The following is a 72,089-nucleotide window of genomic DNA, read 5'->3' as shown; positions in this document are numbered from 1 at the left end:
AGAAAACAAGAATCTTCTTCAATCACCACTACAAAAATAGCTAGGGCCATGACATTAATTAATTGGTTATCTGGCATCAAAATGTATGTGTGTGTGTGATACATTCAAGATGACAGTTTAGCAAAACTTATCAGCTGCCGTAAATAGGACATAATAGCTAGGTAGAAGGGAGAAGAGATGGCTTGTGTTTAAGCTGCCATGGTGTTTAGTATGTCCTTTATTATATTCACAGTGGTAATGTGATATGTCACACTGTTGCTAATACACTTCTGTACGCTGTCATCTGGCTGCAATGCTTATCAGGCTTTTGCTGATGATTTGCCCTCTTGTCAGGGGCAATTATCCCTGAATGCGGCAGGGATGTGGGATGGGGCGGGCGATTAGCGCTGGAGAGGGATGACGTGAGGCTGTCGCCAGCCTCTCCACCAAGCCCAGGGTTAGCAGGTATAAGATTGACACTTCTCTAGTCTGGGTTCCATGGAAGGCAAGTGAAGGGCCCATTTGTGTCGAACTAAGCTGTTAAAAGTGTTGGAAGTGTAAGTTTGACTGCTCTTCATGTAATTGACTGACCTGTTCTTTTGGCTTCACAAGTATTCAACATGTTGATGTCTGATGCATAAGTCCACGCAAGTGGCAAGTGGCATGGTGATCGGCAAGAAGCAGGAGAGAGGTGAGGTAAGGTGAGGAAAGATCATGTGTACTAAGAGGCATTGAGTTCATGTCCAAATGAATCACAAAGTACAGTGTTGAAATGTTTCCAAGGACATCATGCCTTGCTTTGGTGCGTCCAAGCTGAAAATGAATATATGCATGACATAAGTTTATGAATAATCACACTGAAAACTAAATCATTCTTTACATTCCATCAAACTTTGAAATTGTGCCCAGTTAAACTTACTCCTGACCTTGAAAAGCTCAATCACAGCTCAGACATAATAATCTTTGACATTTGAGTGAACTATCCTGTGGTGCTTGATTGAAGTGACACCAGTATAAAACATTTGCCCACAGCTCTGATTACTCACTTGAGAACATCTGACATATGAATTTCAAGTAAGTATTACAGGTGCACCATAATTCTATGTCAAAATGAAATCTCCCAGTGTAATTCAGTTCTCCATTTGCCATTAAGGCGAGGGGTAGACCCATCGGAATTCTAATCCTCGAACATGTCTGATGTTTTTCTGATGGACCACTTCATCCACTCTATGGACAAAGGCTTTGTGCTGTTTTCCCCCAAGCTTTGTTTGGTTCAGAAACAAGACAGTTTCCCAAAATAAAACTCCTCTTGGTGACCTTCTCTTTCCACTGAGGAGCGCAAATCCCTGTTCTCTCTGCCAACCAGGACTCATTACTCCCTATTTTAAAGAGAGCTTTCTGCTCTTGGAGGCCTCATTACAGCTGAAAAAGACACCCATGGGACACACAAGGAAAACACAGAAGACCCCCCCTTGAGTAATAAGCCCACTAAACTTCCACACAAGACTCACTGAAGAACTTCCTAACTGTAAAGCCCACAGGCCCCCTGCTATCCCATGAGCAAGGTGTCTTTGAGGTTTTCAGACCGTATGGCTCGGTAGTCAATAATTGTTCTGTAAGTTCACAAAGTGATTAAAGCCCTTACGTGCCAAACACAACTAGTAGGAGGGGCCACTTTAAGGCTTCCCTTGCTACCGATGTCATTTGAAGTATGGTGAGCCTTGAACCAGAAGGCTATGTTCGGAACCAACTTCTTTCAGTAAGATAAACAAACCTCAGAATATAACAAAAACAGTCCAACTCTTTTGAAAATACGAATGGAACACCCATTAAGTTTAGCTTCTAATTTGCTATTGGAGCACATTCGCTAGTACATCTCAAAGCAAAGAACAATATACCATCATTTGGGAAGCAGCTCTGTTTGGCAAATGTCTACTGGATGACCTTGAGGAGAACACAGAAAAAGCAGCTGCTCTTTTCTTCTGACTAAAATGTTATCTGAACTAACAAACTCTGGATGCCAGTTTACTTTAAAAGAAACATAAAGGGTCCCAAAAAACTCACAATTAAATGTTCCCACAAAGTCTTGCAGACGGTTTTGTTTAAGAATTGCTGCAAGCTGTGATTCCCACGTGAAAGGCATCAGCAAGCTGTCTCCTCCTGTCAGTCACATCTAAGGACAGAGAGCCTGGTATGTCAAAGTCCTGACCTCCCGCTCTAGGCAAGTGTTTCCACCCACAACTATCTCCACAGCTTCGGTTATACAAGATGGCTCGGATCAGGATGCTCAACTTCAACTATTTCCTGACCAAAAGAAATGTACATGATACAACATACTGGTCAATTGTACATGAATCTCAATGAGGCAGAGTTCAAGCCTTCTTCCAAAAGGAGATCTATGTTCGGTCAAAAGCTACGCCCTCAATTTACCATGCAAGTCAAAGTGGAATATTTGTTTGTATGTTTACATACAAAAACTCAATTTGGCCCTAGACCTCACAGTTGCTGACCCGTTTATCCTGTTCTATGTACTGTAAATACTATTATACTCAAATGCATACAAACACACACATATTTACCGTACACACATTCACACACAAACACTAAGCAGCAATAAGCTCAATTCCATGAGCATTATCTATTGATCTAGAGTAATGATGTCTGATAAGTAAATTGGAGTCTCACTACCGTGAAAATAAGTACAAAAGTCCTCTGGAACACCCCCAGGACGGGATGGGGCCTCTTAGGGTTTTATCAGGTTTGGATGACCTCAGTGCCGGTAGAGGTCAGCATTCCCAGCAGTTAACACTGAGGCAGATGGCAGCTCTGTAAGATTTAGTAACACATGTCAAGTGAAGCTCCCTCGAGGGAGACGCTCAGCCCATTTATAGCATCAACTTCAAACTCATCTCCCTCGCACAGCCAGCTGAATGCAACTCCCACTTCTGCTGTAAAGTCGACATACTGTATTTGTTTCTATGAAACCCTGTTCCTCTTCATGAATTATGAGTGGTAACAACTAAACAATCGATGGATACATCACTTTAACTCTGAGGGCCATTTTCCTGTACAGCAAAGACGCAAAGTAGCATGTCTAGCTTCGGCAACAGTAAAATAAAGCATCTCTCTTGGATTGTTTTACCTGACCTGTTTTCAGATGATGTGAAATCAATTGATTTACTCATTGTATGGCATGAATTAGATGACCCATTGATGACACAGTATAAAAGGTTAATAAGAAGCAAATGCACAAATACAATGTCCAGTTTAGGACAATTACAGTTCAGTTTGGATATTAGACATTGTGAATCAAATAATGGAGACATTGAAGAATGGAAGAAAGAAAGAAAGAAGTGAATCAAGATGTATTTTAGACAAGTTAGCATTTTGTAGTAATAACCAAACTGGCAGTGGATAGGCACATCTTGTAGAAGTACAGTACAGACACTGATAGTAAATCAACATTTAGCTCACAACGAATCAATCCTTGGCTGTGAATTTGCTTTGTTTATGACATTGAAGCCCATTGATTGGAAACAACTGAGTCCTCACGTGCAATAAAAAAAAGAAAGCCAGACACTACAACGTAGGCAAGAACAGTTGAGCCACAAGGGACTACTTATTGATGGGCCTGTAAATGTTAAAGTCATTTTAATTGATCAACCCTGATGCTGGCAGGCTGTGTGTTGGAGGGGGCGGGGAGCGGGGGGCAGGGGAATTTAACAGCCATTAGGCACAAGTGAGTGCCCAGTGGTTGATGTGAACAGATTATTTGTAGCTGGTCAAGCCTTAAAAGAACACTGATCGTTGTGATTATCTTTTCACCGGGAGCACTTGAGAGTGCACTGACACTGGCCAAACGTTTAAGAGTCCAGGATGAAATGGGAGCGGATAGTGTTCCTCTCACCACAGACGATCAATGGGCCACTGCCTCTTGGCCTGTGTAAACGACTTGTTGTTGCCGACAGCAGGTCATCACATCTTGATTCCCCAACACTTATTAACCCATGGGCTGTGACTCTCAGGCCACTGGATGTAAAAACAAGTGGACATAGCCCCGTTCTGTGCTTAACTGGGCTGAAAGAGAATCCAGTGCTGCTATTTTTGGCATTCAGACAAGCTTTTGGGAACTGGGGCCTACATGAAAACATCCCTTAGCACCTAGTTTCAAGGTTAAGTAGGGGGATTAACGTCATGTTGACCACCAATGGAAAGGCATGCTGCAAGGTGCACCTTGGTGGTTATCATCTATCTACTGTATTTTGTGGAACAATTTTTCCTTTCTCTCTATAATTTTTGTGAAGATGTATATAGAAAACAGTGTGAGTTATTTCTGGAATACCAAAAATAGAATGTTCCTTTTGCTCTACAGTGAATTTTTTTGTTTTGTTTATTGATACCCATGGCAAATCCCCCTTGAGTGACAGAACATTGCAAAATGCCAAAGTTGGCGACAGCTTTCAAGTTGATGGAAAATTGAGTATGCAAGACTGACACTGACTGATTTAGCAAATGTCAAGCAGTTATCTTGAGCAACAAGAGCCTCAATCATAATCTGAGTGACTCACTTTCAAGTAGTTGTTGAAAGAGGGGATATCTTGAAAAAAGGGAAGATGTTTCATCCTTCTTCGTGCTCAGCTCACGTCCATAATTTTGAAGCTTCCTGCACTTATGTTTTTATAATGATGAGATAACCTTGATATTCCATTTCCGAATCACATGACGAGGAAAAAGATCTGCACAAACTTTCGATGCCAGAGAGAAAGAAGTGCACAACAACACTGTCAGTGTATCTGAGCTGTCACTGAGTTGTCAGAGTACAGTGATGTTGACAATTGATTCATGTGCAAATTTCTTCACTCCGCAGCTAGCAGTCAGAGTACATAAACCTCACTCTACCTCTGCGAGAGTGACAGGATGCAGTGAGTCAAGACAACAAAGCTGTCACAAACAGCTGTCTGCACTTACAACTATCAGATGTATTTCTTGACAATGAACTGGCAGATCCACAGCACAGACTAAATACTGGGAAATCCTGGCCAGTTAGACCAGATGTAATATCAAGATAATATAGCATTGTCCATGTGTTGCTGTCAGCAGTCATTCTTTATCGGTTTACAGATAATCTGTAAACCAACAAAAGAACACAGATGGTGTGATGGCATTACAATGGTGTTAGGACATTGTCTTTAGACATGTCCATGTGAATGGAGCATAGGTGAAAATCAGGAAAATCTGAGCAAGGCTTCTAAAATTAGAACATGCAGTGTTCCCACTGGCAACACTGGGTATGTATGTGTCATTCCGAGTGAAAACACCCGCTAATGAAGAGCTTCCATGCAAAGCACATGAAGACCAGGAGGCCAACACAGGTATAAAGAGTAGCATCACCTCTGCACCATGCAGGCTCTCGGAGGACAGCAACGGGTCCCTCCTCAAGACCAGGGAGCATGGCCTTGAGAGTGGCTTATGTACTTATGGACACAAAAGTAGTGCCCTGTGGTTAATTTAATAATCTTGTCAGTCTAAACCCCATCTGAAAGACTAAGGTAATACCACTTGTGGCCCTCCTTGTGCGGTGGAGGCTTGGAGTTGCCTGCTACTTGGCTGTGGGGGACGTGATAATCCTAGTGGCTAGACGGCTCTCCCTTCCACCCCGAGCCGCCGGGCCATGGTTGCCTTGTCGTATCACTGCCATGCCCCACTGCTCTCCATTAGATAAGGACGCTGCTCTGTTTGTTCACTGCTATTAGCTCCCAGACATTTGCTGGACCAAACCAAAGGAGTTCATTTGTATTAGCGGAGACACACAGCATGCCACACAATCCCGTCGTATGGGGTGGATGTACACCAAGGACCCCCAACAGATTGGGGTAACAGGTTTTCCAAAGAGCAAATATTCGGCTTGAACTGGCTTGCCCCCCTGCAAGCCAGTTCAAGTTCTTAGTACCAGACTGAAAGTTGAAATGTAAGGATTATGGGTTAGAAATATTGTGTAGTTGAGTGAAACATTAAGTAGTATTTATTTAATTGATATTTATATAAATGATGTATTTCATCAGTGTACTATGACTACAAAGTTCTTATCATAGTAAATGTACATCTGGTGTTAATATTATACAGTGAACAGAAATACCATACAGTGCAGAGTAGATGAACGTTTATCTGTAAATTGGCACATTAAAGGAAGGGTACACTACTGTATACTACTTTTATTTCTGTTTCCTGTTGCTTTTGCAATGTGAACCCCAACAACATACCATAATAATTCTGAACTTGTGAAAAGATCATACCATATGTAATCTTTGTGTGGATAATGCAGGTGCATATATGCAAGGATGTTATTACTGACCTGCTGCCCTTCGATTCTCCTCACAATTGAATCTTATTTGCCATCTGTTCCTCTGCAATATCGCGCAAATCATTTTCTAAATTAGGGGTCACTTGTTCATATGCTGTCCTTAGTCAGTGGTAGTCAAACACTGAGGGCCACGCGACGAAGCACACAGGATCTAATTTCACTATTCAAATCAGCGAGATCCATCAGTTGACTTAGTCAATGATGAGTCTCTTCTCTGCATGTAGAACAAAAAAAGATTACGTAACAATTCAAACATGACATTCTTCAAAACTACTGTTTTTCAAAAACGCAGAGGATTCAGATTTTCTGTAGACCAGCTCTATTTCACAACTATTATCCTTAAGTATTATTTGCAAGTAATATCCAGGAGCTTCTGGGCAAATGTCAGGAATTGTAAAGATGTGAACACTATTATTCCTGCTATACTGCGCTCAGGTAAGAATGAAATGAAGTCTCCTCTGTGTGTTTGGTGAAAATCTATTGTCTATTGTTTTTTCTGTTATTGTTTTCCCATGTTCTGCTCAATTGTTATGTTTGCCTGAGAAACAGAACAAGCATCCATCATTATTTTCACTTCACAGTCTGAATTGTCTCCTGTCACAACTTGACATTATCACCTACTGTATTTCATGGCAAACCAGCAGCTGTTTCAGAACACTCTGAACATTTCTGACCCATGTACGATAGACTGTGGCTCTGATATCACTGCATAAATAGTCTGCCCACACAGATGACACATTCTGTATACATTCAGTTCACTTTGACTCGCACAAACTGTTTCCGAACGCAAACAACAAAACACAAACATAAACTTGCCAAGCAGTCGGCTATATATATTGAAAATACTTTGCGGAGGAGCTGCCAAGATCCCTTGGCAGCTTCCCGGGTTGTTTTACATCTGCACGTCGCACATTCATGTCAGGTAAACATTCACTTTGTCATTGAGTCTACCTTCCATATGCTGACACAAAGCCATAAAACCACATGCAAACTCTTTCATGAGTGTATAAAATTAGACTTAAAAGTTCAATTGCTCAACTTTCTCTTAAAATCGCGTACAGAGGACCTCCACTGCAGTACAGTGGCTGAGCGGAAAACACTTCTGAAAGTTTGTTGTGGCTAAACGTAGGAACCAACCGCATTTAATACATTGCACTTCAGGGACTTTCTTATACGGCTGTATAGATTGGTAAACAAATCATTCTCAAATTATGCCGGGATGGCTCATTTTCTTATTGACTCTCAGGTGCCTCTATTTTAATCATTACCTAATTGTCTGGCTGCTCTATCGACAGAATGGGGGCCCTCCCTCACTGATTCTGCTGACACGGCCAGGGGCCTCCTAGATCTGGGTTAACCTTTCGATGTCCATTGGCGCTCTATGTGCTGATGATGATTGATCGAGGTGGCCCTTGCCGTTAGATAATACCTAATCAGCGTTCAGAGTAATTTGTGTAAATGAGACCTCATTATTGATGGTAGGCAACTTTAGGAGCTTTCATCCACACTGGATCAGCGTAGGGATTGGATCAGCAATAAAACTTTGCTGGGGTGCCATGTGTCTCAACTGCCAGAGATTGGGGGCAGATGGGATGAGGAGGTGAAGATGGACTAATAGGTGGAAAGTAGTAGATGAGTTGAAATTGAACAATGCAATCAACAAGAGAGAGAAAACTATGCCTGCAAAGAGATGAAAAGTCTATATTCATTCAAGAGATGTGGCCCACAACTTTCTTCTATGGGACTGATTTGCACCACTCAAGTACAAGGTTCTCTAGTCATCACTAATGAGTCATCAGTAATATCGTTCATCTCATAATAGTTCTTAATCACAAAAGGAATTTCTCTTTACCATCTTCACATTCCTCTTAATTTGACTTAGATTTTATATATTATGAAAGTCTCTTATCTTAATAGAACTGTCCACAATGAACGAGGAATAAATCGCTTCCTCTTTCTTAAGACTACTTACTTCAGGAAACCATTTTGTCAGCAACTCAGACTGAAGTACGGCAGGGTATTAAAATGATAATGGGCGATGCAAGAGCTCTACACTATATCTATTCTATAAAACTGGGATTATACAAATTGCTATTCCATTCGCCTTTTCTTTGGAAAATATTCAATTTAAACTGCAATAATAATGGCCTAAAAGGACCAGTCTAATCATATTTCACCCAGCAGAGAGTAAGGATTAGGATTTGCTGATGATCACAGACAAAAATATATTTTGCCCCCGCAAAAAAAAAGCCCTTAAATTAAGAAGTGTTTGGACTGCATGCTGTTCTTTAGGATGCTGGTTTTACTGTAATGGTCGCCAGTGAAGTAAAAATGTTGTGTCGCTGCTGGAGGATGAATGTTGGCCCCAAGGACCTGGTCCCTGTATATGGAGCACTCCACCAGCAGCCCAGCACACGGCCTGGGCTCCAGAATGACGGCCCTGGGCCTTGACGATGATTGATCATGTTGTTTTCTTCATTACCTTAAACCCAATCAGTGCTTGCTGTAATTTGAGTAATGATAGCTCATTATTGCCAATTGCAGAGTTTAAGGGCTTCTTAATTTTTACCTCACGAGTGGACCCTTTGGGACAGCAACAAGAGATCAATGATCCCCCCCACACACACACACACATACACACACACACACACATACACACACTTGCATACATGTAGAAGGATGGGAACTCCCATTTGAACTGTGAAGTTCAAATAAATAGATCTTCTAATATGTGCTGAGGAGCACTTTGCAATTTGACAAACACTTAAGAAACAAATGGTGTTGCTCTGCGGTAAGCCTTCGTGAATGAAGGAAACACATCAGTTCAGTTCAGTTCAGAATTCTCCGCGACCATCATACTTTTCAGTTGTGCTTATTTTAGTTTGATTCAATCAATATCATGTAAATTTGATAAAATGGAGCAAATACAGCAGAGGAGAAAGATGCATATTTGTAATCTCATTTTCATTTAATTAAGGTCACTAACTAAATATGACAAAAATTTAAGTTTAAATGGCAGGAGACATTCCATTTCAGAAGCCTTAATGAACAACCCATTAAACACACAACACCTCAATTATCCTGATTATATCAGCAGATGTATGTACTTTGATCAGATTCACATCAGTAATTGATTGAATTATTAGAGGACTATGGCTTGAGTATTATTTAGTTTTTCTTCTTGGTCTACATGCAAGTTCATGAATGTCAAACACCACAGAAAAACAACAACAAAAAAACACTCCATAATAAAATTATGTAAAGTCAGCTACACACAATCCAAGTGAGGTGACAAAACTGGATATTTTATGTGTCGACAGAAACTGAGATTCTAAAACATGACAGAGATTAGGATCAGGCCTTCTGGGATTACCAAAGGCCAATGACTTCTGTAATAGATACTCTGCAGTTGTTTAACAAAACAATCATAGTGGAGAGCATTTCCAATCTTTCCCTATGCCAACAATCAATCATAGGGGCCAAAAAATGAGACATTGCAATGAAGCCACCTGAAAAAGGCTTTAATGAGTCCTGCTACTGGGGAGAGCCCCAGATGTTGGCCCACGCAGAGACAGAGGGAATTGTTAAGAGAGGTCAAGACTCAACTTTACACACTATGATCAGAATCAATAGGAAATTTGGAGATAGAATATCACCAGTCCTCCAGGAATCACCCTGAGATAGGGGTGATTCATCATGGTAACACTTTGTTATTGGTACTTTAGTCTTAGGGTCGAGGCATTGGGATGGGAACTAATTCCCAGGTTTGGTCGCAAACAAAGGACTGGGTTAACTAACTTCAGGATAAAACAATACTAACAATTTATTTGAAGTTGGTTCTCTGATGGAATAGAGGGTTGCGAGCAAAAGAGGGATCCATTTGTAATTTACCGTTGTGCAACAAAAGGAATTCTATAATCATCTCTTCTTTTGATACACAATATTGGTACTATCATAACAAAACAAAGACAGCTACTGTACACGATTGTGATATGAATGGTATTACATGAAAGAATGCTGTGAAATACATCTGAAAAGGAACTACTGAGGTCTATAACAATTCCTGTTTGTAGTCTTGGCAATGTTGATCCTGGGAGGCTTAATGCCCTGAATTACACCAGATGAATGGGCCACTCTGTTGGCCTTGACGGTGTTTCCACTACCCGTCTAGTCTCTTCCTTTTCATCTATTTCCCTTTGGTGAATCCCTGGTCCAAATGTTGCCCCCTTTTTTCCTGGTCTCAATTTTTTGTCATCAAAAGCAAGGTGGATGTATGTCCAAGACCCTGGCCTCAACCACAACATACTGTGTCATTACCGACCCATATGGGTGGGTTTGGGCTGCAAAGACACACAGATACATGTACATTCCCGCAGACACACACGCACAATCACACAAAGAGACATATACACACACACACACACCGTGGGGTATTTGATGTTTCCTCTGTTTGAAGCCAAATTCTTGTTATCACTGCAATATACAGTACCATGCTCCATTTCCAAGGTTTTTGAGAGGAGTCCACGCCTTTCATCTGAGAGCCACGGTCTACACGAGAGCCAACAATCTTACAAGCAATGACATTGTGACTGTTTAACTTTTCAAAATCTCTGTGTTATGTTCAGTCATGACAGGTAAAAGAAAACCACCGGGTGAACCCCCCCCCCCCCCCCCCCCCAAATGCATGCAACACACCTACGCGCAGACACGCACAAGCAAAAAGATTTATACCCCCAGACAGTATGTAGTTTACAATCGTTGGTCAAACACAGATACATGTACTCTACCTTGGTAAAGTAGTCACTGATAAAAAATGTATGACTTACAGTGCTCCATTCGGAACCTAGCTTAGTCCTCTGACACAAACTCAGTAGATTAAGTCAGGAAGGCACCCTACCCCTGAGACATCATCCCTTTCCAACACCACCTCAAAGTGGTTCTGAAGTCAACCAATTACAGGGCGTGTAGGTAGACATTAGCCCTTGAGCCTTGATGCTGCTGTCTCTGTCTCATATTAGCACAGCAGGGTCTGGAGAAGGCTGTGCTTCCACTATAACACGGCACAACACAGGCTAGGGAGTCCTTCGGGTTCAAACTGTCACACAGTGGTTGTGTTTAGTTCAAACACATGAAACGTGGCTAAAGGTCTATCTGCGCTGAGCAGTTACAGCAGAAGACAGACTCTTTGTCCATTGTTTATACCATAAAATAATTGGTGTTTAGGCCAGTTTCACACTTGCAATTTGAACCATATGTGTTTGAAAAGTCCCAGGGGTCTGTTGAGAGAGAAGGAGAAATGAAGCGAGCTTCGTGAGATTTTCTGTGCAGTCACTTCCGATTGGAGCGTAGAAAAAATGCTTCAGAGATACTACAAGCCTACTGCTACTATTTACTTGTTTCATTTATGTAATAGTGCCATGCTCTCAACAATGCGGTAACAAGCATTTTTAACATAAGGCACAAAACAAACAAACAAAAAAGGCACTTCAAGCTGTTTTTTTCTAGCCACCTATTAGGTCTTCATTCTGTGCAATAAGATGTATATGATAACCTCAGTGAGGGGAATGTTACCATGAAGTCACTTTTTCCTAAGTAACCATTGTAATGTGTACTGAAGGTAAAAATAAATAGGGAAAAAGTGAAGGAGTCTGTAAACTTTCTGTAGTATTGTATGCATTGTATACAATCTGTGTGTCTGTGTGTGTGTGTGAATGAGTGAGAAAGAGAGAGAGAGAGAGAGAGAGAGAGAGAGAGAGAGAGAGAGAGAGAGAGAGAGAGAGAGAGAGAGAGAGAGGGGGAGGGGGAGGGGGAGGGAAAGAGAGATGGAGTACTTTGCTCCAAAAAGCACTTTCTTCTGTGAACACACATTTGATTTACTATTTGGCAGGAATTCAATGCTCTTTCACCTTACATTTTCAACTGATGAGGAGTTCCTTGACAACAATTCTACCATGGCTGAAGATCCCTGGAGACTTTCTCATTCATTCAGCATTTCCAGCCGAGCATTAGATGGACTACCAGACTACTGCTTCCTGTTTTCACAGGAAACATTTTTCTCATCTTGTGTGTAATTCAGTTGTGTGAAACATGTCTACAGCTCATAAAGACATTATATGTTACATCAGCCTAACACTCATTGTTCTATTTCATTTCACCAACCAGAATACTTGCGCCAAACATTGTAACACACAGAGACATATGGTGTGTATCATGAATGTGCTTTAGAAATACTAGTTAAGGTACAGTAAATCTGCAGAATGAATGGCGGATGTTTGGTACAGTGTGTGTTCCTGCTGTAGCGTATTATGTGCAGCACTGACAAGTGTTGGGAAGGTGGGAATAGCATCAGCCTGAAATAACGGTCTGATTGTTAATTGATGGTCTGTTTGAAACAGACAGTTACAGTGTGTTTATAGTATAAGCTACTGGAGGCATGCCTGTGACAGTATTTGACAAGATGAGTGGAAATTTAAGCAAGTCCACAATATGTTTTACATTTTACAGTAGTACAGTAGATCATAATAACTGATGACATCTCCTTAACCCTTTTAATAGTCCAACCCCAGACATCAATGATAAATAGAAGAGAGTCTTTATTCAGTAGTACTTGAAAAAATCAAACAACCCTGGTTCCATCTCAACCAGGACTACATGAAGGGCTCCCTCATATCATTCTGTAGAACATACAGTGTTGAAATTGTGTGTTGTAAACCCAGAGATAGTTCAAAAGGCTCTTTAACGGTCTCTAACAACTTCTCATTCCAATGATTGTGCGTGTAACAATACACCATATCTGTGCTGCTCAGTCCACAAGGAACAGACATGGGCTACACTGAAGCTTTCGTAAAAGTGGAGAGAGAGAGAGAGAGAGAGAGAGAGAGAGAGAGAGAGAGAGAGAGAGAGAGAGAGAGAGAGAGAGAGAGAGAGAGAGAGAGAGAGAGAGAGAGAGAGAGAGAGAGAGAAAAAAAAGATAGTCTTTTTTTATACATGTAAGGCATAAATTATGTCCGATCGTGCAAGCATGATGCCACCGTTGAACAGCCAGTCAATGGAGAGGGCAGGGAGAGGCAATGAAGCGAGGTAATGTGTAATCTTACTACTCAATGGGCTGTGCCCGGCAACGGGCCTCTGAATGCTGGAAGTGTCAGAGAGATAAATAGCGGAGTGTCCCCCTCGAAAAACATGATTAATACCCCGCCTGGTGACGCTGCTGAAGATGAAGTGGGAGCAGCTGGCTCCGGCAGCGTAGGCACGCGGGGAGAGGTGGGAGGCAGGGGGGGCGGGTGCGGGCGCAGCGGAGCAGAGAGGGCAAAGAGTAGGACACACTGGCAGCCAGGGGGAGGGAGGCGAGGCAAGGGCAAGCCGGGCCACCGTAGGCACAGAGACCTCTACCTTCCCTCTTCTCTTCACATATGCACACTAACCGTGGATTAGTGTTTAAATAAGCATCACTCTCCCACCCCCTCACCCCCCCCCCCACACACACACACCCTGCCTCCCGCCCCCATCCCGCCACACACACACACAGCCCCCACATACTGTACTGTACTCACTATAACAGTAAACCAAGTCATAATTTACCCCAAATAGGGTATACTGTAAATATACTACCATACATGATCAAGGTTAAGGTCACAGCACTCATTTAATTGTACAACAGGGAAGTCATTATGTTATTGCTTGGTAGAAGCTAACCCTTATGGATTTGCATCCTGGAAGACCAGAGGACGTAGGTCAAGGTAGAACCATGAGTAGAACCCTTTGTGACTTGCGCTCCAACAGGAAGTGCAGTTGCAGGTACACAACGTTTCTTGTCGTACACATACTTCTCATGGGTGAGGTAGTGGTGGTGTGGATGAACACGTAGTTACTGGGTCTGTCCTGTTGTGTAAGTAAACATGTCGAGGGGTGGGGTACTTTTTCATGGTTCAGGGGCCCCAACCCTCCCCTCACACAATTAACTTTTCCAGTGTAATGAGATGATTGATATGCTGGAAGTGTGTGCTTTAAGGAGATATTAATCATTCCCTCTGGTAATTTTAATCATGCGTTCCATCATCCCCAGATGCTGAGGATCACCTTCCTGGCAAACAAAGGGCGGCCACGCCACTTGCATAGTCATTTTGTTCTAGTTTAACTTTATTTTACGCCGGTTTGTTCCTCCCATCTGTTCGCACAGAGCCTCCACAGCCCACGTTGCACGCAGACAGGCTGGAGAAGCAGCGTGTGGGTGTGCGCTTGTGCGAGTGTGTGTGTGTGTAAACTTTCGAAAAACAAGAATCTTTGAAATGGTAAAACTAGATTGCTCGGTTTGTGTCTATCTGGTACACTGCCACCAGCCACCTCCACGAACGCACACTGAGACACTCTCTAGCACACACAACGCATACGTGCATACAAACGTATGCACACACACACGCAAGCATATTGTACACTTCGATGTTACCACATGGTGTGGGCAATATGTCAGAGCAAAGCGCTATTTGGCATTTGAACCAGTCACTATTCTTAGAAAATATAAAGTGCTGCAGGGATGATCTGTTTTGGATGAGGAGAAACTTCACAACCGTTTCCCTCCCTTGACTCCTTGAAAGTCGAATAGAGACAAATATATTCCCAAAGCACTGATTAGTTCATGTTCAGTGCCTCCATGGTTTTGTACAGTACCTCCATGTTGCTCTTCTGTGTCTCACCCAAGGCTAGGCAAGATTCAGAGCTGCATCCCGGAATCAAACACACTTCTCCCCCGACTTCTGTTTCAAACATCAGATTGTCGCAGCCTGGCCCTTAGGGATGCTCGCGGTGGCCCCCCCAGGTGTCTGCAAGCACACAAACAAACGAGAACAACAAATCAGAGTGCACAAAACCAACAAAGAGCAAAGTGTTGGAGCAAATAAACAAATTGAAAATGCAGGGGAGAAACTCATCCAGTCCTAGGCCCATGCACATCCAACATGGCTGACATGTAAATAGGATTGCACATGTAACTAAGAGTCATCATTGAAACACCAATGACAAAACTGATTGAGTTTCATTCATAAAGCATATTGGAATTCCATAAAACAACAACTGACACTAAATAGTATCTGAGAAACCATCTTCATCCATGCAAAAAAAGGTCTTAACAAATACCTGTACACAGTGGGAACGATAGACTCTGGGGATTGCTCCAAACTTTTGTTTGACAAGCCTCCTAAAAACACTCAATCATATAACTAAATTAATGGCTTCCCGTTGACAGACATTTCATCATCAAAGTGAAAGTTTCTGAAAGTTATTCAGAGGGGCTTGTCTGAATGTGAACAGATTAAAATGGCTTGCTTGCAGTCAGAGGCATATCCAAAGCTGATAGGTTAATCCCCAGGAGGACTTGATAGGACACATCCCCAAATGCACTGAGCTGATCTGCTTTGGAAAGCCATTAATTGCACCCAATATAAAAAGCAATTTAATTCTATATAGGGATCCGGGCTCATCTGTTTTCTGTGGCACACTTCTATAGAGTACATAAAGGTAATGGAGGTTTTCAGGGGCTATTCCCCACTTATTACCTAATAATGATGAATGAACATGCCTGCAAGTGACAGCTGTTTGGATGTTTTGTTTGCAGTCAGGCGTCTATTGGTGACTTCCCTGACATCGGCTCTGGTTGACTTTGAGGACATGTAAAGAAAGTTTACCCTCCTGCAAGTGCAATACTTTTTCCAGTTCAAACATTCAACCAAAGACGAGTCTCGTGTGACATTATCTCTGAGCACGTCCAATTGCATCTCAGTTTTGCTTTGCTTTTTGGAAATATCTTCATCAAAGGATCTTGACATAGTCTTTGTGCTGTATGTGTTGAGACATTCCAGGTGCTATCTTTCTCACCAGAAGCAGTACCACCACCCCCACTACACCAAAAATGTAAAATAAAATAGAAACATGTCACTTTTTTTTTCTAAATACATGCATCTTTGTCACGTACCATTACTTCTTTACTAGCAACCACATGCTTGTGATCAGGGAGGTTTGTCACATGTGATAATCAATATCAGTGATATATAGAGGTCAAAAGGAAGGTCAAGAGGAGCAGAGGCCACATCAGAGACACACCCCTGGCTTCAGTCTTGACCTAGCAGGTGTGTGTGTGTCTGTGTGTGTGCATGTGTGTGTTTGATGGGGAGGGCGGCCACCCAGTAAAGGCCTCAGCCCTTTGTCTGTGGTATGTTTGGTAAAACCCCATCAACACTGTACCAGGTACACTATACCTAACTGAAAATCTGCTCTTTACAGATCACTGTCATTTTCAAATAGAAGTTTTCTTTTTCCTGCTATGCCAATCTCCGCAGTGCTGACAGATGAACGGCCTTAAAACAACCGTCTCGTGAAGGGTGGTTACAAAGAAAACAAGACGACTAGTCACCGGCCCTCATTATTTCCACCTTGCTTTACCCTGGCACTCTTGCTCCACTGCACGGGTAAAAGACAATTAATCCTAATAATCAGGGCTCTCAGCATCATTGCTCATTCTGGCAGGTCTGTTTTTCCATAGGGGCATGGAGGGAATGCCTGGGATATCTACTACAGATGAACCTCTTACAGATGCTGTGAAGAACAGTAACCTGGCGGTTCACGTGGCCGTCTCAAACTCATCTCAGGCAGGAGGAAGTACATTCCAAAACCGAAGAATGACAAACAGTATAGATACAGTATCTGCCTTTCACATACCGTGCAGCACATGTCCCAGCCAACTATGTCAACAATCCTTGAATAGGGAGGATTGGATTGTTAGAAGCCTGGCTTTTTTTCTGAGTTTCCTCCCAGAGGAAGGTGACAGCATTCTGCATCAAAACAAAACCACTGCAGTACAGTATTTGACAAGCCTGGGAACCTAATCCACTCAGACTGCAGCCCAAATGCTCAGCAAATGCTACAGGCCCAGAGATTAGAAGCTGAGGGAGTACTATGACCGAAGGAGACAGGAGGCCCAGACAAACAAGCAGATGCCATAGGGCTGCTTTAGAGAGAGAGAGAAAAAAAAATCATCATCACAGTGTGGCAATTATGGGAGCTGAGAATTCACTAAACCAGAGCACAGTGTGTTCTCACAGCATCTCAGCAGCATTCGCAGCATCCCACACAACAAGCTCATTAGGCTAGGGTACATCTTCACTCTGGTTTAGCTTTGAGGAATTAATACAACAACACCTGGACTCAGAGAGCCATCCATCCTGCTGCATATGGCAGCCAAGCCCAGGTTATGCATTATCTCCTTTAAAAAGGATGAAATGTGGCCACCCCTGTTCAGTTTTAAGCCACACCACTCTTTTTCCTGAGTGCCATGTGAGGGGCAGGCATATTAATCACACTCACAGCCACTAATGCTAACAATCAGTCAATGCTGTTGGTCAGCCTCTCCATCTCTTGTGACAGGAAGGTTTGTCCTGGGGCCTGCTGTTTCGTCCTGCTATGCTTGCCTCTAGGACAAAACACACACAACAGACAGTCTCTTCCTTTATCAATGACATATTGTACTGCCCTTTGTTGTGGAGGAAAGAATTATGAAGAATGGCAGAAGGTTAGGTATTTGCTTCACGCTCAATTATTTAACGTGTACTGTATGTCAGTGTGTCGATACTGACATACAGCGGGACTAAGTCACTGAAAGTATTTTTAGTGACATTCTCAGGTACACTATGTAACATCTCCATCTACGCGTAGAAACCACTGACGTCTCAAGATGAAGCAGTTTTGAGAGACAAACAGCTGGCTGGCTGAGTTGAGAGGAAACTGCATACTGAGCTCGAATAATCTACCCTGACTGTCATCCTGGAGCCACATGAGGCAGAACTGGCATGTTTGCATTTGGACAAGAAGAATATGGCTCACTGTGACAGCTTCATGCTGACAAGTGTAACAGTGACACAAATTATACAAAACCTGCACAGTGAAAATCATCCTGAGAGGCGAGGCCCTGAAAAAATTTGACAATTCGACCAACGTGGTGTGCACGGCAATGGATGAACGCGTGTGTGTGTTCTTTTCACTACTATTTTTCCTTTCCATAGCATAAAACCGAATGCTAATTATTGGGCTTCACATAGCGTAAAATGTACAGCTGTGGGGACTGTCAGAGCTACATGGACTGTTGAGCTGGTGTACATGTTGACAGTGCTTGGATTGTCTCTTCTTGTTCCATGAAGACCTCCTACTGACTTCACCATCTCATGACACCCACAATCGGCAGGTCTATTTTTGCATACCATTCAACCAAAACTAATGCCCAGATTTTCAGAAGTCAAGGTTACAGTTTGAGAAATAATACAAAAATAATGAAGGTGAGGGTGTATAGTTGTATGCTGGAATAAACCTTGTTTGTGCATCAGCGTAGTTATACACACATACACACAATTATGATAAGTTTTATAATATGACAATTATAACATGCTTTTTATTAACTAGTTAGAATATTAGATAAATAAACAGCTTACAGCTGTCAACAGCTGCACACTGTCCTTCTGCTATGCAACAGTATATCATTGTAAACCATAAACCATTTGTTAATGACATTCTTTACACTGAATATTGATTGTTAGCCAGATTGTTAACTCTTGAGGATAAACTTTACAGACTGCTTTGTGTCAATTTTGATTACTTTATTTCTAAAGCATTCCAGATGTTCAGATGAGTGATCCAGTCTCCACAAAAGGGATAGTAGGAACAAGGTTGAGAGAGAACACACATGTTTACATTTGGTAACAATTATCATCCTACTCCGGCATAAATATCGGCTTTCCACATACTAAGAAGTTAAAGCTACTTTAGAATATTTAGAACATGACTCATAAGACCTACAAAAGCAACCAATGTCAAACTTTCATCACACACATGTGGCGTATGCAGGAAAATAATGTATGCTCTCTTCTGAAATGGAGGGGATCCATGACCAAGCCAAAAATGACATTATATGTTCAATACTGCATCAACATACAGTAACCAATGTCAGAAGGCAATGTCGAGCCCTTGATTGCCGTAAAGTATGAGCACTGCCATTTTGATTATCTACAGTTTGGTGAAAATGTACAGTTCACTAGATCATTACACTCCATCGATCATGTAAAGGCAACTTCTGTTTAGACACACCTGAAGAGTCAAAGTTCACAGCAAGGAGTTGTTAGGGAGGAGAGAGAAACAGAGAAGAACTGGTCAAATGTTAAACACAGAGTACGTGGCTAAGCATGTGGGGTTGTATCTCACATGGGGGAGTTTGCAGCCCCAGGGAGCGCTAACACTGAAATGCTCTTTGACGATGAAATGGCCCTGTCCTGTAATGGTGGTTAATGGTTGCGTGGTACTGCAGTGCTGGGACCAGGCAGCAGGGAGAACCACTCTGGGGACCGGCAGGGGTCCCCAACACTGCAGGCAAGGGGGGCTGGTGATGATAGTATTTTCCTGACATTATAATTGAGAACTTGCTGCCATGTGGAGCAATCAACCCAGTAGATGGAGACAGACACGGAGAACAGATATAAATTCTTTATATAAATGAGTTTAATAGTATTATATCAGGATAGCAGGTCTTTTTGTATCGCCATTTCTCTTACGCCATAATATAGACACATCTCTCCTGTTTGACTAGATGGATCTGCAGAATGAGCAGTGATATTAGGACTTTCTAAAACACTAACATCGGGCCAAGTCTGGTTAGGTTGACCTTTAGATATGATTCAGAAAATGAAAGCCTGCTTGCTGAGTACCCTTTGTCCTATGATTTTTGACCACTGATCCAAAGTTGATAAGATTAATTACTGGTGGGGAGCAATGGTTAAGAGTTGAAATGCCTCTGACTGACACATTGCCCTCGTCATGGCAAGGCCTCACCATCTTACCCTCGAGCTGAATTCATGAAAGGGCAAACCTTGGGGCAAAATGGGGATATTGGCCTTCTCACAAAAAATATGGGCATGTTGGAGGCCAAGGTTGGCCAAATCAGGCCGCTTTCTGAGAACGCTCAAAGTGTATAGTATTTGACAGTGGAGGGATATCAGATATGCTCTTGCTTACAAGTGTCGCTCTATAAAGGTCATTGTTTGGAGTTAAGAGAGGATGACTAGCAACGTATTACCTTTAACCTTGGCTTGAATGTCCTCCTGCTATAAATGTCCAGTATAGTTAGCATAGTGTGTATGCTTAAACATCAATGTTGGATGTGTTTTCACCAACATGGAGTCTCCAGTTTGATGTAGGATTTGATTGCCCAAAAAGAACAATTACAAAAAAGAACCATCAAATCTGTTGTCATAATGAAATTATTGAAATTATATCACCATTATTCAGCTATAGTAGGTGTACTGTACTTTCAATGTTGATAATACAAGCTTTGCATTTACATAACACACACACACAAACACATGCACACATATGGAGACAAATGGATTTACAATCATCTAAACCATAACCCCGAGGTTAGGAAGACTGATTGTAGCGTGGATCCTATTTAATCAGGCCTGATGATGAGTCATGATAAGAGACTGTCTCCTCTGCTGAGATGCAAACAGTAAAGAAAGATGGAGACAACTGAGGGATAAGCTGTAAACCTCTTCTGACAAAGCTTGTCTGACAAAGCTCTAGTGGACACGATGACATATGAAATATGGGGTCAACTATCCGTCATTCATCAATGAGCCAGTCCTGTCTCTATTTGAATTTTGAGCGCTTAGCAATATTAACCTTTGTCACCTCAAGTCGCAGACTCGGATATCTTTGCAATTCCAAGGACTGACAACCACAGTATCAATGTAACTGTTGTGTGTCGGTTTACTAAATGCTTTCTGCCATATAATGCTATGGAATAATAGGGTCTCACATGATAGCAGACTATTTCAAAACACTTAAGTAAATTCCTATAACAGCAGTACCTTTGTGTGAGACCTACAGTATAATGGTTAAAGTGGTCTTAGAGGTTTTATACACAGGTTTACTATGTCGTCTCCTGTATGCAATACACTGTGCCACTGCAAAACTGTGTATAACTGTGTACTTAGACTTAAACAAATATCTATGTAGGTAAGCATTATTCAGATGGATGCAGACAAGTGTCTCAAGAAACCCTTAGTGGAACCTAGTAGACCGGAGATCCCTCCCCCTCAAAAAGCCAGTGTAGCAAAGTGTGGAGTCACAAGCCACAGCTCAAGGCCATCAGATCTTAAGCCTTTGAGCCATATGAGTGGCTGGAACAATGTGGCCTCCGTGCTTAAAGGTTACATCTACGAGCCCTCCTGACCTCAAGGTTCACAGGCCAGAAGTCAGCCGAGGATCGGGTTACATCAAATGAGAACTTGGACGTTTCAACTTACTATCACCCTCTTGAAGGGGGGGGATTACATTCGAAGACTTAGGGATCACAATTTATTGAAAGAATAAACTAACGGTGGTGAAATGTAAAAAGCACAATTCTTCCTTCTCAGTCCAGTGTAGCCCCAGTAAAGTTGCTACTACTATGTCACCACTCTAACATCTGAACATGGAAGCATTCCACACTGTGATGTTTCTCAAAGCTTCCTCTTGTTCGGGGGAGAGAAAAAGACAGACATAGAGCGATAGACAGAGACAGAGTGAGAAAGGAAAAGAGAGAGAGAACAAATGGAATAGCATGCTTTCAGTAATATGCTATTGTCAGCCAATACAGGGCTCCTCTCTAGGAGAGGTAACACTGCAACAGAGGGAATCAGCAGCATTCTAGTGAAGCAAAGAATGAGATCACTGGGATTTTTTTTACAGGGTCAACGGTGAGGCAAGGCACGTCATGTTTAAAATTCAGTCCTTTCCCTACCAAGTACTTGAAACGCACAGTGCCAGCCACACAAAACCTGCTTGCCATTATGCAAAGAGACGGACGGCTTTAAGTAAATACGTAATCTTAATGAATGTGGAGGTCTTGGGGGTAGGGGTGAGGGGAAGCCTAGTCAAGCAGGGAGGGTCAGGAACACAGAGGGAATAATCCGGTGTGTCAACAAAACCACTGTTCGCTCCCTCCGTCACCACATGAAGCAACATTTACAGTGGAGAGCAACTTAAAGGGCTTTTAGCCTCTGATATATGATTGATCTAGACATCAATAAAGTGCGGTACTAAAGAGAAACACTCCTGACGCGCCCGACAACAGAGCTTCAAATCCCACAGTCAGTTTGCCGAGCATGAACATGGTCACCTTCAGAGATGAAGCAAACTTGCATGCAAGTAACTTGCATGTGCTCTGCATGCAGGACTCTTGACAAGCATAAGTGACAGATGATCAAGCAATACCTCATTTAAAACTACGGAATCCTGTATGCATGGTGCCGTATTTTGGTAAGTAGCATTTACAACCTGCTTAGCCCTCTGTCTCTGTCTAACACATACTGACCTTCATCATTGGCCCCAACTAATCTAGGATGCATAAAGTTAAAGCAAAAGGACAGCCATTAGATGACATGTCACACAATCTAGGGGTCTTGTTCTGGCCCTGTGCCTGCTGGCTATGTCCTTTGCTTCTCCCAGTTTGCTCTGTGAGACTGCCAGGACATTGAGCCTGACACATCAGAACTACTGCTCTCTTGGTGCCCCCTTTCATTCCCACTATCACAGAGTCAAAGCCTGCAGAGACGGAGCTGTCCAGAGACTGAGCCCTGCTGGGTTTGACTGGGCCAAGATCCGATCAAGCCTCGAGGATAGGGTCATCCTCTTCCCTGACTTCAACTTGCTATGATCTCTGAACCGATTCTAAAAAGGCCCCTGACTTGATTTGAGCAGACAGTCCCCTTTGAAAGCTGCCTTTGGTTTGGCTTCTGTAGCCTAGAAAGTGAAGAGCAGGGTCAGGCTACACACAGACAGAAAAGCTCAACCAAAGAGAAAGAGAGAGAGAGAGAGAGAGAGAGAGAGAGAGAGAGAGAGAGAGAGAGAGAGAGAGAGAGAATGCTGATAGCCATGCTCCAGGTGCAGATGGCACACTGTTTTATGTGTGGCCTCAATGGATTATGTCAGCCTAGCTACTGGAGGCACATAATATGGAAGATCACACGAAAACATTGTCATCCAAATCCAAAGATTCATTAATAAAGGTCATTTCCATGACAGGAAATGCCTACTGGTTGGCCAATACACCAAGGGTCTTGTTAGAGCTGAAAGGAGATTTCAGAGTAAAATACTGATTATAGTTAAGAGCATTTGTATACTTTAATATAATACATGCATCCGTAATGCTTAATTAAATATGGAATGCACATACAGCTAGGTTTTCATAATGTGTGTGAGTATGAACCACTTATATAAAAATAAAACAATATTTTATTTCCAGCATATTCTAATGATCCAATTCAGACAGACACTGCCCCCAAGGAGTGGAGGCTGCTGCAAACCCAAAAACCAGCAAAGGTCAGAGGTTAGAGCAGGAGAAGGTAATATCCAAGTCCCTTCCCATTGTGTGACACGCTGCCTTCACCCTCTCGCCCCAGAAGCTTAGTGTCAGTGTTAACACTTCAAACATTCAATATCTTCACAAAACACAAAGGACACGACTGCTTGGCATCGCCATCTTTCTTTCCCCAAGCATAGATATGGATCCCTCCCAAAGGTCAGTCAGTTGAAGTTTCCATGACTAAGCCAAGCTTTGTTGTTTGACTTTTCCCAATGGAGATCTTCACTTTTGGGTGCAAATGGAGCCAGATCAACATCAGAAAATGACGTTCTGTCATGCTACTACTTTATAGGTCAGAGTCAAATTATAACTGACTGATCATTCCTACAACACATAATTAAAGCCTATGTTATCGTCAAAATATCAAGTTGGTTACTGGTAAAATGGTACTTCTGTTCTAATAATGTTTCTATTTCAGGAGACACTTGAGTGGATTTAGCCCTGCACATCTATTGCACATCTACCTGTACATAGATAAATACATAACAAATAAATAATAATAATAATAATATATATATATTTATGTTTGTAAACTGTATACATTTTGTTTTAATCCAATTCAATATTAATTACTACCCTGTATGCTCATGTAACAAGTTTTTTAACAGAGGCAGAGCTGTTTTCCAAGTGTTTTCTGTTTCTGTTTTCCAGACAGCAGTTCCGAGTGAGTGACTTACAGTAACACACCTCCAGCACCATGTGCCAGAACATAGTCACCGCCGGAGGCTAATCTCAAACCACTGGGATCTGATTTCCAGCAGTATTGGCAGTTCAAGAATCAATCTGGACAGCTTCCTGTGCTGAACCTGATGCAGCTTTCATATGCTGTGTGCGACTGGGAGCTGTAGCACTTGCCTGTGTCCCTGGGATGAGGGCATGTCTCTGAGAGGGTGATAAAACACCTTATTTTATGGGTCACTGATTACTGCCTGCACCCTCATGTCTGTGGTGATACTAATCTTTCCAAGCACCAAACTACAAGGCCGCCCATATTTTCGACAACATTTTACATGTCCTGCCTCTTTTCCTTGTACAACTAGAAATGACTATGAAAGTGGGAAAAATAATCAAACCACTTGTTAATAAATATATAATAATTCTGTCAAAGAGTGTGTTTTTCACAGTATGTATGCTCCCTATGGCTGCATCTAGTAGAAGGCACTGCAGGCATTCTCTAGAGGGAAGATCTCATTTTCTGCCTCCTGCCGTGCATTATCCCATCCAGTCTGAAATAATATGGGACTCATTTCAGAGCTTAGGACATTCTCAAAAATGCTGACCATCATGGAGAGAGTAGCAAATGAAACACAGCTTTTCACAGGGAGGGTTCTAATGACACCCTACGCCGAGGGGGCAGAGGTTCAGGATCCAAACCCAGGAGAGTCACATAGCAGCACAGCTGGTTTAAGCTGGGATGCTGTTGTTAGCTTTTAGATTTAAACGACCGTCCGAAGATTGAGAGGTCATTAAAACAAATCTTTAAAAACGACAGATACACCTTTTAAACATTTAGTTCTTATTATAAAATGTGAATCATTGCATCTAAACTAAAACTCTGAACATGGAAAAAGAAAATCTGTGATGCTTCGTCAAGGATGCAAAAGAGGAGAAAAGCAGAATGATGATATGGAAAGTATTAGTGAGTTGATTCAAGGACTCAACAATCCCACATCCTATCGGTATGTCCATCTCTAATAATCAAGTTTGGGCACAAACCATCCCTCTGGATGAAAAACAAAAAACATGTTGCCCGTCTGTCTCTCATTCATCTTAAAGACTGCCAGTCTTGACTGTTCCCATTGAAGTCGTCTGTCACTTGTATGGCATCAAACACCAGGCACAGCTTTTTAAAGACAGACAGCAATGTCTTAAAAGGCACATATATTTTCTGTGCTACTTTACAAGCATGATATGAAGAGACGTACTTAGATGTGCTTAAATAAGCCAGAAGCCTAGACCATGCACTCCGTGAACTCATTTGTTGCTGGTACCTCAATCAGCATGGATGCAGACTAACCACTTGGAGTGAACCTGAGCATAAGGCATTAAATCATTCCTTGCAGAGAGCTCATGTCGTATAAAGACAAGTCAACTACCTTTGTGTAACCTAAAAATACAAAAGCCACGTGCCAAATTATGGTAACTGTCCAAAGACGTTAAATGATAAATGGGCACATGCAAACATACGCTGTTTCTTGTATTATTTGTAGACTAATTAATAGTAATATTTGCAGTATTACCATTCACAAAGACAAGACTCAGTAGCCTTGCCCAAATAACGCTGTTCAACATTACAACCACACATCACGGAGTGTTAGCAGTCTCCTTCTGTCCTTAGATGTAAGCGTGAGGTGGTGCTGGGTGTGCATGTCACGGCAGGCTGCTCCAGGGAGCAGGAGGCAGGCTCTCTCCCTCCCTCGCAGTGCAGGAGGCCACCCAGCCACACACAATTACACCCAGAGCCAGGCACCAGCCTAACCCCCCCTCTGCCACGGGCCAGGCCTCAGTTAGATCTCAGCATGCATGCTCAATGATCTGTTATTAATTAATCAATCAAAGCTAATCAAGGTAAACCTTGCTTTTTAAACAGGTCAGAACACATACTGTTCCACTGAGGTTTTTTCTTTCTTTTTTTTTGCTCATAAGGTAAGACATCTGTAGGATGATGTGTTTGAAAAAATAAATCGTATACTTAAATGCATAACTAGACTAGAATAAACACATACAGCAGCCTGCAGTCAACTCGTACATACACGCAGTGTTGAGAGTAACATTGTATATGTACATTCACATTGTCAGTGAACCAGTCGTGCCACGCAGCAGATAGTACACTGAGAGAGTGATTTTATAACCTGAACATGCCACAAACAAAGTAGCATACTTACTCTGCTGCTTGGTATCAAGTCTCGCGAATGTCTATCCGTGGAAACTCAGTTTTCTTTTCCACTGAACTCATTTTGAGCTGTCAAAAGTAGACTCCCACAAAAAAGAAAACAAAGTTGGTTCTAATCTAAATCTTGTTGATAGTTGTCTAAAATGTAATTAGCAGATGCCGTCGGTGATTATTGACAAACCCTGTGATATAAAACATCAATCAGTAGGCTACGATATGGTGATCACTGGAGGCTGCAATACGGACAAATTTAAACATATGGAACAGGTGCGTCCACTGAGCGGCGCCGTAGCCCGCTTTTTGAAGGTAGTAAGCGCTAGCGCAAAGAAAACATGTCCTTCTCTGTGCTGGCCGACAGTGACAGGCAGTCTGAACTACGATTGCATGAAAACATACAACAGGTAGGTGCAAGCCACAGACCATGTAAATGGCGATATACAAATTAAGTGCCGCAAAAAAAAAATCTGACCTGGAAATGTATGGTTAATCAGGTCACCATGCTCGTTTTCTGCTGCGGTGACCGGGGATTGTTGGAGTTGTTGCCAACATGTTAGCAGTCAGAAAAGTTGTCGAGGTACAAATCTCTGCACTTAACACATACTGATTGGGCTTCTTGTTATGCATGTGGTTTGACCGACAGTTGTTAATTATTTCTAACACCATTAGTGATTGACACAGTCTAATATGCAAACCTCAGATGGATACTCTAAGAATGCAAGACTCACTAAAATTGGATCTTGAACTCCTGTCAGACAGGGCCTGCCTTGCGAAGTATCCCAGTAAGTAAACCTAAATCCGTATTGTACTGTATGGATGCAGAGCATACGCGAACTGGATCCAATGCCATTTGGGATGGAGTTTGGGGTGAGACCTAAGCAGATGGGAAGTATTGTAGAAGATGAGTAAAGGTCAAGCTCAACTTCCGTGATAAAGCTGTGGGCACTGCTCATAGCAGTGTTTTAAAAGTTGACTTAAGAAAACAGATTGTGTGGTCAGACAAAACTCTTAAGACCATATTGCTCTGTTTTTCATGGCTCTTTTGTCTAGATTGCCACAGGCGGTAGCAGCACCAAATGGTCAAAAAACTGATATCATTATTTTTGTTTGATGATAGCCATGGGTAAGGTAGGTTTCTAATGGGTGGAGTTTTCTTTCTGTCTGTTCTTCTTAACCTTAATTTTCCTTTTTAACAGACTATCCATTTACCAGTGAGACATACTGTATGGAGGAAAGGTTAAAGTAATCTGAACACATGGAAGCCTACATCAGGTAATGCAATTAATTGGTCAAGTTGCTAAATTATCTTTACCTATACATCTAACAGTACAATGGACTGTTGAGTAGTTGATGTGTGTGATGTTCTAAAGAGCATACACAGAGAGCACATTTGGCCATTAGGTAACACTTCATCGTGTCTGTTTTGATAGGGTGTTGTAGGGCTCCTCTCTGTCCGGTAGCAGTCATTTTTTTTTTCTGTCATCTCCTCGACACTGTAAAAACACTTGCTGTGGTTTGGTAGATTAACAGAGAGTCCCCTAATGGAGTAATTACACAGAGCCAAACATCTATTTTTCACCTGTGCTCTGCCATTACTCTCCGTCCCCTATCCACTCCATTGGAAGTCACTTACTCTCCTTACAATGAGTTATCATTGACTGCCATTTAGGCGTTCTGGAGCAATTTGTCTTACTGAGGCTGTGGGCTGGCCTTATTGCAGAGAACACTCATTCTCTTTCCAATACATAAAACATTCATGGGAAAAAGGAGAAAATAGCGCACAAACAGATAATGGAAAATGGCTTATAGATACTTCAAAGGAGACAGACAGGACAAATAATGTAGGAGATTACAGGGGCACAGATTCAGTGAAAACTGCAAGAGGAAAATCCCTGTCCAATCGGAATGGCTTCATAGACAATGTTAGGAGGGCATTGTTAAGAGTGATAGTAAATTCTTCATAAGAACATTTTCCAACAAGGTGTTATATTCTTAAGAATTGTCTTGTTAAATATTAAGACAAAAAAACTACAGTATATGGCTTTTTTTTTATCTGTGTGTTTTGCTATCCTTTATACAAAATATATAGATCTAGTTGTGTCATTTTCTTAGGAAATTATTCAGGTAAAATCTGACATTTTGCAATAGATTCTATGTGTCTGTTTATTTCTCGGTGACTAAATGCAGATATTGATTAGCCCATCCCTTTGTGGTGTCCCCGGACTATGTTTTTGTGGAAAGGAGATCTTTTTGACATCATGCTTGCTGCAACACTCAAGGGTAGCCCCCTGTTCACTCGTATTGAGTCAACCACAATGAGTTGGTGTCACTCTGAAATTTAAGTTATATTTTTGTATCCATCGCCAAACTTAATAATAATTAATAGTTTATTTTATTGCATGTTGATTGTTACTTGGTAAAATGGTGACTGATAGGATGGTGTTTGTTGCTAGACGTGTTCATGTATTAAAGGCATGTCAATGAAAGAAGCAGTTCAGTTCAAGGTTGATGTGCTTTACTGAATTGACTGTTTTAACTGTGTATATGTCCCTGATTCATTCGAGACCATTAGCTTGCATTGTCTGTCCTTGAATTTTAAGTATTCATGACTTTGTGATAGGTGTAAGCAAATGCATGTCAGGTTTGAAGCACTTTTACCAATTCAGTGATTATTGTGACACTTTTTGTGACACTAAAGAGTTAAAGAAAGGTTTGTGAGGTAAAGATGTTTGATTTAAAAGGACAAAACCAATTCCTTTTTGTGCATCAAACTTGATGGTCAAGAAAGGAAGTCCCAGTTCTACATAGGTCATTCTGGCATGAACTGTATGCATTCTATTGAACTTGAATTTCCCGTTAGGGTTAATAGGGTGGTAAACTCTGTGGATTGTTAGATTACTCTCTCAAACTGCTTAACACAATGACAAATAACCATTATTCTTTTTCTTGCACTGATAATCGAGACAACTTAAACATTTCTTACCAGCACAAGTGAAACCATTAATCCTCCCTGATTTCGCTGATAAGTGGTGACGGTGGAGTAATAGCCTTGTCGCCCAGAAAAAGAGCCAAATATGTGAACAATTAAAACAAGATGTCCATTATCTGCTACTCTTCAAGTTCACTTGTCATTAGCAGTATCGTAATTAATATGATCTTGAATAACATATTAGTAACTATCAGAAAACTGAAACAAGGATTTTTTATAATATGAAAACATTTTGTATTTAGTAGGTCACTAGAAATTAGGATTTGAAGTAGGGGAATGTATTTTTATACTTTGGTATTTTTTCATGGAGTAACTTGCTTTTCTTTATGTATGATTTAATTGGATGTGGATTGAAGTTTACAATGTAGTCAACTTTCTTACACAGGACTGTAAACTCTTTTGATTGCATATCTGCAAACTTGTGCATGTCAGAAACTGATTTAACAAGAGTACAGTATGCTCTACTCAAGTGACAGTGTTTATGTACACTGTAATGTTCCTGCCCATTAACCATTCTGCATATTGCATGAATGCAAATATTTCCTCCATGCACAACAACATCAAGAGGTGATCAGGTAAACGCTTAACATGAATATCCTGGTCAGTATTACTGTACAGTGACTGTAATACTGGAATGATTCTGTTCATTCAAAACATTTGGTAGCATGTCAGTTGAGAAGATGTGTTATTACCAAAACAATTTGGGCAAACAAAGCTGGTTTTCCTTAATTGACAGTGAGCTTATGTATTGCAGAGCCAAAGTAAAGTTTAAAATAAAGATAAGCTTCTGATTGTGTCCTCAATTTCATCGACAGTAATATTGGCTCTTGAAAAAGACATTGCAAGAATTGTAATTATTATACAGTAAACCTTTAATCTATCGTTCTTCCTAACCTTTTAAAACACTCTAAATCCAGATTGGGTTTGCAAAGTTAAGATATGGAGCCAGTAATGGATGCTTTCTCACAGATGTGTACAGTACTTCCATCCAACTTCCTCCTTGTGTCCTTTTAAAGAGTAATACATCCTTTGATTTGATGCATCAGGGTTGATTTCCATCTTGCTAAGAACATTTTTGACATTTTGAGAAGGGGACATTTAGAAAGCTAGTTGGGAGAGTGCTAGCAAAACAGCACCAGGGCTACCTATACTTCAGAAAGCAGCTTATTTTTTTAGTTTTAATATTCTGAGAAAGAGAAAAAAAATGTCAAAGGTTCCCTCATCCTCTAATCCCATGAGGCTACACAGTCTAAAGAACTCCAGATCATCCAATTGAGATGAATTCTGCATGTAGACAATATTGACTGTTCCATTTTAAACGTAGAGCTTTGCATTCTACATGCCAACCACACAATGCTGGCAGAGCTGCAGTGCTTGGCATTTGATATTTGGAATTACTATGGCCGTAACTCTGTTTAGATCAAAGGGCTTCAGGGGCCTAAGTTTCAAATCCCCCAAAGCCCATTTTGGCTCCTCTTTATTTAGCCCATTGGCATTCTGACCCCATGCTACTGAGACTTTGAACTCAAAGTTTGGAAAAGCTGAATCGCTTCTTAAAACACATTATCAGTGGACCAGATTAAAGAATATCACTAAGCATCTTAAGGTTTTAGTGCAGTGTGGCGACATCGTTGGGGCTTCTGGGGCCATTTACGGGGATATACTGTATTAACAATGGCTAAGAAAACAGTCCAAGGGGGGTGTCCAGAAAAAGAAAGAAAAAAAAAAACTTTCATTATGCTTAATTAAGTTTCAATATTACGTTGAAAAGAATAAAGGTTGGCATGAGTCAGTTGGATACATTGCAGTGTTGCGAGCTACATATTAACTATCTTTACTTGCTTTATTGCTTGCTTATTAATAAAGTAGAGCTTCTTACTTGTACTGTCCATACTTCATACTGTTATGCAAACAGTTTTTGGTAATATATTGGAAGGAGATTGCTTTTTAATTGGCCCAGCAGTCAGTTATCAGGTGTAGTCGAGAACACATTGCAGTTAGAACAATTGGCCATATGTGAGGTGCATCTGCTTTCACCACTTTGATATTTTGACAGTACTGCTACTTTCAGTCCATAATGAATTGGAGTTTCTCTTTTTTTCTTTTTCTTTTTTTACTTCTTTAGAATAGATGTGAATTTATGGACTTATATGTGGATCCACAGTGGTATATAATACGTGTAAATCTCTTCTTTGTGGTCTTGATCATGTGTAAAGATACATGTCATTGAATACAAGACTGCTGTGTTCCCAATAGCAGCTCTCAAACCCCCTCAATCTCATCAACCCGCATGATTACGATTTGGCACCTTGGACTGCATTGTCTTCATTTGGAAATATTTCAGCTGCATTTCTGCCACTCTGAAGAAAGATGAAGATAAAGGAGAATAAGGCAAAAAACACACCCTGTTGTGTGAATCCTAGAGAAGGCCTTGAACCCTGCCATTCATCCCTTTCACTTCATCAGCTGAGTCTAATTGCCAGAGAGGACAGGAGACCCTGGGCCCGATTGTTCCTTATCCTCTTTGGAGCCTTCTGAGGCATGAAAAGTGAAAGGCCTGCTTTTGATCTTTTTTTTTCTTCTTTTTTTTCCTCTTTTCTGTCATCCCCTGCTATCCTTTCCCTCGGAGTGACACACTCCTTTCACACTGTGCCCCCTTCTCCATCCACGCAAAATAATTATCAAGCACCGCTTCATCAAATAATGGTAGAGATAGGAGGTCATTGCAGGGAGGGCCAGAGGTCTGGAGGGGTGGCCCTAGGACGTGGTGGAGCTCCCAGCTCATCTTAGAGGCATGCTCCTTAGCTCTGGCTACCTTTATGTACCTTGACCCCGGTTTTCGTTTGCCTGTCCTAATGAGACCCTCTCACGCGGCCAATGCAATACTGCTCTTGCATTGGCAGGGTTGGAAGGCCAAAGTACAATGAGACACAGGGTTGTGCTCAGACAACGGCGCATCTGTGCTGTCTTATTAAGCCTTGGAAAGGAGTTTGTACTTCTCAACTTCCCATAGGCACCGAGACCAGATCTATTGACACCTACTTGTCCTTTGCGGTCAACACCTTTCAGTGGAGGACCAGCTTACACACACACATTCTTATTAGGAGTAATTCTTGGCAGCTTATTTGAAGAGGCAAAGTGCTTAACTTGGTTTAGGTTGCCATGTGAGAAATGGCAGAAGCAGGGAAAAATTCAGAATAATGATGATGGAAAATTCCTTGAGACTAAGCAGATGACAAAGTATGTCAAAGGCCAGTCCTGTCAAAAAAACTAAAAAACTGCCATTCAGTTTGAATAGAATGGTAAGGATGCTGCTCTCTGTGTGGCCAGTTACACACAGCCGCCAATCACTTTTGGAGCCTCATTACTACCACAAGCGTGTAAATAATTTAATCAATATTTGTAAAACTTAGTCCACAAACTTCTTTGAACATTGCTAAACAATGCTATGTACAGTATATTCATGTTGTGTGTGTATATATGCTCTGTATAAATAAATATATGTACTTGTATATGTACGGTATTGGTAATTACATTTAAACATTGAAATTACATTTATATTCATTCAATCACTGTCATCATACTATGGGCCTTGAGATGCAGTGCACTACATTCAATACAGATCTGTGCCATGTCCTAGTCCAATAGTACATTCCCTTAGATTTTGTGATGTGTTTTGGGGGAATGTACAACCTGCTTACAAAATGGACAGCGGGAAATACTGTTAAGTAGACAGAGCATAAATGACAAACAGACAAACAACTAGGCAAACAAAAACCTTTAAGCAATCATGTAAAGCACGCCTAACATCTGAGCACTGGGAGAGAACAAAGCAGAGCTCCTGTCAGAGCATCGATCCGTTCCTGAAGGCACACACATCCAGAGATCTCTGATTGCTCCCTGCCTCTCGCGTTCTCTCCCCCGCGCCTCCGACTCTCCTCCCCGGCTCCGCTTGGAGAATGTGCTTATTGATCTAGCCCACTTCTGTAGAGTTAACTCGCTGATAAAACCTGGCCATGGGCTTCCATGGTTCTGAAAGCGCTTGCATGGCTGTTGAGAAAATAATATTAAAGAAGGACTACGTGAAAAGACCTGCAACACAAGAGTCTCTCTCAAGTGATGGTGAATAATATCTACCAAAAGATGCAACTCATGTAGAAGATTCGAAACAGTAGTATTAGCAACTCAGAAGATCGCATTGTTTATTCCCTTCATAAGTATTTGATATTTGCAAAAAAAAAGTATGATTAAATCAATATGCGTCATCAATGTTTTGTGTGTTTTTAAGGGGTAGTGTCACTCTTTATCCAAACAGCATTTTTACAGCAAGTGGATGTACAGTATGTGTACAATACAATATGTGTGTCTCTGGGCGTGTGTGTGTGTATTTTTGCAAGTGTGTTCTGTTGTCATGTTTGTAGCATTCCATGTGGGAGGTTTTGCCGAGAAGCAAGCCATCTGTAGTGTTCTACAGAGCGACATGTTGTAAAAGCGAGATTTGAGAGTGTGTGGAGACTTGACTTGTCAAATCTTGGCACATAATGAGACAGAAGGGAGTGGAGGCAGGAAAGTGTCCAGAGATAAACAATTAGATTTGTCCCAGCGGTAAAGGCCATGGGCAATGCGAGGACTCTCAGACAAATAAAATCAATATGGCTCCCAGTAAGGACACACCAGGGTAGAGTGATGAAGAGGTTAACACTTATTTCTCAGATCAGGATACACAGAAATGGTTTGTATTAAATCGATAGTGATATGAACATGAGCAAGCTGCCTGTCAATGTATTTTATGTACATGTCAAGTGAATGCGGTATGAAAAAAATGTACTGTAGCTGAGTACAAACTGAATCCAAGACAGTTATACACATTGTAACAGTGCACAATTCCCCAAAAAAAACATTTTTAAGGAATTGGCTTTTGGGAATGATTGTTTCACACACCCTGATACAAACATAATGGAGCGTGATCCACTGAAAGTGTGGGCTGTCCCAGTGCGTGGGTCCCCTCCCAGGCCTTGCCCAGACTCGCAGGTCTCATCTCACATCTCGCCACTGTTCCCAGCAGGCCTTACAGGGGTAGCGCTGCCAGGGCAGGGAGGTCGGACTGGAGGTGAGGCGTTCCACAATGTGCTTGTACTGGCATTACAGAAGACAACAAAAAGATATTGGGGGTGGGGGGGTCGGGGGGGTGGGGGGGTTGTGTGTGACTGCTGCTAGGCCGGTAAGTCTCCTTAGAGACTCAGAGGCGCTGACCAGAAAGGTGTGAGTCTGAGCCGTGGCCTGCCCATCGCCTCGTCTCCACGGAGACAGGGACAAGGCCCCCCTGTGGGCTTGTCTCCCTCCTCTGTGGGCTGGGGCAGCCAGGAGCTGTTGGGATGAGGCCTGGCCATCGCCTGGACTCCAGGGGGACCAGGAGCCACAACTCCGATGACCTTCAACAACCTGTCAGCCTGTCATCTTGGCCTAGGGAATTAAGAGAAATAGGAAGAAAAAAAAGGTGTGGGTGTCTGTAGAGACTTCTTGGACTGGTCCTGTGCATGTTGGTGTGGAGAACAAAGATGATTCTTTATAATAGGAGCAACATGGATTATACCATAGTTCTGTATGGAGGATGAATTGACATACTAACCACAAGCTCGTAGACAAGCATTTCTACCCACAATTATGAAACAATGTTGACTTATTCTAGACTACAGCACTTTCTTTTTTTTTTTTGCTGATTGGTGGCAGAAAATGAAACAGCTGGCAAAGAGGAGGGAGTACATTAACATAATTAGACAGCAATACTATCATCCCAATTCCTGTATTCTAGTCTCATTCTTTATGTCTAAGAGCAGACAATGGAGTGAAATTACTGTTTGGACAGGCCCCCAGGCAGCGTTTTAGTTTGCAAGATTTGATTTAAAAGAAAGAAATCTCTGAAATTTAATCAGTAGCACCTGTCGTTATTATAGGCTATGTACAAGCCCAAAATGTGCTGCTAAACGTTACTCTAAAGCACTCAGGCAATGGTTACACTTCACAACGCAATGTGCATGCAAAATATATGAGATACAGCTTTGTGCTCACCAACCCTTACTAATCTAACCTCGCCTTGCCATGCACGGCCAGGTGTGCACAAGGTTTCGTTTTCATAGCAAATCCACTCAACAGCCATCATACTGTAAAGGGATAAATGATTACATATAGGATTTGGTGCACAGTATAAAACTTCAAAATAGGCTGCTCATTTGATTGGAACACCTCCATGAGGAAATTGGTGTGCTATTGACAGTTCAAAGTTAATATTGAATGCAGACCGCAAATAAAATACATGTTAATTGATCTTAACAGCTTGTTTGCCTTGTGTCTGTTTCAGGTAATTGAAGACTGGGTTATTAAAATGCAGTATGATTAGCTGTGTCAGGTAAGTCAGAGACTCATTCAAGTTCATCGTTTTAGTAAATGCAAATGTTAATATCACTCTGATGAATACTTGCGAAGCATGATCTTCTGTCTCCGTTTGAGATAGCCCAGTACCATCAAACTTACTCCCCAGAGACACTGGTGACACAATCTGACAAACCAACACAAGCGATTCTGAGGAAAATCTGTGCCTCTTTTTCTTTCAGCCGAAGAGAAAGAGGATTTTGAATGGTGCGGTTGTTCTTTATGCAAAGCTGAGACGCGACGCCTTCCAGACGGTGAGAGATGGCAAGCCCTAATAATACAGAGCTGTACAATGGTTCTGACAGGCGAGCAATAAAGCAATCAGGGTCCTAGGCATTCCAAATCTCTTTAACGCCCACCCTCTAACAGTCTGAGAGATGGGCGGCTGACCTGCAGGCTGTCAATCATGGCGAATACCTGCTGGAGCCTGATCAGGGAGAACCGAGGGCACCAGTCTATCAGATCTGTTTTCACACTCCAGACACTAACATTGCAAGCATAACCACATAGACAAAAAGCCCTACTGCCTCACTCTTAATTAGGAGTGGGTGGGGGGTGGGGGGGATACTTGTTTGGTTTAAATGGGTATGGGAGGGTCTTAGGTATAGGGGTCATGGGTTGTGGAATCCCAGTGAGACAGAGAACAACCTTTTTCCCTTGATTTAGGAATCAGGCATTGATCTGTCACGCTGTTTTGTAGAAGTAAGAGCTCTTTCAGTGGTGCATTTCAGTTAGGGGGAAAAAAAGAAAAGCCGTTAGGATAGTTCATTAGCTGTCTGTAGCTCATTCCAGCAAGTAGATCACCGTAATACTGTGGTTAGTTAATGGCTTTCTGGTGTTTCCTCCAGAGTCTTCCTGTCTGAAGGCTGCCTGCTGAAAACCCTCTATGTCTTCCTTTTCTTTCCATGTGAGGAGTCTTGTCTTTTTCAGCCTTGCTCAGACAGTCGGCTTTAGCCGGTGGTTTTGTCTGGGAGAAGTCTGCCTGTATGGGATTACTTTAGAGACCAAGCACAGCTCCTTACCACATAAAAATAATAGTAACAATAATAATAAATCAAAATGTTGATAGGTAGAATAGGAAGGAAGATATTTATAATATATGTTATTATGTTCCATACGTCAACGGTCATTCTATTACACTTAAATTGTGTTCAACACAGGTTTCAATAAATATTAAGTATTGTAAATTGCAATCATAATTGCAGATATGTGACCTCCTCAAAATAAAGTTTTGAAAGGTTTTGCATCCACTCAATTCTATTAAAATATTCCACTTTCTAAGTCAATGCCAGCCAAACATCAATTGTTTAGTCTAGTCTTGTCTAGTTTAATGCAAACTTAATACACTGTAATTGGCATGTAGAGACACATACAAATGGACTTCAGGTATCCATCTTCCTTTTGGATGTATGTAAAAAAAAATATATATATATATTTGTAACTTTACTCTTTGAGGTTGCTGACCAATACATTCCACAATCAATGGTGTCTATTGTTAATGCAGTAAAGTAACATTGGCAGTGTCCAATGTCTATGCTATGTAATAATACAGTATGAACAGAATCAAAGCATGGAGTTTGGTGATTCTTAGTATTTCATTGGATGACTCTCCGTCTTTAAGGTGCCTGAAAATATAAGCCAGATTTGGCAGCCAGTGATGAGTTCTGCAGTGATGTCGTCCCTCTGACCCCTAACTAAGACCTTCTCCAGATTTGATCCCAGTTTGACTGACCAGAGCTCATCTGGGGCCTAGCTGGGGGCTCCCACCAGACCAAGGCTTGGCTTGTTCTTCCCGGCTCTCTGGTGGCATACCACACACTGAACACAATGCTCTGTATGTGATCATCTGCTGGTGGATGGAGGTTCCACATGTATCTTCCATCACTCTAAGGATCTGGGGGTCAGTGGGAGCCAGGGTGCAGTGGACCATTCACCAGCCCACGTCTGGCTAAGGTCTGTAGAGAGACTTGATTTATCATCCCCAGTGTTCTGTCCATACAGTACACATCAGCGTCTCCAATTGACATCATTAGATGTCTTTTTGATGTGAATATTTTTTTTGTGCCTTGGCTAAACCCAGATGTCCACAAAAATCCTCAGTTGAAGGTTTTGCAGTGCCTTTCCTAAGATTTGTTTTAAATGTCAGTGCCTTTGATACTCTTAGCATTGTATACCAGTGCTAAAACAAGAGTACCATCCTTACATGGGTTGTATATTGGGTTGATATGGTAGACGTACAATCCAACTGAGATGGTATATTACAGCTTACTACTGTTAAATGTAATTTAATGCTAAGAAATAATGTAAAAAATTGAAAACAATCTCCTAAAATCTTGCTTCATTCAGATGCTGGTAGTGCCGACCCAGTTGACTTAAGCACTGTTACACTGAGCAGAAGTAGCATTAAAAAAACAACCTTCACCAACTCTTCTTAATTAGCAGCTGGTACATGAACAAGAGGTCGCCTTGGCCGAAAAAAAGCAACTGCTGAGGCGTTTTTGGACCCCAAACCTTTGTGACCAATGACGTGTCATCCCTCACTCTGTCATGTTTAACTAAAACCAATACCCATTCAAACCAGCATCCATCAATGTTAGTTGAGAACAATGACAGATTGGTTTTTCGCTGCACTCAAAGCATCTGGATCCTCTCTCTACTCCCCCTCTTTTATTTATGGTAAACAGACTGAATAACAGCTGGGCGATGGGAATTTACAAGTTAATCAATTGTTAGTTTGGAGCCACAAAGATGCCCCATACCCAACCATCTGCAAGTTAATATTAATTTACCATGCTAATTTTCCCATAGGCAACATTCTATTCATTGATTTTTTTCTTTTCTTGTGGGACTAATCCACACTTGAAATTATGAAATGCTTGATGATTGTTGAACATTTAACCACATAAATAGAAAAGGTTGCATTGAGTTCAATTCAGTCTATGTGGGATTAAACCTAAATCCCTAGGTTAAAACACATGTATGCAATGAACTCCTGTCTCTGTTAATAAAGTTTTCCACATGTTGCCAAAACAAACAGAAAACTATAGGACCAATTACTTCACGATCCTGTCGGTTAATTATTGGCCCAGTGGGACATCCAAGAGAAGTTAGCCTGAAAACAAGTCAGATTGAGTTTCATTTAGTGATGGTGAATCCAGGTGAGCTCTGTTTACTTTGGACACTTCGCTTCCTGTTCAAATGGTGTTGCCTTTGTCTGTGCGGCCAGGTGTCTGTGCCTGTGGCAGGGTCCTGGTGCTTTGTTCCCATTTGTTCCTGTGTACCGTGAGAGAGCCCAGTCAAGCAGACCAGACAGGGGCACCTCCCTAGTAGTCCTTTAGCCAGCAAACTATAATCACACAATTGCAATTTAAAGTTACATGAAATATGAACTAATTGTCATATATGTCCTAATGTATTATTTTTACTTCAATGTCCCCTTTGTTTTAGTTAAGGCACTTTTTCTTTAAACAGCAAATGCACTATATTGAAGATACAACACTTTTAACTTTATTTGATCAAATCTGAAAATTATAAATCTTTGGGAGGATGACCGTTTTTCTAGGCACTTCTGTGCTCCAGTCTATTTACTATCCAAGGCAGGAAACAGTGGTCAGATGTCATATGACATGTACAAATGTGGTGTAGCTGACTGAGGATGAGCCAGTGCATGAGCATGGGCATTCACCTCTGGCCATCTCCCTATCTCAGTGAGGAAACCAAGCTCTGTTTTATTTATATTGCAGCCATAATGTGTAACCCCTGCCCCGTTCCCTTTCCCACATCACACAGTAAGGTCACTCTCCTCCTCTGTACCTCCACCATCGCTCGAGCATTCCAGCATGGCTTTAGGACAGCTGCACCGCAAAACTCCATACTCCTCAAATCACAAAGAGGCCCACATCAGAGCAGAGCTGGATGGGAGCCAGGACCCAGGCCCTGACAGAGCAGCCAGCCCAGGCAACTGGGGGCGGGCTCTAATAAGGGGGAGACAATGAGAACCACCTCCTACGCTTCACATTTGGTTGTTGAATTTGAGTTCTGAATTCAATGGTTCCAAAGATCTTTTTATTTGTATTTGTTTTGTTACTTGTGTGTAAGACACATGCAGCTCAGAGTGCTCAGACTGAGGGCTTTTTGTCTAATGATATTGTTTACAATCGTTTTGAATTTTCACATTCATAAATGAATGAAGCAAGGCCTTCTGCCTGGATATTTTTGCCAGGATACAATAACAACATATAGTATTGGTGGGCTGGTTTAATTACTGTACATATCAGCATTCACAGCTTCATGACCCCCTACTCTTATCAAATGTAATGGAAGTGTGTTTACAGCGTTATTTTGGATATGGGGGGTTTTCAGGGCCCCTTTCACTGCAACAAGAATATATTTTGTGTCTGCTTAGTTATGTGTTTATATGATTAACCTTTTGAACATAATCCTGATTGGACGCAAGTCCTTTGGCTCAGCATACACATGTACAGAAGTCTCTTTCAAGTCATAGATAAACTGGACTTAGTTAAGGTGTGCTAGTTTAATGAGTAATACTTAACAGACCATAGAGGGGTGGAGGGGTTTTTACTTAAAAAGGCCTCTTGTACCCTCTGAAGCCTCATGTGATAAATCTCGCACAGACTCCCCCTATATAACTAAAACCCAAACCTCATTCAGCTACACATCCATCAGTGTTTGGTTGAAAGCGATGACAAAGCACTTTCAATTACACCGGTAACTGACTCTGGAAACAGTTCATAGCTGGGTCCAGGCTTGGAGAGTGGAGGAGAAGCAGATGGGGGAGGGCAGAGTAGCTGGTAAGGCATCCGTTTGACTCGCCCCCAAATAATAAAAAGGGTGGTGTGACTCGGGGACACAAGGGTTGCCGTCAGTACTGGGAAACCAAGGACAATCCACCTATTTTGTGTGCTGTCACCCCTGTAGTCTGATTTATCGTTGGGACATCCTCCCTGCGACCCATGTGGTCCATCAGCTGGGCACTGGGGACACTCTGGTGATTAGAGGCTGGAGTATCAAAGCGTCCTCAGTCAGGGCCCTTGTCTAGTACCGGAGGGCCTATCACTACTGAATAGGGAGGGGTGGTTAGGGATGGGTGGCAGCCAGAGTAAGAGTGCCATTCTCAACCCCGAGCACCAGGGGCTGGAAGAGCTTCTTTTTTTGTATCCATACACTGTTAATGTCATTCCATGATTTTTGAGTTTTATATTTCTTTTCCCATCCCCCCTGATTTGTAATTACAGTATATTATGTGGAGTGTGAGCTCTCCAAAAGTTAACATGGTAATGTTTAATTGGAGTGATTTTAGTCATAATTGCATGATCCTCTCTACCACTTTTGGCTCCCACTTTGTTTAAATAGGCTGGCTAATTCTTCTTCAAAATTAATCAGTATAGCCCTTAATACTGCTATGCAAAAGTAAAACAATTTGCAATGGTTTAATTCTGCACAAGTTGGTTACTTGTTTGATATAAACAGTAACAACAATTGCAGTATCTGTCAACAAAAGTGAAAGAATAACAGTACAAACAATACAAACAAACATTCTTTTTTCAAAAAGATTTCATTACATAAACAACAGAGAGCCTAATCCTCTGGAGGGACTGGTCTTTTAAAGAAGTTCTGACTCCAAACCCCTCGTCCAGGGCCTTTGCTAACTCACTTCAGGCAATTATGACACAGAGGAGATCTTTGGCTGTTGCCCCCCCCCCCAAAAAAAAAACAACAACCTTTTTCTTTCAGGCCCAGTTGTAAAAATAATCTAGCTCTTCTCAATTGCAGTCACCTTTGGCCCCTTGCAATAGCAGCAAGGATGTATCTGAACAAGCCATAGGGCAAAACAAATCACTTGTGATTTACAGAATTATAAAGATTTTAATAGTAGCTATGTTTCTTTCTGAGATTGGTCTTTATTTCCAGGAGTCAAAGTTTCCTTGATGCCCCAGGCTTTTTTAAAACAATAATTGGCCAACAGAGAGACACAGCATCTCCCTGAGTGATTGAGAGCATTTGTTGGCGTGAACTTGAGGGTATCCCTCAAAAGATAACAGGTCCAGGTTACGGGAGCCTGTAACTTATCGAGCAGGATCCAATTCACATCCATACTTGCCAGAGTTCTTTTTCTCATGCAGTTTAGTTCAGGGACATAACCTTTTTGTGCAACTGGAGATTTTGATTGCTAATTATTTCTGTTTCCAAATAACTGCATGAAGTATAAGGGCTGTGCTTTTTGAACTTGAAAAAAACTTGAATTAATGTTGAATAATTGTTATGGAAAAGAGCATGACGCGGAAAAGCATCTTTGTTCTTAGCTTTATGAGTGCAGTCACAGTCAATGACCTTTTTGAAAACAGTGGTGACTTATGATTCACAAGGTTTTAGAAAACACTTTGAATCTGTTCCCACTTGGCCCCGAATCAACACTATATCCATTCATACTCACTGGTTGTTCTGGCTATGATCTACAAGGTCAAAACTAGTGAAATGAAATACTCTCTGGCTTTCCTTTTAGGTAATGCGTCAAGAAAATAAATATGAAAGTTCAGTACTTTCTACACCTTTGATGAGCATATCAAAGTTGCCCCCTTTGTCATTTTGTGTGCCTCATTTGGGATAACAAAGTACCAGAGGGGATGTCAATGCATGGTGTTGCATCAAAACAAAACAAGTCACATTTCATGCTATTAAATGGAGGCTTGGAACTGTCCAGGCCTTATTACTAAATTGGCGTTACATAGAATGCAACACAAAACAAACTCCTGGACCATTACTGGACCTAAGTAAACCCCACTGACCAGTAGCTGTATATCTGTCAATGATGTGTGTTTAACCAAATCCAATACCTATTCAACAGCACATCCAGCACTGCTGCAAAAGAGAGAACAAGAGCAGAGTGGTTTCCAATTGTGCTGTAGAACAGCTTACTCACCGCCCATCAACAGCGGCGTCACTGCATGTCTGAGATGTGCTGCTTGAAGGACTCTCAATGAAAACCACCCTCAGGCAGGGCCGCCCCGACTGAAAAAAAAGAAGAAAACTAGAAGCAAATGTTTGAGGTTTAGGTAATGTGAGATGATTCTCATCCCAGCATGTTTGCTAGGGGTAGTGCTGTCAACCAGTTTCCCCTTGTCAATTAGTAAAGGAAACTGTTTTGGAAGAAAAAGACCATTCATGTAATCACATTTATTTAGCGTGTTCAGCAGGTGTGTTTTTGTAACCACTGCATAAATATGTTTATTTTTGTATCAAAATATTAGATCAGAGAAAGTCTTGTCAACACATGCATGTATAGCATGCATGTACATGGATCCTGACAGGAACAAGGAGCCAGTTGTTATGTTAAAGAAAAGCCACCAGGGAGGCATAACAGAGTTGGCTTCTGTACTGGTGGTCTCCTTGTTAGTGCTGTGAGTGTCAAGACTGACAGTGCAGGTAGCTCAAATGCCACTTAAGGTTTTAGCTTCAGTGGCTTTTGGAGAGAAATGACCGTGACCTGTGTAGCCTGAGCCCACATCCCACACCTTTTCTGCCTGACAGGCGCTCAATGGCAAGTGTCTGCCAGCATACCGAGGGGAACCACTGCCAAGCGGCCGGACATAAAGATGATTACCACATCCCTCTCATCCGGCACACTGAAAACTGATACCTATTAACAAACGGCTGTCAACATGTTAGCAAGGCAGAGAGGGAGTGAAATAAAGTGTTTGTGTGTGTGTGTGTGTGTGTGCTTTAGATAGAGAGGTGCTCTTTGAGGAAGTCCAACTAGTCAGTTACAATTAATGACACTGAGATAAGTCTGTGCTGTTTTCACTTCTGTCACAGCTATGGTAGACAGGCAGAATTAAATCTGAAAGTTACTGAAGGAGCTGGTCTAGTATAATACATCTCATTGTCTCAATGAAAGCTGTTAGCATTAAAGCTAGATAAGCCCAAAACATTGCAACCCTATAAATACCTAGTTGGCCAACATTGGAGATGAGCTAGAGCTATCCGACTTACTATCTGGCCAAATCAACATGGAGAATCACCCTTGGCGATCAACCAATCAGAGTGCCGATTTAGAAAGATAGATGTAGTGTCAGGTTCAAATGTTACAAATTGTGCTCTATCTGAGCATGTGTCTTAATGGGTTCTAATTAAAATACCAAAATGAATATAGCCACTTCAACTTTAATTGACAATTTTCAGAATAACTGTAGGAGTGTGAGGTCCAGAATCACTTTTGTCCTTTTGTATTGAAAAGTGTTCAAAAGTATACATTAATTATTAATAAAAGAGTGACCAGCCATCTGGATCCACTTAGGCACAGGCTCTCAACAATCAGTTACAAAGTATGGACATCAGGTTGAGTTCTGACCAATTCCAGACAACAAGTGGTGGAGCAGTTGGCAGACCCTTAGGTTAGTTTGTTTTGTTCTTAAAGTTTAGCTGGCATGTAGGTCACATTGACAGAACCCACAGTAATTATTTTGCCTCAATTGTCAAAACTCAGCTACATTGCAAGACAAAAACTAGTTTCATCACTTCATGAATATGCTGATCTAATCTGCACTGACCTGTTCTTTTATTACTTAAACTTACATGCTGTGCAGAAGATGCATGCACTTCTCCTCAATGAGCATTATAATCTCATTGTTTCAAATGCATATCCAACTGTTCCACTTTGGAGACTTCCATTTAAGTGAAATGATAGACAAAAATACATGTGACATATTTTTTCTAATTGTAGCAAAGGAGGAAGGACGCAGCACAGAGTACTTTAAATCATCAGTAATTAGGATATCACTGAATGTAATTACAAAAGATTCTGATTGTCTCATTTTCGCATCAGTGGAAGGCCCATTCTATCCACTGTCTTAATACACATTTGTTTTAGAAGACTGGGGAAGACAATTATGATAATCTGCATCCCAACATGAAACTTTTATGTTGAAGACAAGAAACAGAGACTTGCTAAGTAGACATCATACTCATCTAGATCCTTAAAAAACAAAACAAATTAGGCATTGTAAGTTAGCCATTTACCACAACAATATGAATATGAAACTTTTAGATTTGCATCATCTGCAGATTCTTCATTTCTATTTTACTGAGACATCTGACATTTTTTTAAATTGGGGCGTTCTTTTTCAAGATTTCTGTTATTGCTGAATGAACAACCAAGTCTTAATTAAATCAAATTAATTCACCAGATATAATATTTTTTTTCAAAAATCCGTTGTTTTAGAATATTTCGATAATACCAAAAAAAGTTTGCTTTCCTTGAACTTTGTAGAACAACAAGATTGTTCCAAAATCAATTTACGAGAAGAGGCAAAGGAAACAAACCTAAGTGCTAGTTTCAGCCAACCTCATAAGGCTAACAGTGCTACCACCAAGCCCAAGAAGCACTTTATTAGCCAGCAGAGGGGGTCAGGAGGACCAGCCCCATCATTGATTGAGGTTGGAGGATGCATCCACAGCTGCACTTTCTCTAAATTTCTAACAGTAAATATGCACCTTTGAAGTGGGGGGTGCCCAGGAGCACTCCTCTGCCCAGATTGTGTGGGTTTCTGTGGGGAGCTGTAGTTACGGGAAAGATCAATGGACAGGGCATTAGGGGGGAGAGTGCACTACTCTGTCCAGCCCTCCAGCCTACAACACAACAGAGCAGCTCTTAGACAGACAGGATTATCGAGCTCAAGGCGCTTTAGTCAGAATGGAAACATTCCCACAATTCCTATTGCTGCATTTCTAGATGGAGAATAATTTATCTACGCATATTTGGAAGCTTTACTATTTGCAACGTATTCCGTATTTTTTTTTCCAAACATTATTCTAACATTAATCTTTCTTTTTTTCATGCAGTGTGTATACATTATATGTATAATAAATAACCTTAAGGATGTTTTTTTGGGGGGGCTTCTATATTTTTCTGAAATCCATACAGCTCCTTTATTTACCTTTTGTCACACCTCCTCAGACAGGACCAGGAACTTTTCCACCTTCCGGTCTATGTGTTTTCCAAAGTATATACAGTATGTCAACAGATTAACTGAGATTTGATTTACAAAAATGACTTTACTGCACCTCAAAATGTATCATCCCTAGATACCACATCTGACTGTAAGACTCCTCTGTCTCCTTTGTCAAAGCATGGAAAACCCATATCCTGCTTATTGTGCTGCCTGGTGTGCTCCTTTAAGTGCACTACATTTGTGCTGAATGTACAGCTTTAATATTGTGGTTTGTGAGGATCTTGGAAAAGCCTTTTGGGGTTGCCACACCACTGCATGAGGATAATCTTCTCAGAACAAGGGTGGCATCAAGTAATGGGCCAAGATGTGAACCATCCCCTAATACGAATCCCCGACCGTTGTCCTATGTGTCAAAATTAAGCACTTGCACTTTTGTAATTTAGCATTTATTTGATTTTGATAATGATATACATTGGTTTGCATACATTGTATGTATATCTAAGAAAAAACGTGTTAGACCATTATTTTTGTTAAATCTATCAACACTTGTGAATTCAGTCAATGTTTTTGTCCCGTCACCCACTAAACAGCCTAAACTGTATCATTCATACGGTAATTGTAAATTGAACAACATCTGTCCATGTTCACTAAGAATTTGTGTCTTTTGGGTCTTCCATTCCCAGGAGTCACCAGGAGAGATATGAGTCCACTAGACTCGGGGAACTAGCCAGAGAGAGTTAACATTTGCAACCCTGTCACACACCACAAAACCCTGTGTCATTCAAGCTCAGCCTGTGTGGCAGGCTTGGCATTAATGGAGACATTGACATCTTCCGGCAGCGCGTTCATCTAATGCTAACACCAAGCAACTGGAGCCAATAGCCACCACATGGAGGCATCACATTCAGCTCCAAACAAGAGCATCTGACAACTGGAGACAGACATATTCTGTTCATGAAATGTATCTTTCATTACTTGGTAGTAAGGATACAACGTTGTTTTAGTGTTTTGAATGTGTATTAGTAGCTTGATGATACATTATCTAGTGATTTGTACATATGAAAATATGGCGGTACAGTATCATGGATATGCAGAGGGTCAAACAGATTGGTAGGACATACAAGAATATTTCACAGGTGTTTAAATAGAAGTAGAGCATGAGTATTTAGGTGGGGGCTTACAACAAGGACTGTTTATGTATTTATCTTGTAGTTTTGCTACATCTTTGAAACTATTCCCATATTTTAGAAACAACATAAAGGTGTGCCCCGGAGACAGGAGAATTGGAGACTCAAGACAGTTTGATGAATAGAGAGATTTTTTAATTTCAGCGTGCTTTATTGTTATTACATTTATAATTTTAAATTATTGTCAGATTATTAACAAATGTTCTCCGTTTACAACCCTCTGAGATGTGAGATGTGAATCGGAAGTTGAAAGTACTACCCCTCAATTCGTTATCACAAACATTTGATGAACATGCTCAAACAGCAGCTGTTTTACTGTATAGACAGTGAATATTAACACATTTGAATACCCCTCTGATAATTCATGCAAGCACATTATTTGACCAAAGAAAATCACTGCTAATACAGTTAATATGTATACAAGTCCAATAAAAATGACTGTAGTTAGAAAACAAATATTTTGACAGTACAACTATTGGCCCAGTTCTGTGTGTAACAAACATCTCACTATAATGCGTAATACCACGCACACAATAATTCCTATGTAATACTTTATGTGATAAAGGATGATGATGGGTTCATGAAGTGGATAGAGCTATCTTTAGAGGATTGATTTCCCATACAGCCACGCAGTTGGCTGCATTTATATTCCATGCCTGTGGCTCAATGACCCCTGGTTCTCCTTTGATGTGGCAGCTAGAAGCACAAACCAGGCTGAAGCAGGGAGAGAGGAGGCAGAGGGATAGCAAAAGGTGAAACAGTCTGCAATGAAAGGGGGTGGGGGGGGATTCTTCTTGCGGAGTGGGTTTCTGGGAGGGATGAGATGATGGGATGGGGGAGTGCAAAGAGACTGGTAGGAGTTTGCAGGGAGCAACGCGCACCAATGAAGCCATCATCTGACAGATCTATGAGAGTTTGCAATGAGGGTGGGTGGCGGTTGGGTAGGGGAGGGGGGGCTAGGCCGGGGGGGTTTGGGAGAGGGCATGGTGGTGGCGCGAGCTGATAGAGACGTCAGCGCCGCTTCAGTAATCTCACGACGCCTGGGCTCAGCAAGGGTCCATCTTGGGGCCCACGAGAGCAGCGGCATGATGGGGCAGACCACCCTGACGACAGTAGCGGGGTGCCGGGCAGGACGGACAAATCAAAGCGAGAAGAAGTAATTTTTGAGAAATTACAGAAATCTCCATGGAAATTAGCATGAAACACTTTCTAATCTCCTGCTTTTCACCACGGACGATAGGGGTCAGCGCTTCAAGTTTTCCAGCCCTCGCATTCTCTTTCTCTCTCGCCCCATCTCTAATTTCATTATTCCCTCTTGATTTTTTCCCTTTGCTTTTTTATGTACATCATTTTAGAGCCTGACTCCCTGAAAAAGCCCCTCCCTACTCCCACATTATTCATCCCATCTCTTGCTTGAACCTGTTTTATCAGTCACAATTAAACGTTTAGATTTCAAAGGCAAATCAAGGGAGTGCCTAGCCATGCCCTCCTAGTGACACAGGATCAAGCTGCTGGGTGCTTTGGAGGCTGGGACGGGGTGAATCCCCCAAGATGTGTCCTCTCCACCCTTCCTTTACCACAGCAACGTCAATGGCTCTCGTTGTTCTGTTGTCTGTCTGTCAGACCTCAGGGTAGTGCTCTGGTGAATGGGAGGGGTGAGGCACCCCTAGGTGTTGCCATGCTGTTCTTGATGAACAAGAGTATTAACACCAATATGGTAGCACCTCAAACTGTCCTTCTGTTAGCCTTGAGTCTTTAACGATATTTTAAACCGAAGGTTTTTACAGAAATGTAAACATACTGTATGTTGACGTATTACATTTTGTAAATTATAGCTGTTGTGTTTTATTCAAGTTTTTGTACAATGCAAAACAGGTATGGAATTCTACATTTCCATGTCAAGAGTTTGGTACTTTGATTATATTTTTGTTACTTTGAAAAAGACAGAATTATAACACTGTTTACCTTTTTATTTCCTTTTAGAACAAGAGCCAATAATCATATAAAGGATATTGAATTTTCAACTCTTTTAGAAAAATAAGCAAAGGTACTAACGCTTCCCTATTCCCTATAGTTTTTTTTTACCAAAACGAAGTTTGACTGCTCCCAGTCTTCTAAACCCAGTGAGATTTCTATTCAGGGGGGACTGTCACCTTCCATTGTCTTATCAACACAAACTGTTCCTACATAACATGGCTTGTGTCTGAACGAGCATACAAGCTTTGCAGGTAGCTGGGCTTTGTAATGATGCCAAATTACTCAAATGCATGTATTTCCCCGTGGGCATAAGATGATGGTTTCAAGGAAATAAATACTATTGAACAAATTACAAAGTGAAGGGACAGTTTTGACAAAATATCATTGACACAAGCTAATTAAATTGTTAGTGAATTTACTAATTTGCAAGTAACAGCACATTATTGGGTTTTCATATGAAACCCACAGTAAATTTATCACAAACATATGTAGAAAAGCACAGTATCTTACAAATAAATATTTTAAATGTGTCTTTTTAAAAGCATAAAACGGTGCATTGTCTTTAAACTGATATTTCTAGCTGGTTCAAAGTGGTAAACCTTGTTTCCAAGCCAAATACGATACTATTGGGAGAAAGGCAAAGCTAACTTCAAGCCAGCAAATTCAATTCAGACAAACCCAAAGGGATTGAGGTCTCTTCGAGCTGTACAACAAACAAGCTCCAGAGAAGAACTTTAATTGGGTTAGAGTTCCTTAGTTTTTAAACACTGGTGACTGTGTTCATAATGTAGAAATGAAAAAGTTTAATAAATAGAAAAAACACGAATAGTAAATGATCACTTCATCATTACCATACTTTTCCTCTTCTACCAGCAAAAGTATGAACATTTTATTTATTTTTTATTTATTTTTAAGAACGGACACATAGGAATGCACACATAACATAAAGGACACTTGGTTAGCATTACATTGTATGCTGATTCATAAAGGAAGAATAACAGTTGTGGTGAGTTAATTAGAGTGACGTGCAGACTCGGCACCTTGCACTGACAAGCAGCAAAAGCATGTGTGTCAGGATTAGAAACCTTTCTAACCTCTCGTAAAACCTTTCTTCCATTCTAAGGATTCGGTCCCTAATTAAGCCTTATACCGGAATTCTACCTACTTTGTAATAACATTCATAGAAATGAAATTATGCTAATTTCACCTAGTCAAAAATGACATTACCTTCCTAACTCAGATCCAAAAGTAGTTTTTAGTATAACCAGTCTTCCACACAATTGTATATGTTATTATTAAATGTGACCATGTTCTATTCTGTAAAAAAGAAATGACCAAAAAGTGAGAATATTACATAGATAGGCATAACTGTTTGCATTCTACTATATACACATTTCATGGAAGAGCACAAAATATTGGGACTACAAACAGCTGATATCTAAATATTGCTGAGTTGTCTTTGTAGTTTTAAACCTAAGGAATGTAATGAAATATAACGCAGAAATTGTCCCCATAGAAGAGATTGTACTTTTCTAACATTTACTGTTCTCTAAATATGCTATCCAAAAAACAAACATTTGGATACATGTATTATATTACAGATCATGCTTTACCTTGAGAGTCATAACAACTGGCAAGGGCTTGACATTCAGTCTACCTGTTTCAACTTGCGGTTCTACTGGTAATAGATAGATGGCACTGCAGCCAAGGTAGAGCAAAGGGCTTGAGACTTTTTATACAGTGTTACTTACTCTCATTATCCATCCGAAAATTAACTTGTCAATTTATCAATCAACACCATCTTGAGTTTCTGCCTCCTGTTTGGCGGCTAGCGTTGCAGCGACTCTGCCACACAGATAACCAGGAGGTACGCGTTTGTTAGTTGAGTGAATGAGTGTATTATCACTTAAATGACTGCTATGAATCACAATTGCTGCTGGGCTGTTGATAAGAAGGAAATACACAAGCCACTGGGTTTTAAAAGTGTTTGTCTATTTATTCACTCTTTTGAGGAAATAAGGTTAGAGCCAGATGGGCAGTGTAGCGGTTTAGTTGGAGAATGGAGTTTTGTTACAAGTAAATGCAATCTAAAATAGTGATGTTTTTTACAATGTATTTATATCTTTTTGTCGTTTCCCACCATTCATAAATCCTGCAAAGAAGTCCTTTGGAACATATTTGGACAGACATGTATTTGTTTGACACAAATACAGTATTTATATTTGCTCAGATAGCAGATAGATTGATCTACCCATATCAAAATCATAGTGAAATACATTTTCTTCTGTCTAAGTTACCAAATAAAGTTTTTGGTTATTGATTATGTTTGATGAAGAGTAAAATAAACAATAGTATAGAACTAACCATCTAATTGTTGTCAATGTTGTTATTATCATTATGAATTATAATAATTTAAAATAACAATCAATACTTATTCTGCTCTTATTTCTATAATTTAGTACTCATTTGGCAGTTTATTAGTTGGGAAGAACATTAAATACATGTTTAATTATAAGCTCTGGAAATTCAACATGAAAAAAAGGTACTTGATAAAAATACACTTCACAAAGACATTTTAAATCTACCTTAACCTTTCCAGAGTTAATCTCAGAAATATTATTTGATAATATTGTTCATTTGATTTGCTCCTCTCTTGCTGAGAAATATCTTAATAGAAGAGGATTGTAATATGTTTGCACGCTCAGCATGCTACCATACCATAATAAGCACCGGGGCATTTCTTTATCTCAAAATGGGTAATAATGTGATAAGCTAAACTAGACCCTCAAAAATCCTACCAAGTGCAAACGCGGCTGGGGGGACCTCAATTGCTTCGGTTCATTCTGCTTTCATTTTTTTCTGGTATTTTCTTTTTCTTAGTTCAGGTTATTAGCCTCTACATGACTGCATAGTTTGAAATAGGAAGGAGGTGAACAGCCCAAGATAGATCTTCTGAATAGCAGGAGGGGAGTTCTCTTTTTTTCAATTGTTGTTATTTGCAAATGGATTTATTGTGTAGAAGTGTCAGAGAAGGAGGGGACACTAGCATGGAAATGGTGTGTATTTTAACATGCTGACAAAAAAGAGGAGAGAATAAGGAACACAACATCTGGTAATTAGTTTCAGCAAGCTTAGCCTAATGATGTAAGCAGATTACTTTCCAACAAAGTGGGAGAGGGGCATATAGGGTTTTTTAGGACCCTTTTATGACTTAAGTCCATATCCATTTTACATGGCCAGTGAAATAACAAACTCTTTCTAAGGTTAAATGTTCCACTCCACAGCTGTCTCTTGTAGTGAGTAATTAGGTGCATGTATTAAAAAGAGTTTTGGGTTGAAATAGGAATTTCGCATCGTATATGGAGTTTTGGAATTGTTTTATTCTGACAGGTAGGTAGGGGAAGCCCCAGCATTATTGTCTGTCTAATTCTTGCTGTCTGCCAGTGGTGGGATGAGAGCCATGTGAGGTTGTGGGTGCTGCCTGGCCCCCGGCCCAGTATGCTCCCTTCCTTCAGAGAGCAGAGATCAGCCGTGTGCACAGAATGAAAGGAGGGGAGGGGAGGGCAGGGACCCAGCGTGATGAAGGACACTAGTGCTCAGGCAATGTGTGGAGGAGACTGAGGATGAAACACAACATTAGGACCAATTTAGAGACGCTCTCTTAATTTCACCAGGCCTGATCGATCCTGACAGGAAGGGTATCATACTGCCTGCCAGATCACTTAAACCACTGGCCCCTGTCTTATTGCTTAATGTCATGTCATTGGCTATCATTGCTGGACGAACAGTGATCTGCTGGATTTAGGTTCAATTACTACTTGAAGGATTACCCTTTATTTTTTACACTTCAATAATCAATGTGGATTTTGATAATAATGTCATAATGCAATCTTACCATTGCATTCAGTATTTATTTTTTTCTAACCAATACCTAATCTAGAGTGAAGTCCATTGAGACTAGCTGTCTTGTTGGTTTAATGATTTTTTTTTCCTTGCTCAGAGAACCTGGGACAGAAACTCGAGAACTGAGGTGCCAAAAAGAGGGCAGACACCGGCCCCTGTACTTTGCCCTGGGGGCTCTGTCCACACAGCCAGCGAGCAGACAGTTTACATCCTTTGGCCTGTGTTTCTGCTAATGCTCAATATCTGGCTGTGTACTGGATCCTACACAGTTAAACAGACTATTTTATTCTACAACACAGCTAGGAATGGTCAGCTGTCACATGTTGCAAAAAGGACCTACAGCTGAGAATCTCTACAGTCCTCGTACATATACATATCTTCAGAGCATTACTAGCTTGCCGCGCTGTGCTGACATTTTACATGCCATCTATTTATTAAGCGGGATGTTCATTGTAGCAGCTCAGGTTAAGTACGTTCGCTCAGTGTCTCACTGGAGAGATTGAACCTATAGCCCTGTAGTCCCAAGTTCAGTTCCCTAACCACAACCAGTCTGCCCCTTTGAAGAATGAGGTCTCAGGAAGAGTGGGGCTATGGATACCACACAGACAGTGATCTATTCCGTGTCTGATATCATGTTGCTCCATGTCAATGACTGATGTTACCAGCATCCCTTCCCTCACGATTAGATCCATGACTGTGCCTCCAATTCCCTTATAAAATCAGATCCATTCTTTAACTCTATAGATGCTGAGGATTTTGCCATAGGTTGCCAAGGTAGATATTTTAAGGAATTATATTGTTTTTCCTAGTGTCGTGTGTTTGGTGTCATTCCACCCTTGACAAATGTATTTCATCTGAACTTGTGACATGTTCCACGGTAAATGGATTATGTGCTAAAACATAGGTTATGCACGTCACAATGCATGAAGACATCTGCTAAGCACATTTGCATGTAATGAAACCAAATGTAATTTAAAAGAATAGGACCGACAAATATGATTTATCTTAAATTGTAATCAGATGTGTAATCCTTTATTACAACCTCTCACGTGCTTCTTTTCTTTTTAAGCAAAACAACAAAACATATCCTGTTAAGTATATCCTTTGTTCCAAGGTTCACATTATTACTCTGATATGTACTTTTTCAGAATCTCCACAATTCCATAATTAATGAACATAATGTAACTGCAGTCATTTGCATTTTAGCATGTTTTGTGTATACAAAATTAGAGACTCCAGCTGTAATTGTGGACAAGAAACTAGATTGCGCTCCATTATTAGGGTAGTAAACTAGTAGACTACCTCTAATGGTTTTCTTACCTTCAGGGGCTGTCTGTGCCACCAGCTGAGGTGTTAATACAAATATAGCAGATCATTTGTGAGGTAACCTGTTTTAAGCATCCATTCCCAAAAGTGTGACTGGCAGGTGGGGAAACATGGAAGGAATAATTAGATATTTGCTGTCACACCCCCCGATGTAGAAGACTGGTCTGAGGATTTATGACTTGAGGATGGATTTTTCAGAGGATATGCCATGATGCCTCAGAGATTAGACTACTCAGATCCCTTCTCAAGTTATGGGTTTGCCTATGAAAACCTTCTACTTTTGGTGGTTACAATTAAATCTTAGGCAAATCACTACATCTTCATAGAGCTAATTATTTTTTAAAGAATAGTGTAATCTCTTTGATATAACCCCTTGAAATAACAGCTTTATTTTCTTTTAAATAAAAATAGAGGGTAAATTTATAAATTTTAAGCTCCACCCCTGCCCCCTCCCCATTTTGTAATCACGGGCAGTTTGGCAGCACAACATAATTAGTTTGCACGCCAGATTTCCCATGAGCCCCAACCCAGCTCAAAGCCAATCCCCTCCTCATCAGCAGCCCAGAGAGTTAGCACCTACTTTCTTTGGTCCCCCCAGGGCTGTCCGTGGAGTCAGTATGCCCTCAAAAACATTGCCATCGAGAGCTCCAGTGCCTCAGGCTGATATGGGTGAAACTTCAGATGGCAGATGGCACAGAAGAGAAAAAAAGAGCATATCTTTAAGGTGGAACTGCCAAACAAAAGTAGAACACTGCTTCCTAGAGATAGTATTAAAGCACATCCAAATATAAAATGAAAACAAAAAAAGTTGAAGACCTGAACTTATTGCCAGCAAGTGTGGTGGCGCAGAATGAGCATTTTTCGTCTTTTTAGTAGATTTATGTGTTTAGGGCTAACAAAAATACGTTAATTAACTGCTGTTTAGCTCCAAAGCTCTCTCCATGTGAGCAGGAAGACAGGATCACGCTCAGTGTGTCCTGTCTCAGTTGAGCGTACCCTGCATCGGTAAGCCTCTGTGGTCTTTACAGTCTTGCAGGAGTGTGACAAACACTATTTCCCAGAAAACAAAAGCTTCACAAACCTTTCCTATCCTACGGGCATTAGTATTGCCTCCTACCATTCCTGCTAATGTACCTACCCATCAGAAGTATTAGGTGTATACATCTGAACTGGCCCTAGCCTCTGCCAGTCAACGGAAAGAAGTGATCAGGCAGTTTTTAATGCCACTGGGCCCATCTGGGAGAAGGACCCTTTTCATTCGACATACTTGGCTGCTTGTCGCCTCACCATAATGGGTGCCCTCAACGAGCTCTGAAGCAATAGCCAATTAAATGCCTTGAAGGGGATGCCTCGAGGCCCTGTATGAAAGGCTTCAGGTGTGAAATGCTTGTTTTTTTTGAGAGTGCTGCAAATGTTGGCTGCTTTCAAGTTTGCCATTGCCCCGCCGGCTTCCCCTCGCAGCCCACCCCGGCAGCCCCTTCTCATGAGAAGGAGGGGTGGAGGGTAGGGGTGATGTGCAAGAGAAGACCACTTAAGTGCAATTTTCTATTCACTGTTCCAAACCTGTGCACTCTCGTTTTTTTCCATTGGTGACGGGTAAGAGCGGACAGAGTTTCAGATGACGCAGACAATAGCTTTTTAGCACACAACGAAAAGATGAGGAGAATCTGAAGGGCAGACGGTGGGGAAATATGGATGAGACCGAGGGTCTCTGTGTGAATGTGAATGTGTGTGGTGTGGGGGTTGCTGAGTGGGGAGGTTGGTGGGGGGCAGGCTAAAAAGGGGATGGATTGTTTGCTAATTGTGGCCATTTCTGACCAGAACATGGTAAGTTCAAGGACTACTTTAAAGCTTTCTCAATTGAAAAAATAGTTGGCACAATGAAATTCTGGGGGAGGCTTTCAGCTAAGAAATGTTGTTTTCAGTCCTGCTAAATGGAAGAAGACAATGGAGTTTATTTTCGAAGTGTGATGATAAGGCAGTGAGTAACGCCATTGGTTTGCTAATGAAATAGTGTAAATCAGGAAAATCTAATAATGCAATGGGGTACATTTGCAAACACCACCAGGCCAACATAAATAAACTGAATAAAATGTTGTTTTTTATAGATGTGAAAGCATTTTTCTCAACATAGAAACTGTGCAGCAGGCTAAGATTGGTGAGGAGGAACATTAAAATCTGCCCACCGGGACTGAGAGGGAATAAAAGAAGGGGATATTAATCTTATTAGGATCATATATCACTGTGGTGTCAGGTTAGGAGACAAACGAATGAGTGTCTTTTTATCTGAGACTGTGTGGTTTACCTAGCCATCGCTCAGGGCACATATTGCCACTAATAAATTGGTTAAGTCTGAGTACAGTGATCTTAATGAAGTTAAGGGAAGTGGGCCGCATGTGCTCTCACCACTACCCCCAGACATTCTCACATCCCTCTTTTATCTGTCCAGATTCGGAGAGCCCCCTCGATAAGATGAAGAGGGGAGAAATCAAAATAAATGGAGCCCATTAAAAGCAGCAATGCATCAACTGCTTGATAAAGTGATTAATAAACAGGCCGGGAAAGTGATTGATTAAAGCATTTAATCAAACTGTTAAACAGACGCTATTGGCAGTGGTGCATACAGTTTATGTGGCTCCAAGGTAGAAATGTTCAGTATTTCGAACCTTTGCCTTTCTCTCTGCTTTATGCTTTCTCATGTTAGTATAAAAGTATAAAAAACATATTTTATGCAAATGGGATAGAGTAAAAAAAGAATAGTATCTTAAATATAAATGTCATTATAAAAATAAATGCTCAGTACTTGGCAAATTCCAAGCACAATGCTCTTTTTGTAATTTGAAAAGAGACACAAAAAATGACATAATTGGCCTTAGTAGGAGTGAACTGAAATCTTACATTTGCCAAGATACACTTTTGTGAGATACTTGCTAATCAATTACCAAATCACATGGCAATTCTGGAATGGTGCATAAGTGGGCACTGAAAGGCTAGCAACAACATTTAAAAGTCTTAAATGTCATTCAAGCACACAAATGCAAAATAAAATACATAGTGAAGATTGATTGATGTGCTGAGCTGGGTAAAGTTCAACTATCTAATGTATAGTACATTAAGTTAGAGATTTTATGGATGTTATAATTAACAGCAATGAATGAACCCTCACTTTATGTGATGCAATGGGATATCAGATGAAAGTACATTTCAGAGAATACGACCAAATAATAAAAAAATTACTTACTTTTACATAACTGCTTTAGTGAGAAAGAAAATTTATGTTTATTTCCGGAATCTAGTAAGGAGTGTCTTATGGTACAATGTGGTTGGGCAGATGCTGAGATGGCGAAGCCAAACCTTTTTTAGCTATTCTTTTTGTTTGAAAGGATCACTTCACAACTTTCTGTATTGATACACACTAATGGTCTTTTGCACCCAGAGCAGTCACTATTCTGTGACATAGGGGAAGTAAGTCAGCAGCCCTTATTCTGCCTTGTCACGACCCGTCGGTTCTTTATGGACCGCACACCTGTTTGGACTGCATCAGACCCGTATGACTGGGCCAGGCTGACTTCAGTCATGTCTGTTGATGTTAATGTGAGCAAGAACAGCACAGGTAGAAGCAGGCCTGGCTTAATCTCTGAAATTTGGGGGAAGGGTGCATCTTAAGGCCTCCGTGAACTCTGCTCAGTGACAGAGCTTTACCCAACTATGTGACTAAAGCCAGGGAAATGCCAGCTCTGCAAAATGGCATGCTGGATTTGTGATATGGGCTAATTTCACTGACATTTACGCCAAAGCCACCATCTGCAAGCAAGCAGTCCTGGTCCAATGTCTGTGCCAGATAACAGATCAGTCTGCCAGGGTTGAAATGGTGGTAGGTAAGTCAACATCAAGTGTTTCAAACAGGCTGTAGACACAACATTACATACAGGTTGACACACATGCACCATGCATCCACTCTCAGAGAATAGTCATAATTGGTATGACTCCATGAATTCCTTGTTGCAATTGTGACACAGAAAACAATTGTGTTAATCCACACACATTTAAATATGTCATGAGTCAAGAACAGATGCATCATCAGGCTCTTTTAACATATTGATGGTGCTTGATAAGGTGTATGCAAAGCATCTTGAGTTTTCTGAAAATGATTGGGAGTGAAATGAACGAAGAGAAATGAGTTGTTAATTATGTAAATGGTATAGAGCAGGGAGCTGGTAGGTTGCGGGAACTCTGTCATTTGAAAGGGTATGGTAGAGTCTGATAGTGAGGCAGTCTGGCAAGATACTCTTGATGTAATGACAGGTCAATTTGACTGGCTTTGTGCTCCGGACCCTGCTTCTTTTCTCGGGGTCTGGTGTGCTTGCCCCCCACCCATCACCCACCCCCTTCCTCTCTTTCCCTGGACTTTGATTTCTCCTTTGTTCTATTGGCTCCTCTCCTGACACCTCCCAAGAATAAGAGATGCCACACAACCATGACCCTTTCACACCATAAGATGACCTTTGTCTCTTCCACACATGACCTATGATCTGGGAGCTGACAGCTTGATTAATTGCGGAATGTTATGATTTATGAGTATCTTCTCAGCATGATTAACAAGGCAACAGGTGGCACAACCAAGCATCGACGAAGAACATTTCACAGAGAGAGGCAAACAATGCAAGGGATTAAATTTAGTAGCTAGGTTTTGTCCTACAATGGCTCCCACTTTGGTTCAGCCATACATCATCTTGACTTTTTTGTATGCCACTGCAGTCTGGATATCACTGCTACTATATGCGGAAAGGTTTCTTTTAAGGTTCTCTATAGAATGATGCATAAACAGGAGTCACGTTCATTAATCATCTTAATAGTGTCCCGCTTGTCAACTTAGATGAGTATGGTGCATCATACATTCAAAAGGTACGATGTTGCAATTGGAATATTCTTTTTTTATATATAACAATGGCTGCTCATTAGAGAAAATTACTATTTATCGGTCTAAGATTTGGGGAAATGGAGAATGTGAATAGTCCAGACAGAATCTACATAATTTTTCCAACAGGCTTCATCCATTTAATTCTTTCCATTTTTAGAATTCCACTGAACAATACAAGAGATGTGGCTTCCTGTAGCTATCCTTACCCAAGACAAAGTGTCACCGCTTGCCTCTGAGCAACGATGAATGGCACTCAGAGAGCAACCTGAGAGAGGAAACATTGTCACCCATGACACAGGGCTACATCAAAGTGTCTACACAAAGCTTTTGACCTGCTTGTTAACTTACCTGACAGGTTCCCAGATAAGTCCAGCTTTTAGGCAAGACACTTACTGGGCAAAAGGAGCAAGGGTCCAACTCAAGTGACAAAGGGATGCAGGCGTTGAAGAGGTCATACGAGACCTTCTTGCTGCCTAAATCCATCACATAGCATGCCTGTAGACCAAGGGATCTGTCCCCAGGCACTGTGTCAGCAGACCATCCAGAGGGACAAGACGTGTGGAGATGTGGCCTGTCCTTTGACATGGATTGGCTGTGACCTCGGCTTCAGGTTCTGACAGTTGATGGGTGATTGATGGTGCCGCCTCAGCAGTGTCAGTGTAGAACCAGTCACCTTAAAGAGAATAGCATGTTGACCCATAGCGACCCATGTGACTTGTTTTGAGCGGGACTATAAAAGATAGTCATGACAACTACAGTTTGCAAACGTTATCATGTCAGCTAATGATAACGGCCTTATACTGCAGCTTTGGCTGTAGATTGTTCATGGTAAAATAGCTTTATGCTTTAACTGCACAATTGCGTATAGTCTGAATAAATCTCTTTGGCAAGAATTATGGGTCAATATATTAATAACAATGTGTTGTTAACTGATTGAAAAAAAAATTGTTTGCCATTTTTTTTTATTATTGTTCGTAATATGAGCAAGCTTGTAAAGCAGCTGCATATTTTGCTCTCCCATAGATAACAAGTAATAGTTATAGAGACGCCTACTGCTTTATTAAAGATGAACACCCATCAATGAAAAATGTATTATTTGAGAGTCAGCAGAGGCTAATTTTGGTCCTGGACCTTTCGATCTGGAGGAGCTGACCCCAATAGGAGTGGCTACTGCTTTCAGCCAAGCTGAGGTGAAACAGGCAGTGACCTGTGACATGGCCAGTGACAGCAGAGTAAACTGGGCCATGCTCCCCTGCCAGGCCTCCCATGTGGAGCTCAGAGGGTCTGCAGCTGAGCAGAGCAGGTTAACCCACTGAGCTGCTCCAGTGTCACCAGTCCAGCCCAGCCCGTGATCAGCGACACGGCCCTCCACCCACCTACCCTTCCAGTCACCCACCCCCACTGCCTCACAGAGACAGTGCTGCCCACCACTGGTTGCCCCATATGTTTGGGTTGCACACAAGGTGGTTTCTCGGATACTGTGGTTGCTAATTATAAATTTAATTTGCATTTTAATTAGAATGGTGGAAAATTAAAGCCTGCCAGCTGGATAATTTCAAAACATTTTCTCTCACTCCTCTTTCATTGCCTTTTCTCCTCTCCTATTTGAGAATGAGAAGTACTCAATCCCTTATTTGTATAAATGTTCACAGTGCTGTACTCGCCCACTGTCTGGTCCACCCACAAACTGTCTCCATGGTATCCTTTCTTATAAATAATATGTGCTAACCTGGTTTCCATGCTAGCCGCTGTCCTGAATCAAAGAGTATGTATTTCATTCAGTCACGCATGATCCCTTATGCATTGCATAAACTACTTCATTGATGACAAATGCATGCTATTGTCTTAAATGCTTCTTCAATGGTTACTTCAGAGTGTTTATTCAGAGTAGCATGCAAATACTGGTTAACCGAGATTGTACATGTTTCTGGCTATGGGTCCTACAGTTATCGATATTTACTGTATTGTGTTGAGCGTTGTGTATTGTATTTTAATGTAAACTAAACTCATGTGTTAAGACTGTTGAATGTATTTCTTTTCAAAAAGACAATAAAAGTCATTCTTTCCAGTTTATGAAATGCTAACTTCCAGATCATGGAGTCAGTAGTTGTGAGGTACCCACAGACGTCACTCTTCTCATTTGGCACAGGCTCTAAAGTGAGAGAGCTACTTGTGTGGGCTGGTAATATCATTCAGGTTGCTTTATTATTTTCCAATCTTCTTAATTTATCCTGTTCCCCATGTTGTTCCTCCACGGTCATTCTCATTCCCTCTCTTGCCTCCCACGGGTGTCCTTGCTCAATAATTGTCATTAATTGATTGACAGCTCTGATAGACCCAACTAACCCCAGTCCTGCTCTCATGTCTATGTTTTAAGTGAGAGCTTGTACATCCAATGACCTTGTCAGGCTGTCAGCTGTCAGCAAATGGTGAAGCTATTCTGGGTATCTTACCTTAGCACTATATCCTACAAAATGTGACTTTGATGCTTTTGGTATCGCTTTTATGTTGTATTGTTCAAGTTCAACAAATAACTTGAATTAATGGTATCCTTGAATTGGAGATTCAAGTACAGTATGGTAGGTAAAGTTTGTTTGGAAATCGGGCTCATATTTCTATCACCCTGCTGAATAATATGTATTTATTTATTATATTCACTCAGTTTTTCTGTGGTGTTTGACAGTTGTCCTACATGGGCCTACATTTTGCTCTCACTGTAAGTTGCTTTGGAGAAATGAATGAAAAACAGTATGTGCTCCCTTTGCACTTTGTCACCTCCATACATACATACATACATACATACATACATACATACATACATACATACATACATACTGTCTTTTTTTACATTCAAGAAAATAGGTCTGAGTAAATTAAATAATAAAACATCTTACCAGACTGAAACTTGTTTTCCCGAGCAAGTAGACCTTTGTAAAACTGTGTACATCTAGGGATTTACATACAGTATGCGTTCGGTTGAGCTTAACATTTACGAGAGCTATTATATACCCTCTCAGCACCGTGCCATCACCAAGAGCAGTCACAGCAGTGCTCTCAGTCTCAACTCAAACCATCATTGCTGTGAATTCATGTCAAATTATGCAAATAACTATTTAGCTGCACTTTAAACAAGATAAATCCCCTATTTTACTGCGAAAGTCAACTCCCAAAAACTATTTTTCCAAGTGCTGCTAAAGAGGTGTGTGAGATAAAGCCAATATGTTACATTTGATATGTGAGGTGTGATAGTTTGCCCCATTCCTTGCTTGGTTTGTTTGGCTTTCCTTCATGGCATTTGGCATTCCTAACAAAATACAAAATAATGTGTTTAAAAAAAGCTTTTGGAGTTATGAGGTTTCAATTTCTTCCAATTGTGTGTATTTACTTTTTTTATTACATTTAGATTATTGACTGGTTAGCCACTGTTAAAACGACCCCTGTACTTTCCATTGTGGCGCACACAGTTTCCACTCATGTATGTGCTAAGCACATATAATGTTCTGACATTCTTCCAGGGTGTTTTGGTTTGGTAGCCTGCCAGCCCCAGTTTTGCACCTCTTTGCAGGCCCAGTTTGATGTGGTGTGAATAACACTCAGACATACACACACGCCCTCATTAGCATTCATTCAGGGAAGCAAAGCAGCACACCCTCTTTACTCTGAGGGTGGCATTTGGCAGGGCATAAATACACCTGGCAAAACTCTTTGCCTCGCCCCAGTTCATCAAATTCACCATGTTTTGTTTTTGACCAACTCCTGTTCGTCAATCATGAGCTATGAAATTTGTTCCAATATGGTATAAAAATAATTAAACAAGCTTAAAGCTCCATGGGGACACTTATACAGATGGATCTCATTGCTACACATTAGTAGGAGTGGATAATTAAGCTCTAATGCTGTCAAGGTGGAATTCAGTTCTGTCACCATAGGTGATGTAACATTAAGGCTTTGAAATCATAAGTTGTGAAAGGCCTCTGTAAAGTATATACAGTATATCCCTTCTGTACAGAGGTCTTTCAAAACTTTTGTCTATGGATATATAGTATACATGTATAATGCAGGTATTGAGAATGAATGACTGAAGGCAAACATATTCACATATTTCCATGGGAACAATCCTTTCAATTGCAAGGCCATCAGACAAACTGGCATGAAGGAGGCATTCAGTTCAAGGCATGGATCCATCAGCCCAGGCCTGAGTGGCTATGTGAAAAGGCTTGGCAAGAGAAAGGCACATTTTATCCAGATCTGATTGTGGACTGCTGTGTCTGTCACTCTTCGAAACAATCCCTCTGTCTTATGACTTAAGACATATCCATTCTGTTACATGATCTTTAACACTTACCACTGTACTGCTTGTTTTTTTTCCTACCCAATCTGTCCATCTCACACTAATAGCATAAATACCGAGACTGTCTTTAGTCAAGGAAAGGAAGTAGAACATAATGAATAATGAAAAAGACCATTTGAACCCAATTTACTAATACTAGTTACTAAATTGAGTTACTAAATTTAACTAAACCTAATGATGAGTGTGTGTGTGCATTGTACATTTGGCCACAATATAGAACCTCTGGTCAAGTGATGTAGGAGTCAGACATATAGAAGGATTGATGAGGATGTCACTGACTTATAAATAGAAAACTCTTTAGTCCAACTTTCAAAATGTGAAATTCTACCGATGACAGCTATTCACATTTTCTTTCTGTAAGCTTTTAGAAATCCGGTGAATGTATTCCTTCAGCTGAGAGAATCTTGTCATGGTGGTTGGCAACTAATGAAGATCCCTTTTAAGTTCATCTTTGTCAATTGTCAAATATTTGAGTCTATGAAGTGGAGTGATGAGGTGCATAGACAGATATTTGAAGGGATTTTAACTCATTTGAGCAATTACATGCTTAACTGGCCCAAGATAATCTGTCAACCAAAGCGTTCTGTCTATGCTTCTCCCCCCTCCCTGTTCTCTCTCCCTTCTCACCCTCCTTTCTCCTCTCCTTCCTCTACATGGCACAAGAGAAGCTTAGAATAGTGGGATTTAAAGCACAAAAGCTTACTCTGAATGGACTGAAGGCCCCAGAGAAATTAATTGCTTCTAACAAACAGCATGACTGCTCACAAGTTTAGTGTGCCACTCTATCACCCACCCAAGATGGAGGGCGGAGGCAAGGTCTGGAAGGGGTGGACAAGAGTTCCTGCCAATATGTTCTACATGCATTTGATCAAAGCTAATGACAACAGATGTATCAAAAGGTCTTGGTGTTATTCTTCATGAAAAAATTGCCAAATGCCATATTTCCAGCTACTGATCAATAAATGATCGACACCAGATGTATTTCTAAGCCAACACGGGATTGCATTTGCATGCCTCACACTGGTTGTCACTCTGGCCCTCATCCTAAGTAGGCCTGGATTTTAATTAGACTGACCAGGCTGAGCTACTCTGACACAGGTTTCTGTTAGCACTCAGAGGTTAGGTATATACTGCATACATTGCTTTCTGACCTCACAAAGCACAAAACTGCAGCTCTGCAATACGGGATTTTTCAGATATGCCTAGCAATATTGTGTCATGTTTGAGCACTGTGTTTTGACAAGAACACGAATCATGCGCACGTTGAACTGAAAAAGAAACGGACACGACGACACACAGTTTTATTGGTCATAGATTGACTAAAAGAGCTGTCTGTCTGTAACAATTAATCACCAGTTAAGTGGTGGTTTGGAAAGCATTCAGGAAAGCATTAGCTGCGGCAGTTGTGGGATTTGGTTTTTCCGAGGGTATGTGGCATATTTGCCCCAATTCTGTTCCCTGCTTGCTCCCACTCCCACATGTCACCATTCTGTCTGCCACCGCCAGCGTGGCATCTATCATCCTCCACAGACGCCACGGCACCCCACAAAAGGAGGCTGGAGCATGCACAAAGACATTTGCATTTTTGCATCTCATTATACTCATAATTGCATGCCAGTGGAGGCAGGTCTCTCTCCATTATCTCGCGTAACATTATCAGTGACGTCTGAAATGCACGTTTAAATGTCAATTATTGACTACAAAGAAGGAGTGACCTTTGTGGAGGCATGTCTCTGTCCCCTTCTCTCTCTCTCTCTCTCTCTCTCTCTCTCTCTCTCTCTCTCTCTCTCTCTCTCTCTCTCTCTCTCTCTCTCTCTCTCTCTCTCTCTCTCTCTCTTGCTCTCTCACCCTCTATCTCGCTCTCTTACACATACACGTTTGTCTCCCTTTCTCGTTATCCATTGCTTTTCTTCATATACTGCCATTGTCATTTTTTTTATGAGCCCTACAAATTCACCACAACATTCTTAGAATAGAGGGGAAAGCGCCTACAAAAGTATGAGATAACAGTTATACTGTGTCTAGTGCCACATTTTATTGTTTGTGTACTGTCCAGACACACAACACCACTTCCATTATATGGACATGATGTGAAGTTCCGTGTTACAATTGGCACCAGAAGCATGATCTAGGTTTTTGAAGGTGACACCATTGATATGTATTGCCCTAATGTGTGGTTTTAAGCTGATGATTTAGCTAATGTGCTCATTTACCAAACAAGCTTTCTGTGAAAGATCTGATCAAAATGAGCACAATAACAAAGAGGACCATCAGAAAAGCAGTGAGCTTGGTCACCCCATGTCCCTGGCTGCTGTGCTGTGGCAGAAAGGCACAGTGCCAAACTTGATTCAAGTTACAGTAACATCAGCATTTCCAAATCTTAGTAAAATAGCACATCACATCAGCTAAGGCTGTGTTTGTGTTTCACGATGAATTAATATTATGCAATGTAAAGTAGTGTATCCATAATGTGCTGGATGGATTTCAGGTGTTTCACATCCCACAAACACCACATTTGTGTTATTTGCTCTCGTTCCCATTAGAGGTTTGTATCTATATGCACTGTAGACTCAATATTGTGTGTTCTGCTGACAATGTTCCGGAGACATGACATCAGATAGGAATCCAGTATCATCTCTTTCATTAAATATTCAGTTGTTTTGCTGTGTTTATATTAGCATCAGTCCTATAAGTTACCAAATGTGATTTGCACTTTTATCTTAGATAACAAAAGTGGATGCCTTAATCTGTCGAGTTCTTTGTCTGGTATGTTTTTTTGATGTGTGAAACTGATTTAGTTTCATTCTGTCTAGATCCCCCTTTAATCTTCTGTGCATTATATGGAGGTCAGTCATTGTTTGTCTCCTGGAAACTAAATAATAGATGAATACAGGATCAACATTATTCTAAAACCGTATCTCACTTTTCCAATGAGTTTAGTTGATGAATAGAGGTATACAATCCTTTCTTGGCTTTTCTAGCCAGTAGAAATTGTACACATATAGTAATTGTATAATTTCCTAATTCTAATTCAAACTTAAAATAACTGGACCATAACATAATATGCTAATAATGTAGATCCCCTACAGCAACATAATGAGAAAGTGTGTTACCGATGAGCTGACAACTAGGACAGCCTGTACTGAGAATCTGAAAGAGTTTATCAAACTACTGTAGCCCATTCTAATTAAGGGAACCACAGCCCACCAGGATACATTTACATTTGATTTGATCTGCAGCAAAGACTCTCCCTATTACTATCCTCCTCCCCATGAATATGACAGTAATTGCAGTCTCACTCTGGCGCTGTTGTCTTTCTGTAGTTTAACACATTTTGCACTTTTCCTCCATTACTGTAGGTTATTATTGTATCTTACAGTCTTGGGAATCAAATAAATCATTTAGGTTATCTTATTAATTAAGTCAAAATAAGTGTGCCAGAGCTAATTTATTCTTTCGAAATACCCTGGGATCTCCTTCTGCAACTAATGGCTTACTCTGACATTTCACTGTTAACTTCTGCTAATTCATTTTAATTTTGCAATTAGACACAAGTGAGTTCAGTAATAACATAGCTTTTTGTTACTAAATTAGTCATATATATATATAAATATATATAACTTATTAGCAATTAAATGTAACAATCAAAGGTATATAAAGTAATGTTTATTAAATATATAAATATATAAATAAATATATTAAATGAATAAGCAAAACTGGAAGATGAATTCATATTAAACAATCATATTCTTACTAAACATGATCTGTATATTGATGTGTGTTGCTGTAGCTTCAAAGTTTATGGTAACCCCATTAATACATAATAGTCATTTAGTAAGTATTCTGGTAGCAACTGGCTAAAGCAGATGATTACTCCTTGGGCAACTGTAGAACCCAAGCAGATGACAGTGGTGAAGTCAGGGGGCCCTGGCCTCACCCACTTCCCAGTCCCTCAGCAGAACACTTGATCCATACTCCTGAGCCTTTCTCCAACCCCTCCCTTCATGGCCTTTGGGCATCTGAAGACCTCGAGGCAGCCGTGCTTATCTGACCCTAACCTTGGCGTATGGTGACCTTGACCTGCACCTCACCCTGTCCTCATCCTCAGGGCTACATCTGTTCCTCTCCCCAGGACACCCAAGTGGTTAGTGAAATTGAAACATCACCTTGGGGTTCCATTTGTTTTCTCTAGAGAGGTCAGCAAAGGGTTGTCATTAGGACTGAACTTGATCCTCTTCTTCCCCATAAATTGGTCTACTCATGCTAAAGGGATTGCATACATTGTAAATAATGAGCACATCGGAAATGCAAAACATGAAATTCAATGTTAACCTTGACACTTTATACTTCCTATGCAATATTTATCTTTGTCTTTTTAATATTTCAATAATAAATAGAGCTGGCATGCTGTATTTAACCTTAATTTCATTTACTATCAGAAAGTATTCTCATAGTTTCTTGCTTTGGAAACTAGTGGTTTATTTAGTTTCAACCTTGTTGTATAGATAGATACAGTGTCGATATGAGCTTTAGACAGTTTGCTAAATAAAATATGTCATATACAGTACATAAAATGCAAATGTCCAACAATCATTCTCTTTGTCATGTCCACTTTGCAATTAAAACTATGAACTGTACCTCTCAGCAAACAATGCTTCTCATTTAGAATAATGCGTACATTGTGTCAGGCGAACAATACATTGGGTGCACTGTCATTTCAACACCCGTGGCTTGTCCTGATATGATAGCTTGATTGTGATGCCCTTTATTATTTTGCCTAGTGTTTCTGCAGTTCTGTGATTTGTGTAACCTTTTCAAGACTTTGCTACATTTTTCTGTCTAGCAGAAACCAAAGTTCACGCTACATGATTAGACCACAGAGTAGGAAGACAAAGTTATTAATGAGGGTACATAGACAATGTCAGCCTTTAATGGATAATGCATTATAGTATTCTCATTGATTGTAAACTGTGCATGTTCAATGACAATCACCTCAGTCAGGATGCCATTTTTGTGTCCTATGATGATTGGATGAATCATACAAGATTGAGCATGGCTTTTCTTACCCTCATCGTGCAGATCAAGTTCAAACCAGAGTAGAATAGAAGAAAGATAGGTTTCACACACAATGTGTTTGGGAAATGAAGGAATAGACAGAAAGGCCCAAAGCAGGATCATGTTCTCTAAGTACTTTTAAATGTATTTTCCATCTCTATTTCAAACCCCTGGTATCATATCTCTCTGAAGTCAAGGGACAGGGTAAAGGTTACAACTCTGAAACATGGGATTGATCCTAACACCTGACAGCATCTCTCTCTCTCTCTCTCTCTCTCTCTCTCTCTCTCTCTCTCTCTCTCTCTCTCTCTCTCTCACTCTCTCTCTCTCTCTATCTCTCTCCATATCACACACACACATCCTTATACATCTGTAATGTAAGTATCACTTGCATTGTGTTCTTTCAGTATTACCATCCAACTGTATTACTAAAGACCCCTTTTATGTAATCATCATGCAACAGAATGGTATGTACTGTGTTTGTACAAGAGTGGAATATCAAGCAAAAAAAAATGGAACTGGCACTATCAACTAATAATTGCTATTCAATTGTTTCAATAAAATATATATTAGAACAACAGTTTTATATTATGAAGGATTCAAAACTTTTGTCCAATAGCACAGAATCAAAGGTGTTTTGAAACCCAGTGATCTTGGCATATTACAGGGATTTTCCAATGCAGACTCACCTGACATGTTTTAAGGAGAATGAATATCCACCTGGTCTCTGTGGGAGAACCATGGTATTTGTATGGCCAATGTGACCTTTCTCCATACCCTCTCAGATTAGGTTCACAACATGGAAAATTGCGCTCTCGCTGCAGTCCATAAATCATACCAAGCATTTTTTCTTTAAAGAGGTATGTAAATACCAGTGTACTAGCTAGGTAAACAACACTAACCCCGATACAAATGGCTTGAAAATTGAAGAAAAGCACCTTATTTTTCAGCTGAAATTGCTTTTGAAGCCCAGCCCTGGTGCTTGGGATAGAGGAGCTATGAAATGATTTGTGCTGGGGGGTGAAGAAAATGGGTTGATGATAACCACGCTCAACTCAGTTCCTGTGTTGGGGAGTTCTTGCAATGATCAAAGATATCATTGTTGTACATTATTTCCCCTCATGCAGACTCTAAATTTATGTGTATCTAAAGTGACATCCACCCCCACGCACCCAGAGTGCATTTCCTTGTGACAGACAAAGACCAACAACCACAATGTCGCCTCAGCCAAGCTTAAAGCTTAACTAGTCAGAACCCATGCTTGGATCCATTCTCACAATACTTTGGTTTCAATATGTTGTTGGAGGATTTCATATAATACATTACATTCTTTTTAGGTATTGTTTTAAGTAATGTTCTTATATATCATACTTGAAATAGAATGAATTACAATGGAAAGGCACATAATCAAACTGTCACAATCATGGTACAGCCTTTCTTTACATGTGCTTCTACACAAGTTGATGACCCCCACCTAACATTCAACAACGATGCAACATAAATAGAAAGGGCTACACTGGAGACCGCTCAATGAATGACACTTTAGAATTTAATTGAGAAAAGGAAATAACAAAAGTGATTCTTTTCTACAACAAAGTAAAAAACACTTCATTATTAGAAATGCAAGACCATAATCTTGGACACATTGTTAACACATCTGCCTATGTGTGGGATTGTTGTTAGAATACGCCAGTGGCAACGTTCACATACTGTTCCATCCAAGCAAACAGACAAAACTTAAAACCACTCTGCTGTCAACGTAATGCCTGATACCAAAAGCAAAACTAAAGTCTACACATAAGGGTCTTTGGTATACTGTATGTATTTGGTGATAAACCTGGGCTTCCTGCCCTGTGATCTGCCTGCTTGGTGCCCCTCCATATGTAGCTGGACGTCTTTTGGCAACTAGCTAAGACAAAAGGGTCTTCATCTGGTCAGCATGTTAACCAAGCATAATGAGCCAGTCTGCATCCTTTGGCCACCCAGCGACTATGTCCACAAAGCCAAAAACTCATGGTCTCTGCCCAGCGTGCTATTAGGCACACTAAGATAATTTAGATGATAACATTGATGATGAACTATATCTATAACAGACTAACCACGAATTAAGCATATTTACTTTTATCTACTGTAGGTTCTTCCAACTCTACTAGCTATGGCATTTTGGGCATTCTAGCAGCACCTAGTATGCAACACGGTCTGTATCGAGCAGAGCTGTCTAACGCAACCCATGATTGTCATAGGGACAGCTAATTCCCAGCATCTGGTGCAAGATGGTGCCTTCCGTGGTATTACCATGGCGAACGCTGCTTGGCAGCCTATGGAGTCAGACTGTTGAACAGTCACCCCCATGGTGTTCTAAGCAGAATGGATGGGGACCGTTGCGCAAACTGTTTCGTTTCAGCATGGTGGACCATTGATGCCTGCAGTAGCGCCCCTGTTATCTAATCAAACAGCGCTGGTCAGTTATGATGCCAACTTGTAAATCCACTGCTGCCTGCAAGCCGTGGGGGGAGATTAACCGGTACAGCGACACTGTCCTACATTCAAAGACTTTCTCTTAAGATCCACACAGGCAAACACAGACAGACACAGGCATAAACAGACAAGCAAAAGTAAGTGTCCTTCATGCTGTAATGGCTCTATCACAAAGACCACACAGCTTGGCTTTTGGAAGAAGACTGAGAACATTCAAAGCCCTCTTTGTCTTTGGATACTAGAATATCTCGAAAGAGGCTTGAGACTCAATATCGTAGAGCATTAGAAGATACCTTGTGAAGGATCCAGCTGCCATATAGCTGTTGCTTTCATGTGTAAGTTGACAAACCAGTAGGGGAGGAGAGTGAGAACTCACAGACAGCCCAAAACATTTGTATACTCCTCTGTTGTGGCTTGCCTGGACCCTAATAAGACCATTGGCTCTAGAGTTACCCTGCTGTCTGTGTTCACCTCATTATATGACACAAGAAGCAGAAGCTCTCCCATAGCAAGCAAAAGAGCTCTGGGCACTTTTTTAATATTTATATCCCGGTCTGGTGTGGCAGTAATGATATTAGGGAGCTGACGGAATTCTCCACCCAGCTGGACATGTTAATTGAGAAGGCAGGATTTAAAGGCAAAGTTCACGTTTGTGCAGATGGTGGGACAATGCAAGATGGCAGACCTAGGTCAGTGTCATTCCCAAGCTATACCTTAATGGCAGTTTTTTTCCTCTCTTTTTTTGAGAAGTTTGACTTACGTGAATCCCTGAGGTCCAAAGGGTTTTCAGGGTCTCTGCTTCTACCTTTGTGCCCTTGACAGAGGTCCACATTTTTCA

The 72,089-nt window shown here is 41.0% G+C and overlaps 1 long non-coding RNA gene across 3 annotated transcripts; it reads left to right on the top strand.

Moving 5' to 3' along the window:
* Positions 1–26,946: 26,946 nt before the first annotated feature.
* On the top strand, positions 26,947–36,599 carry LOC134020517 (uncharacterized). Of its 3 annotated transcripts, XR_009930410.1 has the most exons (6): positions 26,947–27,071; positions 27,162–27,244; positions 27,368–27,449; positions 27,864–27,939; positions 36,015–36,062; positions 36,268–36,599. It is a non-coding gene; the product is annotated as an uncharacterized LOC134020517 (long non-coding RNA). The 3 variants fall into 3 exon arrangements; XR_009930409.1 differs by lacking the exon at positions 27,368–27,449; XR_009930411.1 differs by lacking the exons at positions 27,162–27,244; positions 27,368–27,449.
* The last annotated feature ends 35,490 nt before the right edge of the window (positions 36,600–72,089 follow it).

Source organism: Osmerus eperlanus, chromosome 5 (genome assembly GCF_963692335.1).
Source record: "Osmerus eperlanus chromosome 5, fOsmEpe2.1, whole genome shotgun sequence".
Taxonomy (NCBI): Eukaryota; Metazoa; Chordata; class Actinopteri; order Osmeriformes; family Osmeridae; genus Osmerus; species Osmerus eperlanus.
The sequence above is the reverse complement of the archived record's forward strand: the minus strand, read 5'-3'. Positions and strand labels throughout refer to the sequence as shown.